This window comes from Tauraco erythrolophus, chromosome 7 (assembly GCF_009769465.1).
Source record: "Tauraco erythrolophus isolate bTauEry1 chromosome 7, bTauEry1.pri, whole genome shotgun sequence".
NCBI classification, from domain to species: Eukaryota; Metazoa; Chordata; class Aves; order Musophagiformes; family Musophagidae; genus Tauraco; species Tauraco erythrolophus.
In genome coordinates, this window is record NC_141471.1 from 56,801,925 (window position 1) to 56,862,872 (window position 60,948).

At 42.5% G+C, this 60,948-nt stretch overlaps 2 protein-coding genes across 3 annotated transcripts; one reads left to right on the forward strand and one right to left on the reverse strand.

Moving 5' to 3' along the window:
• The first annotated feature begins 10,170 nt into the window (after positions 1–10,170).
• COA1 (cytochrome c oxidase assembly factor 1) lies at positions 10,171–26,132 on the forward strand. Of its 2 annotated transcripts, none has more exons than XM_086614981.1 (5): positions 10,171–10,179; positions 18,169–18,271; positions 21,116–21,267; positions 23,174–23,250; positions 25,860–26,132. In XM_086614981.1, exons 2-5 carry the CDS (start codon positions 18,178–18,180, stop codon positions 25,954–25,956), a joined length of 420 nt encoding a protein of 139 aa, XP_086471107.1. In that variant the 5' UTR covers positions 10,171–10,179; positions 18,169–18,177; the 3' UTR covers positions 25,957–26,132. The 2 variants fall into 2 exon arrangements, with proteins under 2 accessions (XP_086471107.1, XP_009978297.1); XM_009979995.2 differs by lacking the exon at positions 10,171–10,179 and adding an exon at positions 13,774–13,847.
• An 8,976-nt stretch (positions 26,133–35,108) lies between these two features.
• STK17A (serine/threonine kinase 17a) lies at positions 35,109–58,838 on the reverse strand. Its single transcript, XM_086614676.1, has 7 exons — positions 58,666–58,838; positions 50,331–50,543; positions 43,262–43,406; positions 38,306–38,432; positions 37,520–37,568; positions 37,218–37,397; positions 35,109–36,385 (listed from the first exon to the last, which is right to left on the reverse strand). The coding sequence occupies exons 1-7, from the start codon at positions 58,836–58,838 to the stop codon at positions 36,052–36,054; spliced, it is 1,221 nt and encodes a 406-aa protein (XP_086470802.1). The 3' UTR covers positions 35,109–36,051.
• Between the last annotated feature and the right edge of the window lie 2,110 nt (positions 58,839–60,948).

The following is a 60,948-nucleotide window of genomic DNA, read 5'->3' on the forward strand; positions in this document are numbered from 1 at the left end:
ACTGTTGACTTCTAAGGCCATTTCATAAGGAACAGGACTCATAAAGAAGCAAGCAGAGGCACAGAGCAATTTGATCAGGGGCACAGTCACCTGAGTATCAGGGATAAGGGTAAAATTTAGGGATCTGGCTTTCTCCTTGCACCAAAGCATAATTTGCTGTCTTTGTTTTGTTTTGACTTTTGCTCTTTGTCCTCCTTACTTCTTCACTGTTAGAATTAAGATTACCTAGGTAATTTATGCTCCAAATGATTTTCCTTGTTCTGAAACCAGCAATGAATACTGTATGTTTTTCTGAAGGAAAACCTTTATTTAAAGGTGCCACACGCTACAATTTTCTCTCTGGGAGCATGGGATAGGGAGAAAAAACCTCCGTTAGTGACCCTTTTGCTATGTAACCTTTCCTTAAAATGCCAGCAACTGAGCTTCTACAGAGAGAACAACAAATATTGAAAGAGGAATGTGAAGGACATTATGAAAGAAGAAAGCAAGAAAAGGGATCTGCTCAGACAAGTTTCTCAGGAAAGGTGATGTAATATGTACTGTAGAAAATCCTAGTGGTTGACGTAACTTACTCTCATTTCTAAGTAGCTGTGGCTGCCAGCAAAGGCTGGGAGAAACAAAACGTACAGCTGGGAATACAGCTGAGCAGATTGTTTTGTCCGAAAGAAATATAGTAGGTGTAAAACTTGTTTTCAAAAGTTGTCATTGGAAGTGCCATGGAAGGTGTCCTATTAATTAAGGCTGAGCAACCAGTGGTGAGACTCCCGTTTCTGCTGGGGCTGTTGATGGTGACACTGTTACATTAACTCCTGCACGCTGGGTGTGCTCAAGAGGCTGCTGTGGGGATGCTGCAACGTGCAGTTCCGTTACAAGCTCGCAGTCCCCATCCGAGAGTTTAGCAAATGTTTAACAAGCTTTTTAACAGCTGTCTTGAAAATTGCCTGTCTCTGTATTGACCAACTTGCACGTATTTCAGCCAGGTTTCCTATGGAAATGAGACTTAAATGACTGTTCTAGGCATGTCTGTTGTATGGGTGTCTGCATCTGCATATAGACAGTTTGGGAGCCTCCCTCTCTGTTATAACAGACCTGACAGAGAGACATAGGGTCTTTGAGATACTGAAGATATTAGAATTTTGTGGGAGTGGGTGGTTGGCTGGATACTGAAGAGGGTCTGGATCTTCTCCGTAGGGGAGAGGCTGCTGAAAACTGTGCTCTCAGTCAACCTTGAAGACTTCAAGAAGCCCAGATGTGGAGAATCTCAGATTTTCTTGTTCCACTTCTCACAGAGCATACTTTTTAAAAGATCTTGGCTGCAGCCTGGAACGTTTCATCTTTAAAAACAATACCTCCTCTACTTTGTTCATCCTGGTACATGTACAGAGCAAAACGCTTCATGGGCAGAGACTGGTAAACACAAAGTGCCATTAGAAGAATGAATGTATCCTTTTCAGGTAGGCTAGTTCATAAAAATTGGATAAACTGGTAAACAATAAGTCTCACCACATGGACTATTGTAGATTTATTCATTATAACCAACAGAGGAAGAGCTGTACAGGAGGAATGTCTATTGTGAAGATTATATTTAGTTGTAGGACTGGAATACATGGTCTGTTATCTCCTTTACACGAATACTGCTAGCACCATTCAGACAGCCAGCAGGCATGGTTTTAACTTCTTGCTGTACTGTGAATTGGTCATAAGGAAAACACAGGCAGCAGGCCTGACAGTACTAGGTGTTGTCTTGGAGCGGGAGGGTCAGAGACCCTGTTGAATCCTTAAGAATGTCTGAATATTCTGCCTCTGCTACATACCCACTCCTTTGCATTTTCTCTTTTGTTCTAGGTGGAGTCTGGATAAGAACTGTCAGGAGAGTTTTTTGGCTGGATTGAGGCTACCAGGTGATAGTAATCTTGAACCACCGTTTTAGAAGAGTGGCACCAAAAAACCTGTGCTTTACAGGACAAATAACGCTCCCTGCTTCCTCAGCTGCCTCAAAATCAAGCCATAGGTATTGAGCTTCAGCCTGAATACGGTAAGTTAGGCCTCAGAGCCTGCATCCATTGCATGATTGAGTTTAAAATAGTTATAGTTCTCAGCCTATCATACAACCATTTTAAACCAAGCCAGGGAGAAAATCACTATAGCACAGTTCTGTGTAGCTGGCACTCATATTGCCACATCTCTCCCTGCTGCACTAAAACTGCAGTATAGGGGTCTCGTTAGCACACCCCAGCACTGTGGTGATGTTGGCTTACATCTCAAGAACTCTCTCAGTTACAGCAGTGCTGAGGCCAAAGAGCTGCAGAGCATCGCTGGAAAAGCCCTGCCCGCTTCCAAAAATAGTCTTGCTTCTTGTCTGTGACAAAAGCTCGAGATTTCTTTGTGCAACTTCAGTTTACTTCCTGAACTGTAAAGTGCAAAAGACGTCTCCAAAGCTGGCCAGTTACTAAGGTGAATAAGGTGGCAGTCTACTTGTTTCACTACAGTAGAAAAACAAGGATCGGAGAGCAGTGTTACAGATCGAAGTGACAACTCACTATCCCTAAGATACATTATCCCTAAAGAGACAATAAAAACCTCTCCCTCTCTTTCTCCTTCACTCCAGGATACAGTATCCCTGCAGTATCCCTTAAGGTTACTGTATACTTAAAGATACAGTAACCTTTCAAAAACCTCATCTTGGGTTTTCCTGGCAATTTGCTGCGCTCTCTTTTAAGAGAAAGTTTCTCCTGACTAAAACCTTAGTGGCTAGAGAGATGGGGGAGGAAGGGCAGTGTAACTGGCTGCTCTCTTTTTCCATAGAGATGAAAACCAGCTGGTTGCTCCAGTTGGCCTTTAGGCCAGCATTTGATAAAACTTTGTGCCTTTGCTCTTCCTGCTGAATTCTTTCTGGTGTCACACTCACATATGCAGCGCTTTCCCATTCCCACATAACCCCCATGCATACTCCTGCTTCTTCATAAAAGTCTATTGGTGGCTTGAAAAGCTCATATAAGAGACAAAGCTATTTAAATCGTGATTTCTTATGTTTATTCTTTTGGCATCTGAGCACAGTTGCTAAAAGTCTGAGAATGGTTGCTGCTTCCATTTGAATTTCTTCCCCTCCCCACCCCTAAACCAGGTGACATTTTTAGCTTCAAAATGTATAGCAGGGAGCACGTTAAACATCAGATCAGAGAGAAATGAGAAACAGCGTGATGGGGCTGCAGCTTGAGTGCTGCAAACAGCCCAACTCTCCATATTAAAAATCAACCACTTTTTTTGGTGTGAAGTATGAACAGTCCATCAAAAAGCTACATGAAATCCATTTTCAGGGTGATGGAATGTATACCTGCCTAGTTTGCTTCCTATTAGGTTATTAACACTTACTGCATCTGTAACTGCTGGTTATTGAAGGAAGAACTTAACTTTCTACCAGAACCCTGGGACTAATTAAAACATTGCCATTAACGTTTAATGAGAAAGTTGTTCCTTTCACCAGTAAATTGCCTTAGACGCTTAGTCCCATAAAGCACAAATGGCACATACTGAATCATAGTTAACAAGCGGATTTGGGGAAAAACGCAGTCAGAGCAGTGCAGCTTGTTGCATAAGTTAAAAATGATTAGTTGCTTTCTTCCTACTTTCCCCACTAGTACTGGGTATTATATGTGCCAGTTAGTGTTCATCTCTCAGCAAGGCATCCAGACCTTGTAAAGCCAGTTCTTTCTTCCAGTAAGACCTTTGCATCATAAAGCGGCCCAGACAAAACATCCCCAGGGGAAAATCTGATGCTTATAAGAATATCCAGACTAGGGTATAGCACCATTTGCTTGCCTAGCTCCTTGTCCTGGGTGGAGGAGAAAGGCCAATGCAAATGGAGAAGAACAAATAAGATACTTGAGGGTGTGTCTAATGGATCCAGATATTGAGAGTAGGAAAGTAGGATGTTTTGCTCCTCTTCTGTGCAAGCCTTGGGCAGAGGAGCAGATCTGGTGAGTTTTAGCTCTGTGTATCTATCAACCGATTCCGCTATCTTATTGTTTGTACACACACAGAGTAGGCTAGCCAATTCTGTCTTCTCTGGTAAGTTGAAATGAGTTGTAACTCATTTAAAGTGATTGGTTTTACACTGAAGAAGCATCACATGAGGAGATTAATGTTTGGAGACTATGGGTCCTCATTACTAGTGTTATAAAAGTTAAAAACACATACCAGAAGCCATTTCACAATGCATTTACGGAGAGACTGGTAAGAGCAGTGAATAGTGTATTTTATTCCAAGTGTTTCATTTAACAAAGATTAAATACACCTCTGAACACTATCACTTTGAGATACATTCCTAATCAGGCTTTGTGCTTGCTTATGGCAATATAAATCAAGAATTACTCTACTGAAGTCTGCAAAATCATTACCCTGTATTAAACTCAAAAGAGAGTGAATTTTGCTTTTTACCTCTACAGCAAATCCCATTCAACTCAGTACAAATACAGCAGTACGTTTAAGTGCAATGCAAGAACAGAGCCACTTGGTAATTCTGTGCCCTAAATTCAGTACAGAGTTCTTGATCTGAATTTCCATCTGAGTACTCTTGAACACTGCAGCACTAAATCTCCTTTTCTGGCAATGTAATCTAGTTTCTTTTCCCCAGAAAAATATATTTTTTCCTTTTTGTTACCAGGCCACATGAAATACATAGTTGTCTTCTCAGCAAAGACCTCAAAGACTGTAGCTTATATATATTAAAAAAACAACAACCCACAAACTTCTGTTTCGAAGCTAAATGCAGTTTTTGAGTCTTACCAGCATTTTTTATTCCATACTAGTTTTCTGCGTGGTGGAAAATATACACCCTTAGGAGGGTAACAACTATGATAGGTCGTTAAAAAACAAATTATCTAGGAAAGTAATTTTTTCCATTATGAAAGTTTTTTGTCATATATTAGTGGAGTGAATTTGTCACATGGCACACCTTTCACAACCTCAAAAGAACTAGATTACGGCCCATACGTTCCCATGTGTAACAGGAGCAGCTCTCCTCTTTGTACGTACACCGCTATCACTCCACAGTTTCTGATTATGTTTTATTCATATGTAATAATAAATCACTCACAAATCAGTCCAAAGCCTACAACTAGCCAAACCAGTTCATATTTCTGGCATGAGCTATTCCATTTGCACATCTTTCCAGATCAAAACATTTCTTGTTGTGTAATGGAAAGATTCCAGTTATGTGATGTTCAACGGAAAGAGGTGACAGCATGACATTTAGGAGATGTGTGCTTGGGGAAGGGAGGAGAAGCAACAGGGAAAGAAAGGCAGATTTGCTTTTGACCCACTCAGTGGAAGAAAGTCAACAGAGCAATAGCTACCTCATTCATCCTTTGCTTTAGCACTTTGCTTTCTGGGGCTGTTCAACGTAGAGAAATCTCATGGCCATCTCATCAATGTATGTTAATACCTGAAGAGAGAGTGTGAAGAAGAGGGAGCCAGACCCCCTCTTCTCACATCACAGCAGTGATCATCACAGCAGTGCCCTGTGATGGGACCAGAGGCAATGGGCACAAACTGAAATACTGGAGGTGGACTCTGAACATCAGGAAACACTTTTGCCACTGTGAGGGTGAATAAGTGCTGGCACAGGTTACCCAGGGAGGTTGTGGAGTCTCCCTCCTTGGAGATATTCGGAAGTCATCTGGACATTGTCCTGGGCAACTGGCTGTAGGCAGCCCTGTTTGAGCAGGGGGGCTGGAAAAAGTGACCTCCTGAGGTCCTTTCTGACCTCAGCCCTTCTGTGATACTGTGACACTGCTTTGGTGTCTTATCAGCAAGAAAGTGAGGCACTTTATTTTCTTGGTGGCTCCCTTAAATCAGAAACAGCAAATTTTAGAAATGCAAAGGGTGCTCCAGCAGCCAGGAGCTCTGGAAGGGACCCCAACAAGCATGTAGAGTTTGCAGTGGGAAAGAATAAAGTTGCTGAGAGGTCAGGATAGACAACCTTGCATCTGGCAGATTGATGGAAACCAAGCAGGAGTGCAAGAATTACACATTGCTCCACTTCAATCAGTCCGAGTAACATTCCTGTCCTTTCTGTTTCAGGGAGGGAGAGCTGTGACATAACTAATAAACATACTTCAAGTATCACCTGATGACTACAGCTTTGTGCCAGTGGCATTGGGAGCGCAGGAGGGATGCTGAGAACTACTGTGAAAGGACTTGTCATGTGCAAAAGCAAAGCAGAGAAATCTGGATGCTTGAATTTTATGACATTTAATTTCAGTGCAGACTACTGAGGCCTTGGTGGTTTCTGGGGTTATAATCACGTTTTCAAACTGATTTACTTTGTCACTCTCCTGCAGAGGATGAAGATAAGCACGTCAAGGGGTAGTTAGGTCAAGGAGCTTTGCAGTGCCACTTGCTGGTGCTGCAAGCTGCAACACTTAGCTCTGGCCATAGACAAGAATCCCAGACTTTGGGACTGCACTGTGATCACACTGGGGCAAACACAGAAAAATGGGTCACACACCTCCTCCATCTCCTGTCACGAGATTGTCCTCTTGAATGCCACCTCTCCTCCATGCTAAGAAACAGCTGAGCTGGACTTAATGCAGTGGTGGGCAGCAGAAAAAATTGAAAGGCAAGTTCAGTGCCAGGCTCAACACGGCCTTTTCTGAGAACGTCACCTTCCTGAAATGGCTTCCCATCAGCATGGCAAGATGAGGTGGCAGTTTCTTTTTCTTCCTTAAGTGCATTTAGCAAAAAGGCAGGATAGAGGAGGCCAGAACTTTCACAAACATGAACTCTGTAATGCAAAGCTGAGTTCAAGCAAAGGTGCAGCACTTTCAAACCATACCTGGCACATTAGGGCAACCCTGACAAAGCAAGATACAAAAGGGCAATTGCAGCTTTAATGTAGAAGTAGCAAGTTTCTGTCTGTCGTACTGAAAATACGACATCTTGCCAAGTTACAAAGAAGGCATTTTTCATACTCTGCAGTAGACAACCCTGTTACCAAATAATAATGCCTTCATCTTTTGATGGTGCCGTTGGAAGTGGAGAGGGAGCTCTTTTCGTTTCTTTGCTCTATTCTGCCTCCACTTCTAATAAATACAAGTGCCTAGAGCTGAAAAACTCTAGTTTTTGAAAATGCTAAAGTGCCCAGGTTTCTCAGAGAAGCAGTGCTGGGGTTAACATATTGTTTTGCCCAGGCATATACAAGTGTATTGCAGAAGGCACTATACAAATAGTGTTCACAGAGTTTATAATTTCCTGTTGGAACAGCAAAGAAAAGAAGGTCATTGATTTAAACCAGAGAATACAAATGATTTCCTGCCCACAAAGCTGCCAAATGCTTGGAGTTATTGATTTTTTTTTCCTCCCTGCTGCTAACCAAACACTTCTGGTCCTGTCATGGGTATCATCAGCTTATTGACTAAGTAAACATAACCTATTAAGCTGAACATTTTAAAAATAATAGAAAATTACAGTGGCTATAATAATAAAAAAAAAAAAAGTCTGCATTCAAAAAAAAAAAAAAAAAGGAGAGGAAAAACAGTTCCTGAAGTTAATTAACTTTTATGTAAATTCAAGTTTCTGGAATTTAGGTTTGCTTCCAAAAGAGAGAGAAAAGATTAAATTGAAAGACAACTGGGGAAAAAAAAAAAAAAGCCCTTTCCTAAAGAAGCCAAAAAGGCGAGGGTGCAGGCAAGTGGGTACTTCAAATTTTAAGACTCCAAGGAAGAGAAAAAAATATTGCAAAATTGAGATTTAAAGGGTAAAAAGCTGCGGCAGCAGCACGGTAAAGGCATGCCTTTATTTATTTATTTACTTATTAGCAGCAGGAGGTCTGTGCTGTTGTCTGAATATTTTTTTTTTGAAGCCAAAGCTGAGCACAGCTGATGCCTGGCCTTGGAACATGTCAGTTTGAAGATAGCACGTACGGTATTAATAAATGTAGAACAATACTTGCTGTCAAGTTGGTTACAAGGCAGTAGTTCACTGAAGGGGGCCTGACAATGTCAAAAAGCATTAGACCAGAGCCAGCAAATGCTTTACACACTACAGCTGAACCTAAAAGATGAATTGATGCCCTGGATCTGACTTTAAGGCATCTGTCTGCTCTGGAGAGCGTGTGTTTGTCTGAAGAAGCAGGGAAACAACTTGCTTTTCTCTCCTCCTCCAACCGTCTGCCTCCAGGCAGCAGGCAAGGAGCAAGCCCGAGAGAAGAAATCGCAGTGTGTTGTAAATGGAAAGGGATGCCTCACAGACAAAACCATCTTCAAAAGTGGGAGCACGCGCTCGGGAGAGGTGTTTAGAGGCAATTCTGAACAGCAGGGAGGCAGCTCCCAGGTTGGGAGGGTTGGCTTTCCCCTGGGACTGGCTGTTGCAGGTGCGGCTGCTGGCTTCCCTGGCCAAGAGCCTCACGGTCCTTCAGCGTGAGAGCCAGCAGCGAGGGAAGAGCCAGTCGGAAGAGACACCAGGAGGGAAGTAAACAAGCAGATTACAAAGTGATGAAAAATAAGGGTATCAGCTTTCTACAGTGACTTAGAAGAAGGTGTGACCGTTTCCTCCACCCCCTCACCCTCATGCCTGTCCACTGAAGAATCCTATTAAGGCAGGTAGTCACAGGTTATTAATGACCTGTTAACAGCTGCTTTAATTTTCTAATAAGTGCCAACTGTGGCTGCTGTAATTATTCTGCTGGTCCTACAACACACCTTATGCCAGGCTGCAAAATACTTTTTTTTTTTCCTGAAACACATTGTCACGCCTCTTAATGTGCGTGTACTGTACACGGGCAATTTCATACCTAAGCAAAATTACATCTTAAGCTGTCAGAGCATTTTGCAGCCATTAAATGTCACTATCTTCCAGTGAAGTAGGAACCAGGAAATTTTTAGTCCCCTATTTTTACATGGGTTAATTGAGACACCCAAAGTTTATGGTTTTAGCCACGGTGATATAGTGAATCAGTCCCTGAGCTGCTTGTGGAACCTGGCAGCACCATCTTCTGCTTTGCCTGCACTGGTGTCGTATGAACTACAAAACCCGCAGATAAATGGGAAGTAACACTGAGTAGGGGCTTTTTCTATCTAAGCAGAGGTCCCTGGGAGTAACTGCATAAAAGTGCTGGTATCTCTTTATCACTCTTCCCAGTTCCCACAGAGAGAGAGCTGAGTAGCATGCAATGAGAAAAGAAAACAAAAACAAACGGAAAAAATGTGTGTGTTGTGGTCAAAGGCAAAGTCTTTCCTCTGCAACCTTCAATTTAAGAAGTCTGTGGGCATGGATCCCTGCCAGCGTCATTAGTAGCAGTGATTCCCCGCTAACTGGTCCTGTTTCCTTTTCTAATGGATCACAGCACACCTATGTGTCTCATGTATGCCACATCTGTCAAATTTCATTGTGTTTAGCCCTTGGTAATCTAGCATTTGATCAACAAAGCCCACAAACAATTATTTGCAGATTACAGCAGCAATAAGTTTATGAGGAAACAATGCATGTTGTTAGCTGCCCTGTTTGAAAGCTTCTAGTGAGTGTGTCTTGAAAGAGCCATAAAGCAGCCTAATTTTCAAAGATCTCAGCACTTTTAGGGCAATGATCCTGTAAAGGTACCGCCTATTGAGGTGCTACACACAAAACACCTGATGTTTTGAAAAGTTTCACCCATCAACAGTATGTAAAAGTGTGGTTTGTGCTTTTATCTGGCTCTTGGACTGTCGCACCTCCTTGTTGGGCAAAGCCCTATGCTGTAACTCCACAGGAAAAGCTTTTCCCCATATCCCTAGCAGAAGGTTCGCTGTAGGAAACAGCTCTGGAGTTGTGCTGAGCCTGTCTAGGCTGGTACATTTTAGCCTAAGAGAGGGGATGGGGCAGGGGCACAGCCCAGGTCTCTGAAGACCAAGTGCCCAACCTGGCACAGGCTTCCTCTGAAGTCATTCCATGTTTTTCTGCCACAGCTCTGCAAAACAAAACAAAACAATTCCTGCCTTCCCTGATGGGAGCTATAGAAGGACCTAAGATTTAGTTAATAAAATAAAGACATCATTTAAAGGATTAACCAGAGTTTTTTTCCCTCACATATTTTCCCACACATGTTCTGAGGAGGAAAACATGTGTTGCAGTCAGCTGTTCTCTCAAATTCCTCTTGCCCTGACTAATTTTTGGAAGAGAAGCTGATTCATTTCCAACTGTCTTGTGAGCATCCAGCATATCTTTTCCTTTTCCCAAGGGTGGACGGATAAATCGTTAGCTACTCCTCAGATCAAGTTAAAGGTCTGATTCCAGATGCAGCACATGCAAACGATGCAGCAGGTTCCACCACTTCCTTCGCCCTTTTGCTCTCTCCGTCTCCATCTTGCACAGCTCTGTGCACAAGTTAACAAGCTGGATCTGTCTGAACAGAAACCTTCAAGTATTATGAGAATTTATTTTCTTTTTTTTTTTTTAAATGGTTTCCATTATAGCTCTGTTTTCCCTTTTTGTCTTTCTGAGAATAGAATGTTTCTAGGTCAGAATCCCTGTTGGTCTTGTGCTGGTTTTGGTGTTCAATGCTTATTAAAAAGTCACGAGTCTTTGAGGTTATTTTTTCCCTAGATCTTAATTTGTGTTAACAGATTTAGCTGATGCTGAACCAGTTCTGCTCATGTGGGCAAGAACCAACTTCTGGAAACGATCCAGGCGTCCAAGACGTTGGAAAGTAATTAGTTTTCCTCAAAGCCCTAGGCTTTAAGTGTTGATCTGATGTATTTCAAAGGGACTTGACTTTCAGAAGAAGGATAGGGTCGGCATTTTCTGAAGGAGGGGTGCTTCTGGAGAGCGTGTAAAGATGGGCACTTAAATGTACCACATCTGAGAATCTGAGAGGATTTAGGGTAGCATTTTATTTATTTTTAGTTTTCAGTAGGAAGTATGAATAAGAGCAAGGTGTTTGTGAAGTGCCAAAAGTATGTACTACTATAATACTATGTAATAAAAGGTGTTATATCAGCAAGATGTTTGGCCTTAAGGCTGCAAACCTTTCTATCTCCCCTCATATCTTTTAAAGGCTTTGTAAATCGGGCTCCGTGCTGATGACAGCAGAGAGGATCACATCTTTTACGTCATCATTTCCGGAAGCAGAAACATTACAAGGCAACAAGCATCATATGATTTACACTGTATTCCTGCCTTAAACATTTTTTCCTTATGACCGGCTCCCTTGGCATTCAATTCCTTTAGGTCACTGTCTACTGCATGCTCATTTAATGCATGCGTGTGGATCATATTATTGAAGTTAGTAAGACTACATAGAGGCATAAGCCTTATCAGAATTGGAGTTAGAGACTGTAGACTTCCAAGCAGGTACTAACTTTTAACATAGCCACGTACAGTTCCCAGCCCAATGACATCCGCAGTATTTTTATGAACTTTTGTGACCGTTTTCTTTTCTCTTTACAAGGTAAAACATGACCTGTTAGCCAAGAAGATTATTACAGACTCTCTGTGTTTCTTGGTGCTTTTTCCCCATCTCAGGATTTAGTAAGTTGACTTCAAGCTACACAGGTCATTATTTTTTGGCTTTGAGAACTTCTCGGTGTCTTTGGCACAATTAACGTATTGGACACATATAGGTGCCCACTGACTGGCAAGAAAGCTAAATAGTTGCCACTGCATAGGAAGCATTGCAAGCTCTTTGATCTTTCCATGAGAAATGGTTTGGAACTCTTCACTGATCCTGAACCTGTTCTAGGAAACTATATACAAACCCCACACATCACGCTATGAAAAACTCCCTGGCTTGACAGTCCACTTCTGCTAAGCTCCTGCTAAGCACGGAGTGTTATTCCCTCTTGTCCTGGTGGCACAAGACAGTCAAAGAACTGTATTTGCCATTTGTTTATGTGATTCTTTTAACGTGCCTGTTTGGAAGCTGGGCTGTGACACATGCTGTGGGGAGGCACGGGTACAGTGTGGAGCAGTTCTTTTCAACCTTGGGTTGCAGTGCTCATGACCTCACTCCCAGCAGCAGGGAAGCCAAGCAGCTGTCCTATATTCTCAAGTAAATAATTCACTGTTAAAACCATAAACACCGCTCACGTTTTCTTCCTGCACCTTGGATGCAACTTTTTCATTTACCCTACTTACAAATTCTTACTTTTAAATCCTTTGCAAGTCACCTCTAAAACACAGAAGGTGAACATTCACACCTTCCACCCCCCTCCGTGGTGTCCTATTACAGAAACATACAATTAGGGATGTTAATGACACATTATTAGGCATTAACCTATAACGCTATGCTCCAATAACAGCAAAAATGGGTCACGCTGTAGGTATAATTATCCTGCTTCTCCAATAACACACCCGAGTCATGCCTCTCTTCTGCGATACCCCTTGTATTTCAGCACAAAGCATGGGAAGCTCTAGGTCTCGTGGAGGATCATCCGGAGTGGGTTGTTGAGCTGGCTGGCATATAAGCCTGGCCTTCAGAAAGACTGAACAAACTAGGTCGTAGCATCTTTGCAACTTGGGAGAAAAGCAAAAAAGGATTTAGGCACCTGCCTTTGTTATCTGCAGTTAGAAAGACAGAATCCATTTCAAAGAGGGATAAATGGAGAGATGGCAGGAGAAGGCTCCCCACACAACCAGAACGATTACCGCACCGTTTCTATCTGTCCAGCAGTAGTCTGCAGGGAAAGAGGACATATGGAGGAGTGAAGGTCAGCAGGCAGGAGGAAAAGAAGCATGGTACAGGCAAGGCCACCAAATGAGACTCTGTAGCTGAAGAGCACATGGGGAAGTAAACTGTGACAGTGGAGTACAAAAGATGTATGAAGATATATAAATATATAGAAATGTGCAAATGAGAGCACCCGAGAGGAGAAAAAGGAAATGAAACTAAAGTGTCTGTAGGCATCATGTCAGGCTTTGTACTAACTGAGCCACCTGCATTGTAGCCTGTGCCCCAGGAGATGATATACAACTACAAGAATAAGGTGGGTGTTTGGAGTCCTTAATCACTCTGTTGGCTACTTTCACTCTCCTTGTTAATTAGCTAGCAGCAAAGGCAGAGAATAAACTTATCGCAGTTTCCTGGCTTGCCAGTAATCTTCCTTATGCATAGAGTTGTCCCTTCGAAGAATTTTAACCAGGGTAAATTACACCTTTCTAGGGACCGATCCACAAAGACACCCTTGAAGGGACCATTTCGAAGCTCGCTGAAAAGGTGTTTTACCTCCCTAAATGCCAAAATACGCCTTTTCAGTGCCTCTAGAGAAGACCCGCTGTGAAAAAAAAAATAATGGTACTTCTACATTTTATTTGACTGTAAATTAAGTAAACTAATTTTCTGCAAATCACTGAGCTTTCAGTGAAGGCAGATCAGACATGCAAAGGCTCAGTGTTTCTGAACATGCTGACAGAGGACATAATTTGTGCTGTTACTCCTCAAAAATGAGATAAATAGCATGTTGAGACTATTTCCATGAAAAGGGGGAAAAATAATATGCTGAAACGATGATCCTGTGGAAACATTTCTGCTGTACTGTCCTGTCTTTGGTGACAGTACTAACGATGAAGGTATTTTGTAGAGAGTGAGTGTCAAGAAGCTGTCTCTAAAACGTCCTGGCATATTATTGTTATAGAAATTGGCTCACACCCAGATGCCTTATGGATCTCACGAGATCAATGGATGGGCATGAGATGAAGAATGTGAAATACAAGTGTGTGCTTGCCTGACATTACCTTCATCTCCTGTGACTTTCATGACTCTCTGGGTGGCTTGCAGAAAAGCTGGACCTTGGGCCGCTCAAATCCCACCAGCCCAAGGGAGAGTTTCGTTGCAGAAGGGTTAGACAACAGTTCCAGCTTCGAAGTCAGCTGCTCAGGTACATGTTCAGGTCTATTGCTACGTTTTAGCTTAACAGTAGTCTTTTGCCACGCATTTAGCATGTCATGACGACACCTCAGGACTGCAGTGGTTCAAAGTGGTTTAAGGGCTCCCAGCTGTTTGTATTGGTGGCCTGACAGTAAATTGGCTTGGCCAAGTGGGTAGGCAGTGGCCCATATTGAGATAGCCGACAGTGGTCACACCGAGTTTGCATGGATCAAGTCACTTCTGAGTTCAGTGCAATGTTATTGTTTACTGTTTGGACTGCAATAGCACCCAGAAGCCAGAGGTGCTGGTGGAGCTTGGCAGTGCTAGGAGGAGGAGGAAGAGGAGAAGTAGGAGGAAATGCCTTCCTCAAAGAACTGCAGCCCCAGATCCCTCACTTGGGTGTGAGGCAAATAAAATGAACGTTTGTGGCTAGGTAGAAACACCCTTGCTTCACTGCTACCTGCCTTTGGTGGAAGTGCCTGAGATCAACCTCTGCTGCTATAGGAAAAATTATAATGACCTACCTGAATTTCAGAGACCAAAAAAGAAAATCTGGATTTGCTGAAATAAGGGACAGTCTCTTAAGCTCAGCATATTTTTAGAAGATCTTCTGTGTAGAAAACAAAGTCTAATTAAAAACAGACTGTACTGTTGCAGTAACCCACCATTTCACATGTGACCCTGGGAGTCTTCCACCTCTCTGGGTTTGTTAAATCTCATCGTTAACTGCATGGGTCCTGCTTAGTTTCAAAGTCAAGCCTGAAGACTACCTTCTCCACCATATCTTACTATTTTCGAGGCACAAAATGAACATCACCCTGTTTAGGAAACTCTGTTCTTTAGTATTTATTTTTAGAGAACACTACTTGTAACGATTTAATGTCTTCTTTTGGTAACTGTAGGCTCGGTGGTTTTGCGTGTGCTAGTCTCCACTTAAACTTTCTTCCTGCTGCAAATAGCACAAGGGAAGAGATCTTTTTGCAGAAAAGCGTAGCTCGGAAACTGTGCTTTTTTAATTACCAGCTGTGAAGAAATCTGTTTTTCCACCAGTTGACTTGCATACTTCTTAGTGGTATAACAGGTTCTGAGGTCAGATCTCCACCACAGATAGCAACGTGAGCTGCCCTCGTTAGGAGACAATCGCACGATGTATCTGTAAGATTCTCCTAAATGCATTGTCTTACAGTTACTCCCTTTGTGGTGAATGAAGTCGAGGGGTTTGGTCCTTCCCTTTCACAGCCTTTACACTTTGCAGGCTGTAAGTCATCCTCAGAAAGGCTGAGGACCAGAGGCACACCTCTCGGCATCTCTCTGCTTCCCTTCCCTAGCGAGCCATCTCCGTGGCACTTCAGCAGAGCAGCAGATGGGAGCAGCAAACACAGTTGGCCAGAGGGCAGAAATCTCAGCAACAAGTCCTTGCAGACAGCAGCTCCTTACTACGTTTTGGGCTTGCACAAGCTGACATCATGAGTATCTCCAGTGTCATCATTCAGAAGTCATCAGCGGCGGCATGCCAAGGGATGCTCAAGGATTAGGATGCAATATACAGACATCCATGCCGTAAAGGACCATGATGACAAGGAAGGGGAGCAGCAGCCCTTGTTAAAATGGGCAGCTCTGAACTTCTTCCTGCAGCATGCTGTCATAGGACTGGCGTGGGAAAACAGCTGAGATACAAGTGGGAGAACAACGTCAAGGGCTAGCCTAGGGGTGGGGTGGTCCAGCCTACAGGCTTCCCACTGTGACCAAAAGCAAGCAACAGAGGTATTCTCCCTGTTACAGCAATGAGGACCTTCACAGAGCTGATGTGGGCTGCGCAACTTGGGTGCACCTCAGCCCCATGTCCGTGCCTCAGCAGGACCAGCAACGGGTGACAGCTGCAGACAGGGGCAGCGCATCAGGAGCGGCCCGGAGCACTGCATGGGCCAGCAGTGCTTACCAGGATCACCATTCCTCGGCTGCCAAGCTGCCATGCTGGATGGCACCATCACAGCACGGCACCATCAGGGTGCTTGAGGCCGCTGAGCTGCTGCAAGCACATGCGGTGATGAGAGCCTGCGCGAGCGCCTGACCGATCAGCACGAAGCTCCGCTTCCTTTCCATCCCCCTCGTTTGGGTGCAAGCAGACCGTGAGACCTAACCAACCTCAAACCCACTGACAGCGAGTTGCAGAGCCTCTGGTTTCCACCCTTTGTGAGGCAGGTCCCCTGAGCCTTGGTCAAAACCTCCTCGCTGGTGCAAGAGCTCTGTATCTTCCCACTTTTACTTGGCAAACTGCCAGCAGCACCTTCCCCCCCAAGACATTTGCGTTGTTACCCTGAATTTCATCACAGAAAGCAACTTTTGCCCAGCTGCAACTTTGAAAGGGGCAAAACCAAACGCCTCAGGCACAGCCTGTTAGATCCAATCCACTTTCCAGATTTACCACCTTTATTTGTTTTCTCCCTGTTACATGGTGTTGGTGTCAGATCCTCCTCCTGGCTGGATGGACCTTATGGGAAACTCTGTTATTAATCAGATTTTGCAGTTCAGTGGGAGGGAAAATAATAAGGAAAGTTGCAAACACAAGCAGGCGAGCAGAAAGCTCTCACTGTCCTTGGGAAATGACGGCTGCCGTTTCTCTGCAAAAACACGCTCGTATTTCCTCTGCTGCAACTTCTCACACCGCTCAAGTTCCCCAGGGGAAGTGAAAAAGAAAACTCAGAGAAGCAGATCAGGAGGGAGAGAGATGGTGACCGACTGTACCAATGGCACAATTTGGGAATGTTTGGGGCATAAAATAGCCATAACATCCACGTGCATCTCTGGGTTGCTACTATCACTTCGAATTTATGGATGGCTAGTAAGTTAAACAGTAACTGTAAATATTAAGAGCTCTTAATCAAGGGGACTAGTTAACGAGGAAGGCCTTCAACTAAGGGATAGCACGTGTTACTATCACCAACAGGGTGGTAGATGAAAGTTGTACCTGGGTTATATTGATGGTGTCACTCAGGCTGGAGAATGCAAGAGATGGTACATGGGCACGTCAGCAGAGAGGTGAGCGGGGGGAGGCTGCCTGTGTCACCGTGACCCAGCCGCACCAGGAGGGAGTCCTGACGTTCTCCTCTCCACCCTCTCTAAGCTGTGGTTGTCAGCTGAGCAATGCCTGACTAACACATACCAGAGGGGTGCCGGAGGTGGTTTTCACAGCAGGACTCAGACAGCCTTGCCCAGGTCCCGTTTCTGTCACTGCTTTGGGCCTTGGTTTATTAACCGGCTCTCACCAAGCAGGACACATCAGTCACGCCATAGCGACACAAGGATCGAGGTGTGAAGCCTTTGGGATCAGAAATTCCGTACAGTTTCCACGAGTATTCAGGTGTCTATGTGCCTACACCAAAAAGGGCAGCCTTTTGCTAATTTTTTTATTGTTTTATTTCAATTGCTGTCAAGATCATTCCTCCCTACCATCCTAACTGCGAGAGAACCAGTAGTGTAAGCCAATACTCAGATGCTCCGTCAAGTCCTGTCCTGCCACAGCCTGAAGCAACACGTTCCTCTCCCACTGACGACTCAGCTCGATTCCTACTAACCTGCTGTGGGCAGAAGCATTAGCTCAGGATCTTCAGGCCACACTGTCCCCCCCCTCACCCAAACTGTGCAAGTGTTTAGTAGATTGACTTTCTCAGAGGCGTTCCTTATTCTGCTGGGTCATTCATTCCAAAGCCAAAAGTGTGACTCATTTAAAAGAGCAAGCTCAAGCTGGGGGGGTGCAGGAAGGAAGAAAAATAGCTTGCAAGAGCCTTCCTGTTTATCCATGGCTTGGGAAAAAGAACATCACAACAGAACGCGCACACCCTGGCTCTATTATCTTGGCTGGCACAGCACTGCCTTGGCTCTGTCCCTCACCCACTCCGGGCCAAATCCAGCCCCACCACCGGCGTGTTTACTTTAGAGGAGTTTACTCCAGAGTAGACTGTGGCCCCCCGAAGCCTGAACGCTCGTGGTGTGTGAGCGAGCGGCCACGCGGGCACCGGCAGCCCCCACCGCAATGTGCCGCGGCCCTGGCCCCCCGCCACGCCAGTGAGGTCGTTCTCTTCCCGGCAATTAGTGAAGCGGTGGCGTCGCTACAAGGAGCTGAATAAATGCATTGAGGCGGGCCGGGTCCCCGCTTGCTCCATTCTCACCACCCTTCCTCCTGGGCACGCAGTGGGGCCCCATCCCTGTGCACGGCGCTTGCGTTCAGCCAGCTTGGAAAGGGCTTTTAGGAAAGAGGAGGGGGTGGGGGGAAAAACAACCCTTTGGCTTTTCTTCTTTTACGACAGACGTCTTTCCCTTCTTCTTTTCAGGGAGGAAAAATGCCAGCTTCTCTCAGGAAACTGCAGCAAATGGCTGTTTTCATGGGACTGTTCAGCGGCGGGGGATGCATCGTGATGTATAATCTTATGCAAAGTACGGCTTGGTGCTGTTAGCAACCTTATTTCTCCTCTGCCCCTTTCCTTTGCTTTTGTGTAGCAGGGAAAATAGCAGCACACAAGATGTGGAAAGCTGATAAAGTTAAGGGAAGCGGGGCTGAGCCTCTGGGTTCTGCCTCTCTTGGGCTCCGCTTTGTTCAGCCCCAGGGCTGCCGCATGCATTTCCAGAGGTGGGTATTGCGTAGGGAGCAGGCTGCTGTTGCCAGGAGAAAGTCTGGTTTCTGGGGGGTTTCCTGAGGGTGAGGGCAAAATGAAAGCTTAGGCAGTAACGCAGGTTTCGTTTCTTACTGAGATTTTACAACTGGGCAGGAAGAGGGGACCATCTGTGAGACGGTGTTAAAGCCTAACAGTTTTATCTGTAAATCTCTGCGGTGCTGGCCCTCAAACACAACACACCCATGAAGCGCTAAGACATCATTAGTTTCTCCTGAATGAAGGGAAGATAAGAGCACTCAACTTTGGAGAAGACCAGGACAGGGAGCAGAAATCTAGACAGGTGCCATTGCAGTTTACACACGCCTCTAGTTGCTACGTGTCTGGCCAAGAATCCAAGTTATTCGATAGATGTTTTTTTCTAAAATTGTTTCTAGATATTTAGTATCAGATCAGAAACAGGCTTTGCCTCTCTCTCGGGGGATGATACAGGCCTCTCATGACCCTGTGCCTCTCCCTTGCTGCTACTGTCAAGTGATACTGCTTTACAACTACCCTTATATCAGAGGATGCTGCCAGAAAAGTGTAGCCAGACCTGTTTCTCAAGTCCTCAGATAAGCTCTGAAACCTCCCCTTCATTTTACACATATTAATAACAAATCAGACAAGTCTGGAAAGCAGGCTTTAATTTTAGGCAGCTCATGCCCTCAAGCTCTGGAGTGCATGACAGATATATGATCCTCTTATGCTTTAAATATTGAATCTGGCTTTAACAAGGACATTAGCATTTTTTAATTTTCAGCCGTCAGCATTGTTATCTCGGAGCCTCTGGGGAGGGAAAAGCCCCCCCTGTTCTATACAGAAAGTCAAAGGGCTCATTCCCCGCATCACTTAGCTGTGCAACCAAGTGGCGCAATGCGACAGCTACTTCTTGCTCTGCTGCAATATTGGTGGCCACCAAGGAGCTGTCTGGTAACTCAGTGACAAGCCAACCGGGCTGTTGAAAGGACATTTTCTGCTGCAGAGCGTGTCCCTCTATAGCCTCCAACAGACAGGGGAGCCACACTGGGACCCTTCCTCCCTTGGCCCAAGCCCAGGTCTATCCCAGTGTACAGAACCGGCCCGTACTGGGATGTGTGAAAGCCAAGTGGCTTCCGTAGTGGTGGGAGAAGGGAGAGAGGGATGCTTCCCTCCCCCCCTTCCTTCAGGCTGAAGGGAAGTTTGCACGCAGATGGTCTCTGTGAAAGCTTGTACGAACACTCAGGGAATCCTATTTCTACTCACTCTCTTCACCTCTGCACCTTTCTCACAGGAACAGTCTCCCCAGCCAACCCCAGCATCCTTTCAGCTATCCTACTGAAAACGTGTGGACAAACAGATTAGTCGATGTTTTATGTCCACTACACAAGATGCTAACAAGGAACAACCGAGAAGGAGCATCAGTAAGCTCAAACCCATTTCCCCGCCAACTTGCAAGATGAGCACAATGTTCTTTTAACACACTTGCCATGATTCATAGGCACTAAAGTGCTGGCTTGCTGCAGCCTCTGTTGCCAGAGTTCCTTAGGATGGTCCATGAGTCTGGGGAGGACCAGAGCAGGCTGCAGCCTAGCAAAGCTGATTCTATGCCAACTGGATGCTGCCTGCTCATGGGGGATGCCTGCAATTAGGGAGAGGGGGCAGTGTCCTTCTACCTCATGCTCCAAGAGTAATACAGACAGGCAAGAGACCAGGGAACAAACCTTACACCTCATTTTAAAGTCTTTGGAAGGCAAAAGCAAAGTTGCCAGAGTAGGATTTTCACACCTTCACACACTGTCCTTCTTGATGTCAAGAGAGTGAAGTTAGGCTGGCGTGAAGCACATCTAGAAATCCCAGCAGGGAAGCCTTAAAAAACTGTTTATAAGTAAATCTCTGCTTCCATAAGGAGGGTCGGCACATTTCCAGCCTCACAGCTCTGCGTTGTCCATTGGTGACCACTGCACAGCATTTCCCAGCTATACATAGCAACCAGACTGACAAATAGTGATTTACCACAGTTGCCCTCCATATGCCAACACTGCAGCATCCAGTCCACTGTGCTGTGGTTGCTGCTTGACCACTGACTCTAACAGCGCTTCTTTGTGCCTCCCTTTTAACGCCTCCATCAGTAGAGTTGCAGCTTCGTGGCTGCCACTTGAAAAAGCTGTATCAAGACCACAGAAAGTTTCACAGCAGCAGCAGCTGTCCCTGATTCACACCAGTGTCTGCAAAACATTATCCATTCTTAAAGTATCTTCTGTACCTCCTTTTTAAAAAAAAAAAAAATTACCTCCAGGACATTTTCAGATATTCATCCTTACGCTTTTCCCGCCCCCCTCTCCTTTTGGATGATGTACACACACACAAAAAGCAGGGATACACAGCCGTAAGCTGAGCTGCGTATCAGTATGGAGCAGGCTGTATTCAGAGCCCTCTTCACTTAAGTGAGCTGAATAACATTACAGTACAGCACTGCTCCTCTGATGTAAGGGTGTGTTTCCTCCTTTAGCCAGATTTCTCCTAATTAGTAGTTTCGGAGTGTTTTTCAGGGAGGGTGTGGTAGTCTAGAGGAAATGTCTTTTTTTTTTTTACTTATGTTTTGATTTTAAGCAGGCGGTCTACTCACTACCTTGTTTCTCTCACCTAGAAAGCTTTGCCAGGACCCAGTACTACCAGCAGGCTTTAGAGCAACTGAACAGCAGCCTTGATGCCCTGGAAGCCCTGGGTGCCCCCCCTCTTAAGGTTCACAACATCCGCCTGACGGATGGGAGTAATCGTGTGGACACAGAAAGAGCACAGGTAACGCTGGGGAGGTGGTGTCACAGGATGGCTTTCTAAGGCACCGGGTGACAAGAGATGAGTCGGGGGATTTTCAGCAGGTCACGAGTGGCTGGAGAGCACTGGGAGGCAGTAGGATCGGATGCCAGTTGATTTGGAAGAGGAACGGATTTCCAGAGCGTAAATCTACACTCTGATGTGAAGGACTAGAAACAATAAGAGCAGCATCTTCATGCTGTGCTATATGGGGCCATTACAGAACGTCAAGGGACCTCCTAAGCCAGTCGACCCCCTTCCTGCTACTGTAAGCCACAAAATAGTTTTCAGAAACATATCAGAACCAGCTTTAAAATAGCAGCTGGCTCCCTTTCCCCCCGGATACATCCCACGCTAGTTTGAGGCTTTGTTCAGAACGGAGTTGTACAGCCGCTTACGATCTACGCTGTGGTCCAGCACAAGCGGTGCGGTTTGCAAAAGCACCTGTAAGCCTGTGCCACGTGGAAGGGCTGCCTGGCACAGGACGGAGCGCGTGGGTTACGTAGCGACCGGAGAATGTCGCGCGGGGTGCTGGAGCGTTGCACAAGGCTGCCTTGCGTCAGCCCGGGGCTGGGCCGAGGCAAACCTTGCAAACACAAGTCTGCTTCCACTCGGGGTAGCTGCCTGAAAAAGACTTTCCATCGATGTTTTTACTCCTTAATCCAGGACTGGCCACCCGCCCTTGGTTCTGCTGGTGACGCAAAGCGTCCCTAGCGACCTTTCCCAGTCCCTCACTGGGGGATCTTGTCACATTTGAATAATTTTGTTCCTCCTGGTGAGTAGTTTTGAGTTCTGAGGATCAAGCAAGGGCATTAAGGAACGGGGCAGGTGGTACAGTGAAGGACAGGGTAAGAAATACCAACCTTTAACCAACTCATGTAAAATTCAACTTTCCATCTCACTCCAGCCAGGCTTCACCCACATGATACCCTGGGCCAAAATACTTCCCAGGTTTTGGAGATTCTACCAGGAAACATATCAAAGGCCAGAAATGTGCAAAAAACCCCACACAACCTTTTATGCCAATAGGAAGAAGAAGAGAACCTGTCTCACTGATGTTTTCCTATGTCACTCTTCAAGAATGCTGGTTGCTTGGTTGACTCAGGGTGAAGTCAAACTCTGCCTTCTGCCAACCTCACCCAAGACACAAACCACCAACTTTCTTCTTGGCTTTTTCATGCTCCTCAGCATTCATGTTCTCATGAAATAACCTGGTTAATCATCGTTAATGATTATATCATGGATCAGTTTACGGAATCCACAACATTCCCAGCTCCTGGGCCTGTTGGAGAACCCTTACATTTTCTCTCTGAGATTTTAGTACCACCAGCAAGAGCTACACCTGAAACATTTCTTTTATTTAAACATTAGACCAAGTACAATTAGCTGTGGCTGCTGCTGTAGCTCGTAGCTTTGTTTGTTAAACAACTGAGTGGTAGAATTAGTGATGCCGAGAAAAAGCATTGAACATCTCATTGCCTTGATGAGTGTTGAGGCACTGACCTGTAGAGAATCTTGACCTATAAGCTTGTTATAGTTATGGGAAGCTCTAACACAGTGCAGGTCACCTCTGGATCGCCATGCATTCTAGTAAGGAAAGGTGTTTGCTCATAAATATTTCGGAGAGCGAGTGGTTTTCCCTGGGGGTTGCAGCTGTAACAGTGAATTCTTTCAGCAGAGAGAGATTAATGCATGGCAGAACAGACATACAGACTTGTATATCCACGCACATGTTAGCCATTAGAGAAGCTCAGCGAAACTCTGAAATAAAGTTAAAAAAAAGTAAAAAAAGTTAAAGTTAAAAAGGTGTCAGGTCTTTGACTGCAAAAAGAGTGAACGTCTATTTCATAACATGCTTCACTGAATCTTTGAGATACTTTTACATTTGCAGATAAAGTTGCCCGTATCTGGAACAAAATCAGCGGGGTACCTCTACATCAACTCAGAGATGGACCACTCCCACCAACGGTGCGTACTAGGGGAGGTGCCGGGAGGAACGTGTAGATGCAGAGAGAGAAGTGGTAGGAGAAGAGAGTGGAGCAGGATGTTTGCCTTAGTCATCCGTGTTGCTGAGATCATGCACACACAGGAAGCAGAAATTCATGTCTGAAGGTCTTGTGAAAGGTTATTACCATCATTACGACAAAAATGTAAATTAGTTGAGAAATATATTAGATTCATCCCTACGAGTACACATAGAAGAGCCACACGAGCCACTCATTTGTGTGAGACGTGCTCTGCAAACTACAGCTCAGTACACACACAAATACTGTGAGCCAAGGTAACGTGTTGTGTGTCCCCTCGAGCCCTCCTCCCCAGGGAGGTGCAGAGGCCATCAAACAGCAGTCCTAACTCCAGCCTGGTGCTCCATGATGCAGTAGGAGAATTACAGGTTATATGAGAGCCTGTCAAGGTGAGCTAAAAGTCACGGAGGATCTTTTTTCAAGCTATCCAATAAATATGGTCCTTATTGTTAAAATTGGGCTAGAACAGATACATTATAGTAGGATCATGCTCCAATTCCACGTCAATATAGTAGCAGCTTTACATTTTTGTTGTACTGAAGCCCAAAAACCTCCTTTGTCAAGGATAAAATGATTTCTAGAACCGAGCAAAGAATTTCTACAGGAATTCAAAGTCCCTCTTCCATTGCAAAAGAGGACACTTTATTAGATGCAAACCTCTTCACGCATTCTTGGAGTTTGCTAGGCGCTTCTGTTAGCTCTATTTAGAGACCCAAAGCGACCACATTTTTACTCAGCTGCCACCAGCCATATGGCAATGCTTTCTTGTCATGTAGACAAGCACGACTTACTGGATTTTACTTCCCATAGTTAGTCAGAAGACAAGTGTAGGATGATGGGAGGAAGGCACTAAGCTGGAATTTGGGAGACCCGAGGCCAGGCCTGGCCTCCTCCCTAGTGTCCAGAGATACCCCAGAGGTGCCCGTCCACTTTCCTTGCACACCTGTGCATCCCCGAGGTCTGGGCTCCCATCTCCTCCCTCCTCCTTATCCCCTTCTCACAGATGGAGGGGAATAACAGTTCCCTCCTGTTTCCCTGAGTTACTGTGAGGATAACTGAAGATTGCAAGATGTTAAACTACAGCAGTAATTGAAGGGTCTTGAAATCTCAGAGTTTTATTCTAAAATAAGCTCTCCAAGCATTTCTGCAAGCTTAGGGGGGGGGGGGGGGGGAAAGGGGGAAAAAAGGCATCTTCTGTAAAATGGTTTGTGGCAGACAAATCTGTCAGACTGAACCATCTCTACCTCAGTGCAGGGTCCTGTGCAGAGCTCCACTTGGGGCTAGGCAGGACCTGGTGTCCTTACACTCAGCTGAGGAACTGAGTGTAAAACGACTGGTTCCCCTCCACCCTTGGTAGAGGAGCTCCTGAAATCCCCAGGAATTCAGGAATAATAGATGCGTAAGCAGGCCATCCTGGTGGGGCTCTGCAGAGCGTGCACGTGGGCATTTCCAACGGAGAACAGGGAGGAAACCAGACCATACAGACACAGTTGACCAACACCAAGAGGTGAGCCCCCTGGGCAAGAAGAGCTGAGGCTCCTGAGCCACTGAGACACTTCTGACTCTGAGCACGCAGCCTGTCCATAGCCATTTATTTATCTATGTGGTTATTAAAAACAGAAGGCAACTGAAAAAAAAGGAAGTTTAGAGCACATGAGCTGGTTTGGACCTGGAGAAGTCATCCACTCAGGCACAGGCAGTGCAGGGACAGGGTGGGCACCCCGAGGCAAGGGCGACCAAGGCACCAGCCCTGCAAAGTGACACCCCCCTGCCCCAAAATGAGCAGAGGGAGGGGCCAAGACCCACAGCCACACCGAAAGGAGCCAGCGGCTCCTTCCAGCCCCGTTGTAAAGGGGGCAGCTGCTGGTCCCGAGTGGGACGGAGGCAGAGGGCTGGCAAGCGGAGGGCTCTGCTGCAGACACATCGCACAGACCTTCTGAAAAAATCCTGTCTTAGTACCCTGAAACAACAGTCCTTCCCAGCTGGAAAAGCAGCACGAGCAGTCTCACCGAAGTGGGTTTGGAGCAGAGCTTAGAGGAAGGAAAAGGCTCCCCCTCAGTCCCCAACAAATGCAGTTTTCCTTCTGCTTTGAGTAGCCACTGTCGTACCCTGTCAGGGTTCCAGCAGTCACGTTGAGCGAGCACACACTGTTCGGACTTTGCCAGGCCGGGATAATTGCTTAGCAACACGGTCTGGCTCCAAGGCTGGAGAGGAGCGGAGCAAGGAATGCACCCGTAGGATGGGGAGGAAGAAAGGCACCGGGTCGGGGGAGGAATGTCCTATCTAAAAATAGCTGGCAGGATTTTATTTGAGTTGCAGCAAATAGGAACACACATCCCAGACCTTTAAACCTGGGCTATGCTACACTATTAGGGAAAAGAGCTTTCAGAAGCTTAAAACTTGGTTCACAAGTGCCAAACACTTAAGAAGTTTTTAAAAAGCAATGAATGTGTGGAATGACTTGTTTCTCTGGGCCAGCTGTTTCTACACTGACTTTACTACTATATTAAAAGTGATTGAAACAAGTTAAAAATCTCTTTTGGTTTATGTCAGCTGGTGCCTTCGCGATGTCACCTTGAAACTGCAGGATGGTCAGAATATTCCTGTTTACCACTCCTCAGTGGAAGGCACGGGTGTGCAAGAAGACTAAAAATCAAAGGCAGCTGCTTCTCTACCTCTCACTCAGCCAAAGGAGCCATTAATCGATTGCATCCCACTGTGTCCGTGAACGTACACAGTTGCCACAAGTGACAATTCCACTTCAGTGGGTGCTTTCAAGACAATTTTCTCTCCAAGATTGACCTCATCATTGTCATAATTGTAACTTCTTTCTTTTGCTCATTTGTTCATGTGTTCAGCAGAGGCCTAAAATAAATATCTTGCAAAAGATTTGCTGTTCCAGAGAAGTCATGTGTTATGCCCTGCACATGCTGATATTATGAATTTGAAATAAATAAACAAATGGCCAGGAAACTGAGCTTTGCTACAGTTGCAGACCAAAGTCAGGACAGTTGGGCTGGTCTGTCATGGCTAGAAGACTACGTCAGCTTCTCAAAGTGATTCCTTTTCTGCTTCAGTTTTCCCCCGTATCTCAGCAAGATGCCACCTAAAGCAGGAGGGACAAAGCAGCAAAGGTGAAGCTCAGCAGCAGCCCCCTCCACTCCTAACGAATAAGTCACATATCAGGTAGAATTGCACCCTGGCAGTTGTCATTAAAAAGCTCAAGGGATAGCTGAGGCCATTCACCATAACTTATGCATTCCAAGAAGACACTCACTGCTTGCACTGAAGGTTACTGAGAAAAGCCACTGCTTCACACCGGCACTGCCCCACGCGAGTTTGGGAGAGCACGTTTGCTTAGGGAGGAGAACACTCAGGAGGTGCAGAACAGGTAAAGCACTGCCACAGTTCACTCTGACCACAACAAGAGATTTTGACTGTGCCTGGGTTCTGTCAGTCAGGTAGAGAATTGCCCATCGCCAGAAGCAAGTTAAGAAATAAGGCAAAAAAAAAAAAAAGAAAACAAAAGGCAAAAAAATCCCACACAATTTCCACTCCCCGCCCCAAACTAAACATTCAGACAATTGCAAAGCTGAAGGTACAGTCTGAGACAGAGAATAGACACAAGTAACAGTCCTGCTTTCATATCTTGAAGTAACACCCAAGCCATTAAGAACATCCAGAAAAAAAGAGTGTGTTGGGTTGATTGTAACAGAGCAGCTTAATCAAGCTGCAGTTGGGGAAAGCCCAGAGCTTGTACCACTCAATCACCCACCCCCACCCCCCATCTCGACATCCAAATTTGAGTCCTAGAAATCCACCAAAGGCAACGCAAAGCTTTTCAGGAGCAATGAGTATTTGAGAGAGAAGGGAGAGCTGCAGCAAAGAATCATTAAAGACCAGCAAGTATTTTCCTGCTCAACAATGACCCAGCAAACCGGGCAAGGTGGCTTTTGAACAAGTCTGAAGAGAAAATGCCAAAGTAAAAAGGAGATTACTAAAGGACCACAGCAAAGGCACCTTGGGCAGACTATTGTAGAAGGAAACAATACACATGAGCTTTAGTTTGGGATTCACAGAGAGCTGCCAGGACCAACAGCACTTGTGAGACCTGATCCTACCCATGTGGATGCCCAACACACCAGGGGAAGAATTAGGATGGATCAAGAAGAGACAGCGTGTCCCAGCTTTAAGATTAGACTCACTGTGATCTGGTTTCACAAAAGAAGACACAAACCCTGTGATTTTAAAACATTAGCCTTGTGCTACCGCAGCCCACCTAGCAAGAAAACCACTGGGTAGACGAGGAGATGTCCCAGCCACCTGGTGTCACAGAGCTTGGTCAACCCTGGCTTTTGGTCACTGAAGAAGTTTGGTGTGGACTCCAACAGTTGACAAGGAAAAGCTGAATCAACCACTTCACATCCATCCATTATCCCTTCTCTGGCTGCAGCTTTGACTTATTACCAATCTCCAAAGAAGCTGTGGCTGTGGAGAGCACCCCCAGCCTGTTCAGTCCCTCCTTATGACTGTGCTAGGAGTACCTGGCACACACCGCCTTTTGTCACCGCTGTGTGCTTAGTAAGCCTGGGACCTGCAGTGGCTGCAAGGCATACAAACGTCCAAAAAACCTGGCCACAGCCAGCCCAGCCTGCAATGCGACGCTTGCTCACCACCTTCCTGTCTCTGGAGCCGGCACGCTCAATATCCCTGGTCCAGCTTCACGGATTGCTGCACCACGATAGCACTGCCTGGCCTGGCTCCAGCCCTGGTTATCCCAGGCCTGAGGGAGGTACCACCACACAAACCATATCAGTAACACTAGGGATTTTATTACCTTGCTTGGTGGAAGCAAAACTCATAAAGAAGCTCCGTCTCTCACTTTCACCCTAGGGACGTAGCGGAGCACCCCTTTAACTTTGAGCACTCCCAGTCATCCTAATCAATCCATGGGGTCATCAAGGCTGCGAGAAGGGGCAGTATCATTGTATCATACTAATGTTTCTCTAAATCAAATCCTTAAACCTGGAGAAGGAAGAAAGCAATAGGTGGAGCTGGTAGCCAGCAGATCAGTGGAGTGGGACGAGAGTAAAATCACATTCAAATTCCTGCTTTTGTTTTACTACCAAATAGCCAGTAAACACAAAATTTCTTACCTCTTGATCTTGAAGATCCTCCGCAGCCACTTCCTCTCTGTGTTTGAGCCCTTTTAAGATGCACGTATTCCAAGGGAGAGAAAAGCAGCAAGCTGGTGCACTCAATGTGGAGCTACTTTGGCCATGTGGCGCCTGCTAAATACACCACAGCCCACGGCGGCTGCCCTCAGAGAGAACACAGGTGCAGCAGGAGCAGCTAAGAGAGCTGGAGCATGCCAGGAAAACAGGGAATACAAAGGTCTCAAAACCACCAGCAGCTGCTGAAAGCCCAAATAACTTCAACGAGGAACCTGGGCACCCCTCTTCCCCTTGCAGTCTTTTCTTCTAAGGAACGCTGGAGCAGATGAGGTTGTATTTAACCTCCTTAGGTCATTTTAGCACTAATTCCTTATAATTACATTGTGTTGCATGTCACTCAACACCAGTCTGGAAAATAATTTCATTTTACTGAGAAAATATTCATCTTTTGATAAAAGATGCTAAAACCCCCAGGTGAACTCCTTTAGAAAGCCATTCTTTTCTAATCACAGAACAGCTAAGGTCAGGAGGAGCTTCTGGAGATCATCTAGTCCAACAGCCTCACTCACAGCAGGGTCAACTAGAGCAGATTGCCTGGGGCCTCGTCCAGTCAGGTTTTGAAGATCACCAAGGATGCAGACTCCTCAACCTCTGGGCAAGCTATACCAGTGTTCGACCATTCTCAGAGTGAAAAAAGCTTTTTCTTAGGTTTAAACAGAATTTCCTGTGTTTGAGCATGTGCCCATTGCCTTTTGTCCTGCCTCTGAGCACCACCGAGAAAAACCTGGCCCGATCCTCTTTGCTCTTCCCTACACACTGATAAGATCCCTCCCAAGTCCTCCTTTTACTCAGGCTGACAGTCCCAGGTCTCCCAGCCTTGTTGACAGACGCTGCAATCCTTTAATCATCTTAATAATTTTCGGTATGTTAAATAATTTCTTTTAAATTGGTTTGAAAATTTGCATAGTTCCTTTTCCAGTTGTTGGTGTGGTTAAAACAACCATCATCTTCATGACCTTTGCTGGATTGCTTGTTTGTTTTGTACTCTCTAGTTTGATTTTAATAGCTTCTGCCAGGCAGTCATCACCCTCAAGGAAACTATCAAGGCAGCAGGCTCTTCAGGGCAAGAACTTAATTTACAACTGAGGAACAACAACTACTACTTAAGCAGACTGTTACCACGCTTGCATCTATTTGAGCTGGACCTGACTAGCACACAGGAGCTATGTAAAGCCAGATGTTTTAAAAGCACTAACTTCATAAAGGCTAAGTGGGCTGATGCTTTCCCTTTGGAGCATGTTTCTCCAGGTAGTAATATGGTTTTGTACAATTTATGGGCCTCTCAGCCCACTTCCTAGCTTGGGCATCTGCCTTGCATTGCACAGGGAACACGAGTCATCTGGATTCACCTCCCATTTAGAAATGAGGATGCATCCAGTTCTTTCGCGCCATTTGCCTGCATCTCGTCTGCTTGTCAAAGGAAAATGATTTTCCTGCATGTTTTCTCCAAAATTTGCTACAAAGTTCCCTGCAGCACAGCCCAGGCAGTCCTGGAACACCAGTAGTGGTGGAGACCTGTCACATTCTTGGTGTTACTTCGGAAGACACATAACACCTGGCTAAATGCCTTCATTTTCTGTAGCGCCCAGTATATAAAGATACCAGAACCACGTCATTTCAAGGCCAGTCTCACAGAGTTTCTGTTAATTGGCTTTCCTAGAAGAGTTAGAAGGAAGCACCTTTACTCAGCAGCTTCTGAGACAGCCTTTGCCCTTCTCTGCTCAGCGAGGGCTGTGACAAGAGCTTCCATCCAGCAACCAGAGCAGCTGGATCTGCCAAGGTGCTGCTGGGAGGTGGCAGTAGGTGAGGGGACAGCCCGACAGCTCAGGAGATTCCCCTGTGAGCATCAGTTAAAAGGCACCTGTGTCCACAAGGATTACAAATTGACGGATGAGATGGGGTACACCGATTTCAACACATCACCAGCTGAGCTGTGATTCTGGTCACAGGAGCAAGCAAAGGCTCAATGCAATTTAGTTCTGGAAAATGCGCTTACAGGAAAAAAGATAAACCCTTCAAGTAGTTAAGGTCCCTTTCCTTTCCTAATTTTGTAGTAACTGTTGTGGTCCTAGCACTCTGCTTCACTTTGACAAACCCTAACCTTTTCTTAATGGAGATTTTTATCACACCCATATGGACTTGATTTTTTTTTCTTATGCTTTATAAAGCTTCCAGGTTGTATTTTTATGGAACCGAAATATTTTACTTTTACAGAGCAATACAATTGTCAGCTGTCTTATAACAGGAACAAATAATGAAATTAAGCAGTTTTAGAAAAGGAAATGCCTTTCTATAGAAGAGGAAATACTTTTCTCACTCAGCATCCAGTTGATGCTCTGACTCTCCCCAGCGGAAGTCCCATCAGGCAAATAACACAGCTCTGGACACAGCGTTCCCTTGGAGGGGATGTGTAGTGATAGGACAAGGGGCAATGGATTCAAATTGAAAGAGGGGAGATTTCGATTAGATATAAGGAAGAAATTTTTCACTCAGAGGGTGGTGAGGCAGTGGAACAGGTTGCCCAGAGAAGTTGTGGCTGCCCCATCCCTGGAAGTGTTCAAGGCCAGTTTGGATGAGGCTTTAGGCAACCTGGTGTAGTGGAGGATTTCTCTGCCCATGGCAGGGGGGTTGGAACTAGATGATGTTTAAGGTCCCTTCCAACCCAAACCATTCTATGATTCTATGTTGTTTCACTGCTTCGGAGCACACGCTTAGGCACAATTTGTTAAACCTGGATTAATGCTGATTTGCACCTGCTCCACCCTGTCCTGGATACACAGCTGTCCTACGTTGCACACGGTTCACTGGCATTTAAATACCATCTTTCCAACCCCACAACTTCAGGCAGGTCATTTCCCACCTGCCAGACATCCAAAATAACAGTCCTGAGTTTAATGGCAATATATTGCTAGGCTTAGTATACACCAAGAAAAAAACCCAGAAAGATTTACATGGATAAGGTGATTATTAATTCCACATCTGTAAATGCTGTATTGTGAAGGTCTCTACAGGGCAAGCACATTGCTTTAGAGAGGAAAATATTATTGGTACGTGTTGTATTCGCTGCACAAATTGAACAAACGTGTAATTCAGAAAAATATCAGTAATCCTGCTGTATGGGCATTGAGAAAAATAACTTTACAGAAGTGCTTGGAGAAAAGCAAGAGCATTGAACAGGAGACTCCATCCAACATATCACAACCCAGTTCCAGCAATATATTTCTAGCTGGTATTCAAATGCAGGCGTGAAGGTGTACAGTCACCAACCACCAAAGGGTTTAAGTTGCAGAAATTTGCAACGCAGCGCAGTACTTCAGCTTTACTATTGATTCCAGTCACCACGCAGTCATCCTGCACCAGACAAACTAGAGGAACTTTTGGAATTCTGTTTCAAATGAGTAATGCTGTCTTGAAGAAAGATTACGGCTTTTTTTTTTTTTTAAAAAAAAAAAATAATTACGTTTTAAAGTGTTTCCCCAATGCGTGAAGAACAAAAGACCCATCAGCTGTTCAGAAAACAAAATTTCATTTATTGTAAAGTTCCTGAAACAGTACACACCTTATCAGAAGTACAACGAACTGGCACTATTTCTTTAAAACCCTCTTCCAGAAACAGCACCTGGAATATTCAGGAGAGACCTTAAGCCATGGAATAACTCGGTGCAAGGCCCACCTGCCTCCCTGTCCCCTGCCAGCACTCCAGTGGAGAATGGGCAGTTCATTTTTATTTGCATCTCCCACCTAACAGCTCTCAAGATCCACCTGGTAGATCACAAGCTGGAATTCACCCTTTTGCATTTAGGGACCCTCAATCAAATGAAAGGTGTAAGAAATGAGACATATCACAATGCAAATTCAGCTTTGGGAAAAAAAAAAGGATTATTTTATAGAACTTTTAATTTAATGACTATAAAAATCTATAGCCTCTTGCTTAAAGAGGTGAACGTAGCGACAAGACAAGGCAAGGCTTTGCTTTCAACTAGATGTTTCCTGTTTATTCCAACAACTGCAGCGCAGGCGTAGGTCTGGACCCGCTCTGCCTGTAGACGCAACTCACACCTCTTGCATTGGAACCACAGAAGTAACAATTCTCCAGCAGTTCGTAAGAACATCTGCACTTCCATTCCTTCCAGCTTCCTGCACTCAAGCCAGCCGCAGCCAGGCTCCCTGCGTTACAAAGGCAGCCAGCAGCCACTCGGTCCGGACAGAGGGGACTAAGAGAGAATGGCCCATGAGGTCCAAGGAGACGATTCCTTCTCCGAAACCATCCCCTTCCCCACAAACACTTTAAGGCATAAGCAGCTTTTTCAGATGAACCACGTGTGTACACGCGGTCCTCTGTATTCATGGAGCTGCAGAAAACCAGCTCCTCTTCACAAGCCAGCGACTTGCTCCTACTCTTAACGTCTTACTTCACTAGTAACTAAGCCTCTCAAACACACTAACCTCAACAGCCCCTTTCTACAGCGTGGGGCAAGAATCTCTTCTCTTCAGCTTCACCCACACTTAGAGCGGAACAGAAATAGCTTCCAGTGTGTGGGACTGGCTGATAGCCCTGCAGTTTAAATGTTATAGAAAGTTTTTCCTATTATAGGGTCAATCTAAGATGCCTCGTTTATTATAACTTATGCTATTAAACTTTCACAACTTTATACAAATTCTTAATGATGTTAAAAAACACTGTACAAAACCACCTTAAGGCACAAAAAGTCAAAACAGAAATGCAGCCCGCTTGACGTCTCAAAGCAGCCAACTCAAAACTGGCCTTGTAATAAGCACGTAGTTCGTTTATACATGTTAAGCTTCACTGTCATACCTTAAAACCAGTAAATACAGGACAAAATATTTGCTGCTCAGCATTTACTCTTTTTCTTTAGTACCAACCCCCATCTGAGACATGATCTGTGGTTATAAATAGGAATCGAAACAGCTTATAGGTCCCTCAAATGATTTGCTTTGAGCAACCATGAGCTATTACACATGTAAGTATGCTGATATAGCAACATAAATTTGTTTTCTAAGGGTGGGATGTGAACATGCTCCTACCTCAGTGCTTTGCTCAACTTTGTCAAAGTGAGGAAGTACAGATGTGAAAAAAGTCAAAATGGCAGTGATGGAAGTGGGATAAATTTTAATCTTGCAGAAATAAACGTCATACATTAATGTCCCTCCCCCCAAGACGATTTGTCTTGGGCAAATGACTGAACAGCAAGAAAAAGATGCCCACGAAGAGTCCTGTCTTGCTTAAAAACTCTGAAATAGATGAACATCGTAGGCAGGGGTCAGCAAACATGCAGTAATGCAGCTACCGTCCACCTCCAGAAATGCCCAGTTAACACAACTGCTCTGTTGGCTCAAAGATTCTTGAGTTCTACTCATGGCCAGCCAGCGCTATCCAAGCAAATCTTGCGTGGTAGCTTCTCGGTCTGTAGGTAACTGTCTACAGGAGGGGAAAACGAGCAATGACTGAGTTCTCTGCCTCTCTGCATGACAATATAAAACACATCCAAACTCCATTATTCAAGTACTATTGGATGTTTTCTTATATGAAGGCCTTCAAGGAGTGGGAAGGTGCCCTACCTACATCAATATTCAACATGTAATTCCATGAGGGAAGAAGTCTGATCAAATGGTTTAATTTTGGTGCAATTTTTCTGATGTGGCTTCAAGCGCAGGCAACCAGACCGCTGGCGATGAAGCCTTATGGAAAGACACTCATCGCCCCACTCAGTGTCACGCTGCTTCTTTTCCGTTTTCTTCTTCACCAGCGCTTTTTCTCCCACCCTTACAGCTTTGCTAAGCAGCTCAGCCCAGCACTGCTTCTGTACCTCTTGTGAGGAGGAGGAGGAATTTGTAACATTAGTACAGAGCGCTGAACTCCTGTTCACTTGAAAGAGTAAAAACATTCTCTGTACAGCTGAAATTAGGGAAGTCTGTAGCAACGTGGAAAAAAGGAAAAACTAGCTTAAGAGTTTCTATTCATTGTTTTACAGCAAGAAAACTTTTGTCAGGGTTTATTATAAAGGAACAGCATAAGGAAACCAAATAAATAGTTGAATAGTTAACAGTATGCAATATAATAGCACTAAACTTCAATTACATAAAAATTAAACTTTGGAACAGCATCGATATGAAAGATTTCTTAGAAAACTTAGGACTCAGTCCAAGATCCTCAGACCTGTACACTGCAAAAACCAGTCAATTTTGATGCCCAGTTAGTCCCAGCTTTGTCCTCTGAGGGACTGTGTCCATTGAAAACTATGACCCATCCATGTAGCTCCCTAACCCCACTCTGCCCCATCATACACAGGCTGTTTTTCCAAGTATCTAAGGGAGAGTGATGGGGAAGCACGAGGTATGAGTTGTGCTTCATTGTTTCAGAGGAAGCAGTATCTCCTTCCTCATCTGATAGCTATATTGAACAAGGTTATGCAATTTAGCCTAAGGATGCTTCTTTCTTCCTTACAGCAGCAGTTAGAGGAACAGAAAGAAGGCAGCAATGACCTCATGCTCCCAGTAAAACCCCAGCTGGGTTTTGGGGGTGGTGGAGGGGGTGGGCAGGGGGGTGTGTGTGTGGAATCGAAGGCTGATTTATCGTTAGTTGCACAAACTGTCTGATCTAACACGGTGAAGTCAGTGGAGAGAACTTAGAGCTACATCAGACCCTCTGTCATTTTCTTTTTTCCACTCATCAAGACTCTGCAGTCACACTGAACTGGATCCCATTAGCACGTCTCACCCAACACAGGAAGGGAAGGGAGTGATCTCTGCTGGCTCTCAGGAGGGACTGGCTTCAGCCAATTCAGCACCCTCTGGAGCGGGATCTTACTGCGCTCCCAAATAAAGAAGCAATAAAAACCACTGTGATCTGGAATTGTTCATGGATACAGATTTCTCCACCTGTGCAACACGTGCATCTCTTGCTAGGGAAGCGCAGCTCACTTTGGCTACACACCGGGTGAGTCTGGGGCTTTGACTTGACGTAAACTTAAAGAAATATATACACACTACAGCTTTGAAATCTGTACATCGAACCAGTCTCATCCAATTCTCCTCCCATGCAATTTTTAGATCAGTAGATAGTTCCACTGAAGTCAGAAGTGCTAAAAGGTGTTTGAGGAAAACCCAGCATTACATATTTGCATTAAATGCCAAAACTTATCCTAAAATACTTCTCTTGACATCTGTCACTGAAACACTTCCAATGTCAACTTCTCCAGAACACTGGAACAATTAACAAAAACTCTGCTATAAAGCAACAACAACAAAAAAGAAATAAAAATTACAAACAAAAATAAGCTTTTATCTTTGTTAAACTCCCATCAGCCACTTGAAATCTTGTTTATCTGTTCCATGAAATTAAAAACTTGGCACATTTTCCTTGGATGCCACTTATCGACATTTTCTTTTATCTAGAACATTTATTGCATATCAGAAATTCACTTGGCTAGGATACTTTTGTTTAGTAGAAAACACTGCCTTCCAGTTATGGCTATGACACTCCACACAGTTCAGTAAATGAATTCTCCTGGTATTTCTTGCAGCAATGGTTCCTCAAATTTAAATCGTTTGGAAATGGCTTTCTGCTCAGTTACTTTTTCTTTTTCTGACTGCCTGCATTGTCCCACTGTATATGAAGCCACTACAATTAGTTCTTCTGTCACTATTGATTCTTCCTCTTCAGTCTTCTCAGCATCTACTGACTTTTCAGAGGCAGAATCTCCATCTTTCTGGGTGACATCACTGGTCTCCCCTCCTGTACTCTTATTCCAGGCCCGGCAAGCAGGATTATCACTTTGTTGTAACCATGGGTGTTGAAGACATTCTTCAGCAGTTGCCCGGTCCCTGCAGTGGAAGGAAAGTGTTAAAATAAATGTCCAAATGAATTTGAAATCCAGCACTTTGCAGAAGAGATTCATACAAATCATTCCAAGGATATGACTGTAATAAAGACAGACTGATAGAACGTCTGAAAAAAGTGCCAATAGCTGCCTTTTACTAAAAGAGACCAACAGCAGCCCAAGGAGATGAACTGCTAATATTTAAAATAAAGGAATTCATAGATCCTTAAATATCACAGTTTACACTCCCGTATTTCCAACCAACTTGCAAAGTTTATACAGATTTTTTTTTTTTAATATAGGAAAATTATCCAATCCTTACATTCTTAAAGTATTCCCATAGACAAGCTGTAGGCAATTTCAATAGCTAACATGCCCCATGAAGAACTGAAGTTCCACAGAAAACCCCTCTTCTGTTTTGAGACGTGGAATTTCCAGTTGGCTGCCCATTGAGAAAAGCATGCTAATGAACCAGAAAAGAATAAGGTACTCCAGCAACTCCTCAAGAACAGGAGGCTCAAAGCACAGTTCATTCAAAAAAGGACATCAGCAAGGCACCTGCAAAGAAATTCAGTATACTGTACCGCATGCTGCAATTCATATACAGTTTTCTGAATTTAATTTGAGTTTTAATTACTAACACTTGGACACGTTCAGAATATGCAAGTTTGGAGGGAAATGCAGAACTTATCTTTTCATATACATGAAAAGTAACAGCACAATGAAATAGGAATAATCAAAGTTCCCTTTACTTTAGAAATGAAAATGCCAGCACTTGCTAAATTTAAAAAATCCAGTCAGACACACTAGTGTACACACTTGTGGATTTTACTTACTCGGGTTTCTTAACCAGCAGAGTTTTGATGAAATCCACGGCAGACTCTGATATGAGGTCAAAGTCTTCTCCAGAGTAACTTATGTTCATTTGGGATATATTTAAGAATGTTTCCTGTTTATCATCCCCTAAGAAAGGCGATATCCCTGTTAGCATAACATATGCCAGTACTCCAATGCTCCTAAATTAAAAGTAAAAAAACAGAAAGCAGGCTTTTAGGGTTGGTGGTGGGTGGGTTTTTTTTTTTTTAAAGCAAACATCTTTTCCGTAAAGTTATGATGGCCATTAAATTGGTCAACTTACCACATATCAGTTGCTGTACTGATCGGGTCATAACTTAGAATTTCAGGAGCTATTCAGGAGGGAAAAAAAACAGTTCCGTTTTTTTGTTATATGCAGATATTATTGTAGTTATATAGTGCAATAACAGGCATGTGGTAAAACTTAATATAAGCCATAGAAATATGAGAGTTTTGTGAAATAGAGATATTTCTATTCAAGTTATTTAAGTGATTACTGTCCCTCATTGTTTTTAAGTAAAATCCATTGTTTTCTTTTTATTGTTCTCTTCAGATGCCAGGTCAGTCTCCTTCCCAATTAAGGAAGCTGTATATGAATTTCTTACATGAAAATGAGAAATATCAAACATTCCATATTCCAGCACTGAAACCCATACCCTTAAAGATATACTATACAACTGAAAGATATTTTCAAGGCAGAGAATGATTTGCTTTGAAAGAAAGAAAAATAGATACAAACCTCCACGAGCTATCATACTACATTCAGGGACTGAATATGTGATTCTGAACTTTTAATCCCAGTGATACTTGTTATCACTGCTAGTAAGAACCACCTAAAGCGTGTGTCCATCTTCAACACAAGCACACAATTATGACTCATTAGACTGGCAAGGCTTGCCAGTTGTAGCTTCTGCAGCAGTACCACATCCAAGTAATAACCTGCCCTTTCGACACAGTGATTACACAGCCAGCCTGGCATTCACCAAATTGAGGCAGTTTCTCTTTTCACTCCCCGAAGCCTGGGCTGTTCCCTCCTCAGGGCTACATCTCTCATATACTAACAACTTACCTACGTATTCTGGAGTTCCCATAATTTCTCTTAGTTCCTCACTGCTCTTCATTATTCTGGAAAGGCCAAAATCTACTATCTTAATGTCTCCCAGAGGAGACTTACTGGTTAGTAGAATATTTTGGGGCTGAAAAACAAAAGGAGGAGACTTTCAGGATCACCCAAACCTAATGTCTGTGACACCATATTGCATAATTATTTCAGAGCATGAGTAGTCATAACGCATTCCATAACAACTACGATTCCCAGGATCATTTATTTATTTATTTTTGGTTGCTCCCCACCCCCTCCCCAAGGTGAACTTGAAGAGACACGTAGGCTAAAAGGAGTGGCAGGATTTTCTGTTTATAACTGAGAATCAAACATCTACCTTTATTAGCTTAGAACACATGCCAAAGACACGCCGGTAGCTATCATTTCACAATAGCATATAAATACGTCCACATTTGTGCCTTTAGTCCTTCATATCACCTTTTTAACTCCCCTTTCATCCTTGCTTCCCTTCAGCAGATGGTGTAAAATATCTCCTGTTGAAGGGTGTCCAAAACACCAAATCATTTTAAAAGACCTGAACAAATAAAACTATTTTGACTACACCTGTTTAAAGAAAGTCTGTTGCAATCAACCTCAATCTTGTTCAAAGTACAAACAATTGTATTACAGAATGCTAACTGAAGAACAGTTTTAAAAAAAAAAAAACATACCAGCCTGAAAAACAGGTTTTTAAGAGCATCACCTTTGGATAAACTTGTTTGCTCTGACGTCACTAGATCTCGGCTGTCATCCTTCAAAGCAACTTTGTGGTCATTAAGAAGTTCCTTACCGTCTATTTTAAATGCTAGCTCAGTTTAAAAAATAAAAAAAACTGAAAACCAACTTTAGGCAACAAGACTTAGAGATTTTTGGCAACTAAAGTATAGCCTTGCCAAAAAAAAAGGTGTGACCCTCCCTGCTCCCAAGCCAAAGGTCACAGTGGGTTCTAATATTAACTTCTCTGAAGGGTAACACTGACAGTCGATGCTATGTTGGTGTCTCCAGTGAGCACAAGTTCCATGAAAATGATGAAGCCTTTATTTATTGAAAGTCTGGATCGTCTTGCATCGAGGTGGTTGAAAAGAGAGGAGAGCAAAGGGTAAGCACACCAAAGCAACCACTGACTGATAATCCAACTGGATTAACACCAACTTTTTCCCTAATCACTGAGCCATTCTTTGTTCATCCCCTAGTCAATCATGAAGGCATGCTTCCACAGGAACAGCCTTGCTTTTGAACACAGAACCAAAGCTGGGCAAGAACATTTTTGAAACCTTGGGCCAGTTCTCCTTGCTGCAAGACCTAAATATAGTCAAGTTCTTTCATTCCTGCAAAGTTAAACCATGGTATTTCAAACTAGCTCCGATTTATTTCCTGTTTGTAAATCTATGCATCAAGAGCAGCTTTTCTTTTTTTTTTTGCTTACAAACTGGGATCTGGTGGCTATACAAAGGCTTTTGGAGCTGTGCATTACCATATGCTTTACAGTTCACATTTGTTATTCTCTATTTGTATTACAAAATCAAACATCCAAAAAAGCTGACCATGCCTCCCTAATTAGCCACTCAGAAGTTCTTCCCAGTGGGAAGTGTAGTTACTTTCTGAAGAGGCAAATAGAAAGCATGAGAAAAGCATTTGTTCTCTATATTTAAACAAGGAAAAGTTTTTAATGGAAACATTTCATGAAACCCTTAAACTCTGTAATCTAACACATTAGTAGATAATGCAGTTGCCAGAAGTTGTTGATTGTCTTTTTTAAAAACAATCTTTTTACTCAAAACACACCTATGCAGAAAAAAACCACCTGTCTACAGTACAAATGGAGTCATAATCTTAAGTCAATTCTTTCTAAAATATCAGTCGTTTTCTTCTTTTAAGGAATTATTATGGGGTTCAAGTGAAGCGACAGTCCAAACATCAGCATGAAACCTTAAAGAAGGTGTAGCTTTGAACTTACCACCGTTTTCAGCTCAACACAGTTACTCTAAAGCTTTAAGAAAAGGAAGATAACTTTCCTGAATCTATAAAGTTATTTCTCTTTTGTTTTTCCACTGCTATGATACATGTAAGTTTTCCTAATGCTGCTTAGTCCACAAAGGCAAGAGATGCAGGCTAGAGGCTCTCCATTCACTTTCACCATCAAGCAGTAATGAAATGGCTAATGAAAACTGTCAAATGGCAACATTTGAAAACCTCCCCCTCTACTGCAGGAAGGCTTAAAGGTTCCAATTTAGATCCTCTTATGTTGTGCACTGAACAGAAACATAAAAAGAAAAAATCCTTGGCTAAATGCAGAATCTGAATGGAAGTGCTTTACTACGAGATTGGTACGTGCACAGACACCGCACAAGTCTAAGCCAAGGTCACACTGGCATGGCCGGAAACAGGTACCTCTGGAAAGATTATAAAAACAAGAAAAAAAAAAAGTTGTATTTTTCTGGGCATACTGTCAGCAATCAGCAACTTGAGCTTTAGGAATTTGAGATGTTGGTTATACCTGTATCATCATGTTGGAGTAACAGCAGTGAAAAGCATCATTTGTCAATGCAAATATCAGCCAGTTTTACATTTTTCACTTAAATTGGATGAAACTACTGTCACATAAAAAGAGCAGGGCTTTCATGACACTGAACATCAGTGCAAAGGCCAAAGTAATGCCATGTATACAAAAATGTGTTCTCATCTAGAAACTTATTCTACAAATCACAAAAATAGTTTGTATTAAGTGTACTTAGTAAAATGGGATACTCTTCAACCCTACCTTGCCAGCAGGTTTTGGAATCTTGTAAACTGACTATATAATGGCAAAACCGTATATTGCAAATTTCCCATTATTCCACAAGTTTCTATGAACCTTTGGCCCTTCTTTCTGATACTGGCAAACACCTTGCTTACCAGCAGTACACTTTGCACAAGTTCTTCCAAATGTTACCCCCCAAAACTAAGTATTTGGTAAACTCCATAGTTCTGTAAGCCACTAGTTAAAGCAGCATAATCCAGATTATCCAACAGAAGATGGTTTGAGGCCAGAGGGTTAATAAACATTAAACATAAAACCAGCACTCAACTTCGCTTTTTGAGTGACTTGAAAAATTAGCCTTTTTTAAAAGTCTTGCAAGGCATGTGGGTCAATCAATCTTCACAAGTCATATTTTTTTAAATCCTATAGTTTCCATCAGCTTTATTGGCCAATGTTCTGAAGACTTCCCTAAACTTTGTTTTGCAAAAGGCCAAGAGTCTCATGTATCATGAAAGTAATCACACTGCGATTAAGATTCCTATTAAGACCCACTTTTCAAAAACATGTTGCACACTGCATTATTAACATATGAACATATTAAACACTAGATGATTTGCTCTGCTAATTGAGTTTTATAAAGCCAGCAAAGCAGTGCTGGGTCTTTCAGTGAGAACTGGAGATGCTCAATTTTACAATGTAAGTTTTCTAATCAGTTGGAAAGACTTTTTAAGTAAGCTTTTTCTGAACTTGGAAAGAGCTACCTGTCCGCGAGCCGTAACCAACCTCCGAGTCTACATTTTTAAGAAAAGTACTGTAGTCAAATAAAGCACAACTCATTTCTGGTTACAGATACCCAGCTGACAGTGCTCAGGAAAACCACAGGTTTAACTACAAACATGTATGAATATATCCTGTCCATAAAAGATGTTTTAATTTTACACAGGTTGCTTCAAGGTAATTCAACAGAAATATCTTCAGCCACTACTAAGTATCTTGTGTAAGCATACTGGAACTTTATTGGAATTTAGTCCTTCTGAACACTTATTCTGCTATCACTTGCTAAGTTTCCATTAATTATTTTAGTACAACTATGAATATTCTATGTGTATGACTAAATCAATGGGCTACAGAAAGTTTCAAAGGATTCCAGAGATAATTTGAATAAATGGCTGGAAAACCAGGCAGGTGAGATATTTGTGTGCAAACATCACTCATCATCTGCTTTAGCTGATGAACAGTGCATGATGTGCTAGGTTATATATTAAGTATGTATAGCTTGATACTGGAATGGACTGGTAGCTCTGTACTACTAACAAAATGCAATTAAGTTTAAGTAAGGATCTCAGCAATAGAACAGAAAAAATATGTAGCAGCTTACTACATACCAAATTGTAAATAGGGGAACTGGACATGCAAAAAGAATTTGAAAATTTTAATGCAAGATACTTTTTATACTGCCTTGCTTACTATTAATAAAGTAATTCAACATCAAAATGAGATAAAATTGCATCTTCCCTATCAGTGTATAGATAGAAGCTAAAGAAAATTGCAGCTTGCTATCAATGGGAGAGAAGTTTTCTGGATCTCTGTTACAACTCCCTTCTTTAACATAAGCAATACTCTGGATCTTAGGATGGCAACTGTACTTTTCTCTTGATTTGGGTCAAAACTAGTTTTCAGTAAGAAAAAATATTTACTCCAGTCAATCACAATAACTGGTATATCGATAGGGTGTTGGCCAACTGTTTGGCAGTAAATGACAAACATTTAAACTAAGTTTTACAGTAATTAAAAAAACCCAAACATACTGAAGTGTTATAAATATATCTAACCCATTAATATACTGTTTACCAGTCCTGTATGAACACTTCATTCTGAAACATTACACTTTATACTACCAGTGTCTTTGCCATCCTCCTCCTTCATTAAAACTCAAGTAAATGCAAAATAAACAAACCTACTTTTCAGTGGTCACTCAATCAAATGAAGTTTATATTTGACATAATCACGGAAACGTGCCAAAAGGCTTGCAACCCTAGTACTGGCTCCATCCCAAAGGTTAAATTTTATTGTTTGAGGAATAATTAGATAAAAATTGTGTTAATTACAAATGAGCATTGGCATGATATATGACCAATAAGGAGGGTTAGGAAACTCATGAAAAAAAACCACAGCAATCTTACCTTTAAGTCAAGATGAACCACATTGTTTCTGTGCAAGAATGAAACGCCTTCTAAGATCTGCTTCATAAGTCGTTTAACATCTTTTTCTTTGAAGGCTTCCTCTCTTTCAGCCACACACTGGTCAAAGATTTCACCTCCAGCAGCACTATGGAACAATATGAATTTTATTATTTCAAAGACTAAGTTATAGCACCCATTTCGTTCTACCCACTCTATTTTATTTAGCAAGATCAGCGTGTGGCAGCATCCAGTGGTGATATTTTCAGTTATTAAACATTTGGCAAGCTTTTACAGCCTAGGAAGGCTTCTCTGTAGTATGGCAGCTTTGGAGAGAAGCAAAGATCTCAGTCAGTTAGGTTAGAGAATATGAATATTACAGAAACTTTTAGGACTATTTTAGACTATTACTGACTATGCTTTAAGATGAATGCCACATTATTTGAAGGCAATGTTTACTTAAGAGATGTGCCTTTTGCCATTCCTACAAAACTACATGGAAATTTGACCAAGGTAAGCCCTTGTAAACACAAAGCAAAACAGCCTCACCCCAATCCTTCTCAAAACACATTGCACACACTCAAAAGACTAAATGTAAAGTTTATCATTGAATTGCTTGAGAAGTCTCTAGTAAACAGGGATGCATTAAGTTTCTAAAGGGCTTTCATCTAAAAATAATTTTGAAAATTTTAGCTCTCAGCTTGCTTCCTTATCTTTTGTTTATCAATGTTTAAATAAATAACAAAGTAACAAAAAAATATAAAAATAACTACAGATGAATGAATGTTTTTAAAGTACTCTGAAGCCACATGCAGAACCATCTCTGTATAGCTGTGACCCTAGAGAACTAAAATTGTTTTACAACATAACCATGTAGCATCAAAAGTAAAATAAGCAGAGGCTCCATCTTAAAACAAGAACGGGCATAAGAACATTAGAATGGGTCCATTTTGCATATGGATTGCTGAATTACTACTTAGCCAGGTATAAATGAAATCAACACATGCATGCTTTGTTCTGTATGAAATTCTCTAATCACCCCTTACTGAAAGATGGTGAAACCCCCCAAGGACAGTATCTTTTCCAGTTACTCCAAACTATGGCATGACAAACCTGACTTTATGTAAGCTTTAATCTTCATTGATGCACAGCCATCTATTCTGCCTTTGCTTGCTCTTTTCTAATAAACTATATTGCCTACACAATCCAGAAGACATTCAACAAGGATGTAACAAAATATGAGTCCTACCAAAACAGTGCACTTGTATTATGTACCCCCAGAACAACACAAATATACTCAATTTTTCATTTTGTCAATACTAACTTTCCTGCTACAGTCCTAGTACCTTAAAACACCTCATGGTTTATAAAAACTTTTTGCCTTCCTAGATATTCTCATTACCATTATTTAAAATTCTCCCTGTGGGTCATCTTACAAGCAAAAAGAATTTAAAAGAGGGTTATGTCTTAACTTTTTCTAAAGAGTTTTACATTTCTGTTCTATATGCTGGCATACTGATACAGAAGTACAATTTCATTTATTAAACTAAGATTTTCTTTTAAAAAAGAAAGCTACATTAAATAATTATTTTTCTTCATCCTATATCAAAGATGATAGAAGTCAAGAATAAAATGAATTTTCATCAACGGAATGTTAACACTAATTCCTCTACAAAAACTGCATATGCCTCGCAATATCACATCTTTCTTCAGCACATTTTTATTTAATTCAAGAAAAAAGTTAATAATATTTCAGGTTTGAACAGAATTCAGGTATTAATGACATTTTAAAAATTGACACTAGATAGTGTATTCCAATATTTTCGAACAAATTCTTTTAAAAAGCAACATCAATTGGATCTTCAAGATAAGGATAAAAAAAGCGTCTTCTCTATCAATAAATCAAACTTTCTACTTCAAGAACACCATAATATGTTACTTGGAAGAATGATTTTATTGCTTGTAGCAATAAATTATAATGCATATACAGTGATAAGATCTACTATTAAAATTACTAACATGACATGTTTTACAGCAGCAACCCCGGGATTTTGCTGGTATAGCTCTGCCACTTAAAATAAGCAAAACAATACTTCTGCTAATTAATTCTATGTAAAAAGGATTTATACCTTAAAACTGTTGTCAACAAGGGATTGTATTTCATTTTTAACAGACCCAGCTAAAAAAAAAACAGCAACAGGAAGGGCCTTATAAAGCCCTATTTACTACATGTCTATTTGGTAGACATCCGTCACAGCTAAGTAAGGCTAAAAAACAAATTAAGACTGAAGTGGGCACCAAGCTAAAGTGTAAACTTCCTAGAATTTTAATACTGCACTTAAAGTTTCACACTGAAAGGTGGTTTCACATGCAATGTTTCATTTTTCAATCAACTTTGCTGTTTAAGATGCAGATGGAACAACTTTTCCCAGACAATTCTTTCTACGAAAAAATGATTCAAACAAGTAACCAGTGACCCTTTAACCAGAACACAGGGAAATTTGTTACTGCAAGACTGTTCCGTGCATTGCTGCTGCAGAATGAGCTTAATTGACTCCCCTAAGCACAACAGTCAGCTAGCTGTGAGCCAGCCCAGTCACAAGTGGTTGGAAGTACAATGTTGAAATGAACTCCAAAAAGACTCTCCCGCACATCGATGCCAAATTCTGCCAAGCTCCTTAACAATACTTTCAACTCAGTTGTTTTGTATTCCCTAGCTTGAGTTCAGGGAAAAAAAAATAAAATTAATCAAAACACAGAAGGAATTAAAATACCTGCTAGGAAAGTATTGTGGGTATGCCATTGCTATGATTTCTGTAAACACACAGACCAGGAGTTCTCTAATGTTTATAACATTTACCCACTTTTTCTCTAAGAACACATTTTCCATTAAGCTGTAGCTTTTCCAACGGTCATTATGAAATAACAACTTTGTAAACTGGGCACCCCCACCCACCTCCACGGAAAATGTTCTTAGGGGATAAAACCAAAGAACTGTCCTTATGCCAAGAAAGTCTTTAGGAAAACAAGGCACCTTAATCTGATAAAAAAATGGATAAGGAAATATTTAAGAGCACAATGTTCTGAAATCCAGTGTTACTCAGAATGCGTTATTTCTTGAGTACGCGCTCCCTTAGCTAGGTGTACAAAAAACTGTGAGACATAAGAATTCTTTCCAAACTTAAAAGCTACTGCAATCAGAATTCTTCAGCTACTTTAATTTGTTTATTAAAGTACTGTTGTGCTATAACTTCTCTAGAGTTTCATGTGAAATCCAACTGCTCTTCATCAATGAAATGCATGCTAACATTTTATTACTGCTTATCAGCATAAATGAGCTAAGAGTAATTTGGAAGTCTGGAGCATTAATCTTGGTTACAATTATGTTGACTTTAAATTCAACGGAGACTGCTTATCTTCCTTCAAACATATCTGAACAACGCACTGTATGGAATTCTGCATCCTAGTTCTTCCAAGTGCACTTACGATACACTACCACAGTCATTTAGCGAATCACTAGAAAAAGATTGAACAAATCTATTTCAGTGCATCTGAAAAAACTAAACATTCCCCCAGCTTTAATGGATCAGATGTTAAGACAACCTTCAAAAAGGCTCAGAAGTACAAACCTCAGAGTACAGACATGTAGAAAACAAGTTCCTAGAATATACTTGATTTCAAATGCTGAGTGAGACCATATACAGTCTGCGAGGGTCAAAAATTTACTCCCCGAATCTTACGCCCTGCCAAAAGCCTTTCTTGAAAGGGTTATCTTTGGAAGATAAACGGAAACTCACCCACTTCCTGTACACAGAGCTTACGTTACAAGAAGATCACACCAAGGTGGTTGCCAACACTCTCAGCAAAGGTTCACGTTCACGACTGCTGACAGTCATCACTACTGCTGGCAGTCCTCCCCTCCTTTCTTTAGCTAGGCATACCATTGCATAGTAAGCAACTTAATTTACTGAGAATTTTTCCAATGTAAGGCTACCATAACATACCAGTGTCCCCAAAGCCCAAGAAAACTGTAAATCTGTATCTGATGAAAGGACATATGGGAAGAGAAGCATCCAAACACATTAATGCAGATACTGTTCTTCTAAGTCCTTGGTTCTCAGACAAATGCATCTTTTTTTTTTTCCCCCTTAACCTTTCCAATGAGGCAGCCCAAGAACTGAAACACAAACAAAAGGTAACTATCACCATTTGAGAAGTTTTCCCTTAAAACTTTCTGAAGAGCTCCAGTCTTGATTTGAGACTGCCATCTAGAACAATCTTGTTAATTGTTCTAATGGACATGATGCAAACATTGCAGCAGCAGTTATTTGATTGCAGTGGTTTTGCTTCAGGTTCTATCTGTTGAATCCTATGCCACATGAATCATTTCCTGATAGTAGACTTTAACCAGTCACACCTCTAGTAAGTAGGACAACAAGTAACGTTCAAGACAATACAAGTAGTAACGTTATCCAAGCCCAAATAACTACAGGTGAAAAAAGCACTTCATCCAGCATATCAAATAAACCCTCACCATGTCTTCAAGACAATAAAGACAACTTTTTTCTTTTTTAAAGTAAGCATAACAAAAGTCTACTACATCTACACAAGACCCTGGCAGGTAATTACTCAGTTCAGAAGCTTTTCACACAAAAACACTTAATGGCTTAGATTCTGCAGTTACACATACAGGTTTCTGTAATATCCAAGCCACTAATGACCCACTAATATAATCTATTCCTTCCATAGATACATAAACATATGATGATGAACACTTAGAAAAAATGCCAGTTCTTAAGCATCAGATGCTCTTTCAAAATAAACTGGAAAAAGCCAGGTAGGTTGCACGCAAATATTGAGCCCAAATGCTATTAAATTTGCTTTTTCCCTTTTATATCTGACATGTCAGGTTTCCCAGACTGTATCTCTACCTTTTCCAGTAAAAGTCCAGTTTTCTTTTTCATTAATTCCATTTTTCCCCTGTAATATAGAAACATGACTGACCAGCAGATTAATTCCTGACTTTACGTACTACCCCTTCAGACTTACTTACCTCTTCAAATCCTACTTAAATTCCCTGTTTGAATTCTTGTGCCAAGAAACAGAAGTCAGAGACTGTTATCAGGGTGGATGCAGGCAGCTACCAATTTACCACCCTACAACTGAAGCCAACACTGTAATGCCTCATTGCTTCCCGTTGCTCAGCACGTAATATTAACAGTTAGTGACCAATTTTAAGTTTGTGTTCTGTCCCTCCATGTAACAGCAATATTTCTCTTCATGAAAGCAAAGCAGTAGGTGTCCCCCTCAACCCTTATGACAGATTGAACATCAAGACAAGAAACTTTAATACCTTAGCAGATAAAGTTAGTGGCCAACAATTAAATATTTGTTTTTCTCCTTCCCAAGATAAAGATCTGCCACACAGACCATCAAGCTTAACAAACTGAAATGCCCTAGAGAAGCTTGCTGTCTAGATACCTTCTTTAATCCTCTGCATACAGAATGTCAGAAATTTACTAACGTTCATACCTGTTTTGTTGCAACACGCCTCTGGAACATGCTGACATTAAAGAAGCATCCAGACATATTTGCTGAAGTCAGGGAAAGACTGTTTTTGTAATTTACAACTCTTAACACCCAGCTATTTATCTGAAACAAGGTATGACTGATGCATATAAAACGAATCATGTTGCTAATTACTGAACAACCTGGTGACTACCGAACAACCTAGTTAACACCTTGCATTAAAAACGTTTTGCAACTGTAAGAGAATAGAGTTCTAAAAGAAAACTAGCAATTCTGTTTTAAAATTATCACAAAACCCATCGCTCATATCAAGCTTTGGATTCTCCCACTTGTGTTATATGCCTACGGGATCCACAAATTTAAACTGTATTTTAGGTAGATCAGTGCTACTAGGGTTTCAAGCACGTATTTTTGAGTCTCTGATAACTGCAGTTAAAACTCCAGAAGCGCTGTTACACTTTTGCATTATAGCAGAGACTTGAATATTTAATAAATTATGAATTCCATTAGGGCATAAAGAAGTTGAAAAAAATCATATTCTAGAGGGAAGTTTGCCTTAGCAGACACTGTGATTCCATTTCACTGAACTTCAAAGACACAGTTTCTTTTCACTTCTAAAGATGATCAGATCGGGACACGAGATTTCTCAACAGTTCATTTTGTTATCAAGCAAGAAAAGAGCTGTACAATCTAGATTTATCTTAGCAGACAGGTTAAGTCAATTCTGAACTATTGAGCCTCACTGTTCCACTCCTAATTATGTAAAATCCATAGAGCTTGAACAGGATCTTAAGAGAATTCAATAGCAACAAGCACTTGGCTGCCTCTTGGAACCTCGATGTTAAATATCTAAGCCATTGGCATATTACAGGAACAGTCAACAGCTGCAGAAACACCCATCTGGACAAACCCCACGGGGAAAAAAAAAAACCACACAACACAGATAAATGTAGAGTCACAAGTTAAACATGATTTGAAAAACTATTCTAGGTCTGAATCCTTGTACTCCTTTTCTTCCCCCAAAAGATAATGATTTAGAGAGCTTTTCGTTGTAGATCACAGGGGGTTTTGACAGCTTTTTTTTAACAATGATGTCATTTTCAATACTTTTTTCATAACTGGTAAAAAAACCCAAACAGGTTTTACCCTGTCTTTGCCACTGTCAATAAAATAAACTTCAGTTTTTTAACAGATACTCATTGCTTCTTTCCTCTTCCTCTTTTACAAGTAGGGAGTGTACACAGTTCATATTTCACTAAAGATTTCGACTACATAAATTACAGTTTTTAAAAAGCTTTTTATAAAGCTTTGAGAGATACTACATAACTGGAAAAATTTATTATAATCTGCAGTAGTTACAAGACTGCACATAACTTCTTGTAATACTGATTTTCCTAGCAATTCTTTTTGAACTCAAGCAAACGTAACAAGGCCAGCAATAAAATCTTTTCACATTATTCACATTGACACACAGTATTTTTTACATTATTAGTTTTATGCACGTACTGCAGAAGGTTATTCAGGAATTATTACTAATACTTACTATTCCAGGACTAAAATCATCTCTGTTGCAGTTTCATAAACTTCATGCAAGTTAATGACCCAAAGGTTGCATTGTGCCAACTCAAGGACTGCAATTTCATGGATTATTTCCATCCGACAATCTTGACCCTTTCTTCTTTTTCTCATGAATTTTGCTGCAAACTCTCTTTCAGTGTCTTTCTGGATACACTTCTTCACCACTGCAAATTTTCCTCTGAAATGAAAGAATAGCTTTAAGTTCCTTAGTGACAACATTAGTATAGCACTTACAAATTAACAATACAGGAAACTTGAACTAAATCGCTATTAATGAATACATTTAAAACGTGTTCTAAATTTAGAAAGATGCCTTGTCAAGTGATAATCCCTACACTTAAGTTAGGAACATCACAAGCCAGAATATTACTTAACATCCATTAAAAATAAGGACTTAAACTTATCGATTCAAGGAACATGGATTTCAAAAATACACAATAAACAGGCTGTGCTAGTTGGCAAGATGAAGGTATCCTCAAACCTTTCATTAAAAAAACTAGCAGAAACCAAAGTGTACAAACAGGCAATTTACGCTTTCTGTGACTACGTCACAACAACCTAAGTAATTGCCCAGCTATTGTTTTCTAAAGTATTCCAGCATATTCAAGGCAACAGCAACCAGCGCTCTTATTGAAGAACTGCTCAAAATCCTGCTCCGTTTGCCATGCAACACCCAGACTCTGCTCTGCATTTTCAAAGACAGCACTTTGTATTTTCACCATAATACGTCTCAAATGATAACAGCCAGAGTTTTTGATTGTTTAACAGTTCTCAAAATCCCTTATTCTTCGTTTCACTGTATAAGCAAGGAACAGGGATCACTTCAAAAAAATTAAGCAGCTTGACCTACGTAAAGCTTATAGCAAAATTTTTGGGACAACAATAATGTGAATACAAACACACACCGAGCGGAACTGAGCATAGTGCTTAACCCACAGTAATGAGCGTCACTTCTGACAAAACACAACCGATGGGTTACACCAAGCCAGCAGGCCAGCTAAAACCACACTGCAGCACTTACGTCAGAAGACTTCGCCCACAGCATTTTGGACTGAAATATCTGCTCTAAACTTCCTTGCAATAGAGTCCCAGGCCACCTGCTCCACTCTGCTCTTTCACACAGTACGGATTTTTAGACTGAAAAGGTCAATTAATATCTGTCATCTACTGCAATGATGAATTCTCACACTTGGAAGTATAGTAACCTTTTTTTTTAGTTCTTACCATGCAGGTATAGTGTTCATCAAAACTGTCTTTTTTATTCATATGTAAAAGTTTTCTTATGAAGCTGCAGAAACAGCTTGGAGATCTTTATTTTGGTTCTTAACTTATTGTAAGGTGGCTGAAACCAAAAATAAGAGTCCCCATTTTGCCTAGAATACAATTACATGGGGTTTGCCTCTCCTAACTCTTATCTGAAGTTCACAGAATTAAATAATGCAGCTCATGTCAAAGTTTTCACTCTCAGCTCCTAACCGATTGGCAGACTTACGTTTCCATGAAATGTAACTGCTAAAATAAGCTGTGGTCAGCTTGCTTTTAATAGGCATTTGTTTCAGAATTACTCAGTCTAAATGAATTAAGTCAAATAAGCACCCACAAAGTGGGTATTTGCTAGGCAATCTCACTAAAATAATCTGACTTCCAGCCACTGATACAGCCACAGTTTTTCCTCTAGGAATAATATTTTGCATAAGCACACGTTATCTACAGCACAATAGATATTAAGACTAGATCAGAGCACAGCCCAGATGCCTGTGAAGGCAGACAAACAGTAAGAATATGCTTTCCATATCTTGAATCCAACTTTTTGGGAGAAAGTTCTTTATTACTAATATGTATGTTAAGACAAATTTTACTTTGCAAATGCATGAAAATAACATTATAGGATTTTGTAGCGCTAGGAAGGTGTGGTCAAGAGATCACTATAAAACGTGTTAATGCTGCGGAGTTACCACAGAACACCACAGGAGGAGTAGACACCTAAAGGCTAACGACCTGCTGGGTGCCTGGTATACATCCATCAAAAACCACATTGGAAGGAATAACATATGTGTATAGTAGAGACAGCTCATCAGGAAAAATAGGAATGTGTTAATGATGCTCCTGATCCCAAAAATATTGCTAGGACAGTGTTTCTTTTCAGTAGATTTCTAGGAATTTTGTGACATTAGTGTTGCACCTACAAGTATAGACATCCCTCTAGTATTGCAATGCTAACCATGACTGTGAGCAACCTTCCTTATGTAGCCAGTGAAAAGGATTTTAAGTTACTCCAGAGGAAGACATGCATCCGTATGATTCGTGTACGATACAAAGCTACGCATTTATCAAAAGTATTAAAATCCTTGCTGAAGGTTTAGCACCAAAACCAAAAACGGCAAAGGAAAAAAACCCCTAGCGAGTCTGCTGATGAAAAAAACCCCAACGGATAAAAATAGAGAGACTACCAGATTAGCCCTTGAACAGCACGTTATTTTAATATCTGGTAGATAATAAGCCTTTACACTAAAACCCAGACCCCTGGCTTCAGCCTTCTCTATTTCTCTTAAATAGTCTCTAAATGCACAGTTTCCTTCCGGTGCAACGTCGTCTTAGCGCAGAGTCCAAAGCTTTTAATTCTAGCACTGCTGAAGGACCTAGAGAAAGTAGCTTAGAAAAGTTTGAAGCCTCTATAATACAGCTTTCACGAAGCACAGCGTTGTTTTGCACTGCACACAAAATCTATCGCGAAGCAAGTTAATTAGCTTAATGCGTGCCAAGGTTGCCGATTCATCGCGCTCCAGTCGCTACGGAAATAAAACAGCATTCACGGGGCAGCGAGAAACAGCAAGAGCCACCACTGTGTGTGGCCACACATGTCCTGGTTAGCTGAGCCGGCCAGAAGCCTGAGAGGTGACGTAATTAAAAGGACAGGTTACACGGGACGTCAGCTGGCTGACAAATACTAGTTCCTGGTTGTTTTAGACCAAGAATCCAGTCCAGATTCTTCATGGTTATACCTGTAATTAGAGCTATTATTACTACAGTCTATAGAACTCATCATTTCTGAATACAATCCCCCAAAAAGACCAAACTTGACAAACCTGATGTTTATAACTAATACAACTAATCACTGCGCAGCAACCTAGATTCATGCCTGAGACAATTTCAGAGCTAGGATCCAAAGATACCATCCACTGTATGGTTAAGTCAAAAGACAAATTTCTTTTTGATCGAGACAGAATAGTAGGTAAGACAGATAAACAAGCTTTCCGATAAAGCACACATTGCATAGGCTTCATCTGGGCCTTTCTTAAAATCCTGCTTTTCAGAACTCCTTATAAAAAAAAAAAATCTACTGAATAGTGAAAATAGTATTAGCCCAGAGCATTGCTAGTTTAGCTGCACTGAGAAGAGCTGGCGGTGAGAATGCTGCACTGAGGGAAGAACAATTTTGAGAGGAAATACTTAATGTGCACTTCCATAGTTAAAAATCAACTACTAGTCATCCAAACACAAACAAAAATGCTTTGAAGGGAGAGATGAATAGGAAACTAGAAGTAGTTCTCAGTCCTGACAAGAGTCTCATTCAAGAATTATGATTTAAGATAAATCATATCTGTTTACAAAGAAGCTCAACGTCATCTTTGCAGATTGCCAACAGAATTAGCATTGTTTCATCTGGCATATATTATGGCTTAAAGCAAAAGCCTCAAATCACAAATCAAATGTCAAATCAGATTAGCAGGAACATTTATGTCTCACCAGTTAATTTTGGTTGTCATAGGCTGAGAAGAACAGAGAAATAACCTCACCTTAATAATTCTTCTTAAAGTGACCTATAAAGCCCTGTCACTGTAATGAATGCAGGAATAACTGCAATTCCTGTGAAGATATTTATTTTTTTCATAAAGCTCAGAAAACTTTTCTGAGAACCACAAAACTATATGCAATTTATTATGTAACTCACATCAAACATTTCTTCTAAAGTGTAGTTCTTTTTTTCCCCCTACAATTTTTCATTTCCAAACAGCAAGGTGTGGGGATTCCATTTCTTACCCATGTAAACTTACTCTCAAGCAGTGGAACCAACTACTTGAAACTCTTCATTTTCACCCCTCTATTTTCACTTAGTTTCACAGCCCTAGCTGTGCTACTGCAGAGAGCAGCTGAGGACAGAAGCGTGATAGCATATATGTTCTTACTGATACACAAAATTGTACAAGTGTCACGTACCACCAGGACACACGTTACCGAAAGCTACCTGAGAAACAAGCAAGGTCATGCCAGAGTTTGTGGATATAAAAATAAAATTCAAGACACAGGTTATCTGCACATGAAACTACAGAGGTCACTAGTTTGGAAACAAAGAGTATTTCCTTATTCTGCTCAGCCTCCTCAGATGATGAAAATACTTGTTATTCTGAGCTCTGGGTGGAGAACGAGCTTGCCTGCTTTAACCAAAAGCTAGGAATGAGGAGAATCAATTGAATTGAACTTGGCATACATTTACATGTGTGCACTGCATACATTTCGCTAGCAGAAGTTTGCTTATTTTAGAGCAATCATTTAAGGTGACTGCTACCTTCCAGTGAGCAGCAAGCAAGGCCAGTCATTTAAGCCTTCCTCCAACCCAGATCTAGCACCAGTAGTATTATTTCCTGTGCACAAATGATGACTTCCAATATGTACATAGCTTTTTTAACGTAACAAAAAAAAAAAAGAGTTCAATACTCCATCAATAATCCAAAGAGTCAACTAATAATCTAGTAATATTTTGTATGCAATTAGTTTGGAGTTTTTTGTTGAGGAAAAAGAGCAAAGTAAATATAATTATACTAGACTCTTTAAAGAACCTGTAGGCAATTAGGCAATACAAAATATATTATTCCCCATTTTACAGTGCAACTATGGCTTAAGCACAGATGGTAAGGGGAAAAAGAGTAAAGTAATTGGTTTCTTGTCCTCCTGCAATGTTATACTACTTCAAACTAACCTAACTCAAGCTAGCACCACCTGAAAACATTTAAGGTTGAGTGAGCTGATGAGAAGTAGCACCCTTAAAACATTCATTAGTGGTAAGTTTGATTTTAAACATTATTCAGATGAAGATTTGTGTGAGAATATGCTGATACTGGGACAGTAAAATTAATAAAGCTGTGAGGACTAGCCCAAAATTTCAATTATTAAAATGTTTCATTAAAAAACCTGCTATTTCCATGTCTCTTAAGCACCTTAAAATAATTTCCTTCCCAGAGTAGCCGTTACAACCAAGTTTTTGGTATTTTCCTAAATTAACCTGGTTTTCCTAGCAGCTGTTATTTCAGTAACTTGCAAATGCCTGTTCAGCTACTGAATGAGGCAGCAGCCTTTTGAAGCACATGAGCTTTGCATTCTCAAAGCAGCTTTTTCCCCATAAGCAGAACTAATGGAGCCTGATTTCCTATGGCTTTGCACTCAAGTCCCTCCGGTGACATCATGACCAGGTTCCTCCCAGGCTCATCTATGACTTTCAGCAATACTTCCCCAGGACATTCCCCTCTAACACACCACCAGGAGCCAGCAGCCCCACTACCTCCCTTCCCTGCACTGCTAGAACTACCAACACCTCAATGTTTTCCCATGTTCGCTCCTCTTCCCACCTCCTTCACACATAGGTGACATGGGAACAGAGGCCTCAAGTGCCATAGTGAGTCCAACACACAAGTGTTAACAGACTGGATTGGAAGCCAAAGAGCCAAACCTGCGGAGTTCATGCGGCAGCCTTAATCTCAGCAAAATCTGCTTTCTTTTCTCTCTCTGCCATCAGTTTTAAACTCAATCTACAGAAATGTTCTTATTCTCAAAACCTCTATCTAAAGTCCTGCTTTTAAATTGTTTCCCTCATTCTGGGAAGTGGGATGGATGAATATAGATTGTATAAACACTTTTCATAAGCAAATTCAGCTACCAAATTAGAATCAAAATAGACTACGTTGTGTGCACAAGGACTGCTTTTCATCTGAGATGAAAACCTGTCATACCTGGCTGCTGATTTGTTCAAGTCCTTTGTAAAGAAAACTCTACCTATAGAGACTAACACACTTTATGAACACATAAAAGTGAAAGAATTTCTGCTGAGCATACATTACCAATAAAACGACAGAGACGGTTACAAGTAGCAGAGAGACTTTCCATTTACCACCTATGCTTTGCTACAATGAGTTAGCAAAATATTGTTTTTAATGGGAGTACCTGAGCTGAAGTAGCCCTTTTTTTTTGTAATCAAAATGTAGTAAAAAAGTAAGCATTCAAAATTGTGGAATAAAAAACCAAGCACATACTTTCAAATGTATAGATTTTTATATTCTAAGAGAGAAGACAGTGAAAACAGGTAGAAGACAGAGAAAAAGGTAGTCTGAACCAAAATATGTGTAACTGTTGCACAAAACCAAGACAAACATTTAGAACAGTCACTTAACTCATTTTAACGTAACTACAGGTGCAAAATCACAACCTGCATGCAAAGGTCTTTAAATGTAGTTCTAGTCAAAAGTCACTCCCCACAAAAAGCCATGCTGAGATCCACCTGTTCAAACTGCAAACTAAGACTTGCTGTAGTACTTAATTCTTGTTCACAGGGTAAAGCTAATCATTTCAGTTGTACTTCTGTGTGCCAGAAGGAAGTTTCATTCAGTCTATTTTCTGATTAGGCCAATGAATACCACCTAGCTCTAAGAGAAGCTCTCGCTCCATGGCAGAACTGCAAAATACTTTAAGAAAAAGTCATCTGATGTTCAAATTAATAAAAACAAGCAGCAGTGATACCAGGACATCCTGTGCTACGCTGCTCCTACTCCTTCTTGACTGTTGCTTAGAACTCAGGCTGCATTTAGTTAGGTTCAGTTTCCAGGCCCTGGATATTGTGGTCACATCATGCCAAAAAAAGCTTTCTCACTTTATGGGATATTTCACCCATCTGCTTCCCATGCGAATGCTTTAGGCCACTATGTTTAAACAGGTATTCTTCTATTAGTACATCAGAGTTACTAAGTGAGCATTAAGCTGACACCTAGGCAACCTAAAAATTTGTTAGAGGTACTTACAGCAGCTACATTTGCTTTGAAACTCCTCTTTCCTCTCACTCCAAAGGGGCTGGTTTTGCTGCTGTATAAACTGAGCTACACAGCTAGCATAATTTGCAAAAGAACATACATTAATGTGTGCATCTTGCCATATATCCTTTGGTATTTCATCTAATCTCTTTTATCTGAATATTCTTTAGATAAAGCACATGTGATTGTGAGTAAGAATACCATCATTCTTTTCGTAAGTGAAAATTTCAGACAAAAATAGTGGTTTAGTGGTGCTGAAATTCCATATGTATAGTTCCTGAGATGCAAAAACCTTTTAATGAGACTTTCTGCCTTAAACCTTGCTTGCTCTCAGTCAGGTGTTGATTAAGCCTTACATGTGGAGTCACTTTCAAAACAAATTTTTTTCATCAGCTTTTTAATTCTTTGAAAAGTTCCACCATAAGATTATTCTCAAGCATATGCTAACACAAACTAGTCTCTTCTAGACTTGTTTTTCTTCCTGTCGCAGCTTACAAAGCTCAAGAAAAAAAAAAATCACAAACCAAACAAAAAAAAAAAACCAACAAACGGGCAGGTTTCCATCTCCAATGGAAATCCAGAGCAATACTCTCTGAGCAATGCTCCACACCGGCTCCCGGAGAAGAGCACAGTGCCTTCCCAGCCAGCTTCCCAAGGCTGAGGATGACTTGTTCGCTAGAAGGAGGGACAACCAGCCGCGGGGAGCAGCTGGAGTACAGCTGCGCTGCCAGCTGCCTCCCAGCACCCCTCCCAGCCAAGCCCAGCACCGCCCGGCCAGCGCGGCTGGCACCTCCCGGGAGCTGACCCGACCCGCAGCGCGGCGAGGCCGGGAGCGGATGGCACTGAACGACGGCGGCGGCTCTGGCACGGACCGGGCAGCGATCCCCCCTCGCTCCCCGCTCCCACCATCACCTGGCTCTGCTCAAACGGGGCCGCGGAGGAAAGGGCGGCAGGTGAAAACGCCTGGTGACTGCCCGCCGGCAGCTCGCCGCTAAGGGCGGCGAGGGAGGAGACGCAGAGCAGAGGGCAGGCACCGACTTCGCCCCCGGCACCCCCCGGCAGCCGAGCGGCGGGCTCCGCCGCGGGCACACGCCTCGCGTCCGGCCCTTGGGGCGAGCCGAGCCGGCGCGGCGGCCAGGGGGGCACACGGGGACGCCTCGTCCCCCCCGCGGGAGCCCTGGCACCCCGGGGACGGGGCGGCAGCGCCGGCCGCAGCGCGCTCACCTGCCGAGCTCCCTGCCGGGGCTGAGGCTGTACCGCTCCTGGAAGGGCTCGGTGCGGATGGGCGTGCGGATCTCCGTCAGGAAGCCGCCTCGCCGCCGGCCGCGGCCGGGAGCGGGCTGCGGTGGCCGCTCATCGCGGGAGCGGCCGGGTGGCGGCTTCTCCTCGGGGCTCATGGCGCGGGGCTTCTCCCTCAGCGGGGGGGACGCCTTCGCCTTCTCCTCCTTCCCGTCTCGGTGCGCCGCGCCGGGCCGCGCTCCCCTCGGGCTCCGCGCTGCGCCGCCCGCTGCCGCCGCTGCTCAGGAGGGCGGGCGGCCGGCTGCACGCGCCGCGCCGAGGGGCCGGGGGAGGGCGGGGCCCCGCGGCTGCGCCCCGCCCCTCAACGCCTCACCTTGGCGGCACGGAGGGCGGGGCGGGGCGGGGCGGCGCGCGCGGGGGACGGTTGGGCAGCGCCACCTGCTGGCGGCCGTCGGGAGCGGCGGGTCCGGTTAAGCCCTTCCTGCCGCCGGGCCGTGCTCGGCTCCTTCCCTCCGTGCGCGCCCGAGCTCCAGGGGCTTGTACGAGCGGCGTAGGAACTGCCTCCCAGACAGCCGTTTGTCCGACCGGTGGGAACTGCCCCGTGGATTGGGAGGTGGCGTTGTTCCTCTCTCTTCCCGGACGCTCCGCTGTCCAGGTGGCTGAAGGCACGCGTTTGGAGCCCCGTTCTGCGCGGCAGGCGTTTATGGGGGCAGCGCCGCCGCGATTGTCTCCGTTAAGGGCACAAAATCTCTCTGCCGTTGCCTGCCGATATCCAGGACCAGAGGGAGAAGAGACTAATGAGGAAACAGGCCAACATACAGGAAAGGATTCAGCCCGAACGCCGGTCATTGATTAGGGATGGGAGCACAGTTGCTGACAAAGCATTTTTCTCGAATTCCCTCCCTCACTCAACACCGGAACCGATTTGCAGAAATAAATAGTTTAGGAATAAATTCCAGAACCAGTACATAGAGCGATGGAGAGTTCAAGCCTTACGGTATCAATGTGCTTTCCACTCAGAGCGTCACTTATGCTGTCGCAGGGCCAGGCTGTTACAGCTGAACAATAAAATTTGGATTAAACAAGGGTTAAGAAATCGGTACATCTGAGAGTACGTATCAGAGGCTACATACGTACTACAGAGAAAAGGCTGTTGCCTGAAAAATAGATCGTATCTTAAAAGCATGTTAATCCTAAATGAAGGTTTCAGATACCGAATTCTTGTGGTATTTTGTGCTTCTTTACTTACTTTCACAATCACGTTGTCTGGGGGCGGTGAGGGGGGAGGAACCTGCAAAAAAAAATATGGAAAGTAGTGTAATTACTGATTCTGGAACAGACCTTCCTCAAAATATTTTGGGATATTTAAGATTCTCTGGCCATATTTTAAAATAAATTATAAGTTTCAGACTCTCAAATGCCTTTAGAAGTCTAGCAGTTGGTTCTGTATAAAACATGGGCTTACGTTTTTCCTCCACGTATCATTATTTTATTCAGATAAATGTAAGATATATTTTTATCTGACTTGTGGAGACTTTTCAATGTATTGCTTCTTACTATCTGGAAGGACTTTTATTCCATATAGTATGTAAGTTTATCTATTTTTCTTCCACAGGGTAGAAAACACCACCAAAGACATCAGAAGTTCAGTGTCTCAATATAACAGGAAGATGGATTTGTCACATTCTTAAAAAGAATTATCCACAGAAGAGGAAGACAATGACAAAAAGAAAAATTGTGCTTTACTATCTTGAAACTGTCCAAAATAAAAGCTTTTCCCACTTTGCACTAGCCATAGCAGAGACCATGATGTGCTCTGTTGTACCTGAATATTATGGAGCTGATAAATGCTGTATTAATTTAAATTTTCCCTATAGAGAGAATAAACGTAAATTTTATGACTCCCCTGTGTATTAAATCAACGCTGATCTTAGTCTTAAATACTGCAGCATAAGCTTATAGGTGCTATCCACACAGGAGAAACATATGTGGATATGAACAATGCTTGATTTATTTAGAGATAAGCTAAAAGATATATGTAGGCTGGTTACTCTCATACGTTACCTACTGAAAAAAAGATGTATACGCCTTTTTTCTGTTGTTTGGATATTTGGCTTCAATCACCAAAATATTATTAGCTGTTGTATGCTCAATTGCACTCAGATGGCATAACAAACATTTATTTCTGCTTGTAAAGATAACATTAACTGGTTTATATTCAGTATTTTTTTCCTTTTCTGCCAGTAGTATCCAATAAATTAATTCTCA

Coding starts and splice junctions, on each gene's coding strand:
- COA1 (XM_086614981.1), top strand. CDS start 18,178: ATGCCAGCTTCTCTCAGGAAACTGCAGCAAATGGCTGTTTTCATGGGA. Junction 21,268..23,173: donor TGGACACAGAAAGAGCACAG/GTAACGCTGGGG, acceptor TTACATTTGCAG/ATAAAGTTGCCCGTATCTGG. Junction 23,251..25,859: donor ATGGACCACTCCCACCAACG/GTGCGTACTAGG, acceptor GGTTTATGTCAG/CTGGTGCCTTCGCGATGTCA.
- STK17A (XM_086614676.1), bottom strand. CDS start 58,838: ATGAGCCCCGAGGAGAAGCCGCCACCCGGCCGCTCCCGCGATGAGCGG. Junction 43,407..50,330: donor ATGATTTTAGTCCTGGAATA/GTAAGTATTAGT, acceptor ATTGTTCCATAG/TGCTGCTGGAGGTGAAATCT. Junction 37,398..37,519: donor AGTACAGCAACTGATATGTG/GTAAGTTGACCA, acceptor CTTTTAATTTAG/GAGCATTGGAGTACTGGCAT.